The 72,089-nt window shown below is 38.1% G+C and overlaps 1 protein-coding gene and 1 pseudogene across 2 annotated transcripts; both read right to left on the bottom strand.

The window, feature by feature from the left end:
* Window positions 1–24,482: 24,482 nt before the first annotated feature.
* LOC114513021 (alpha-2-macroglobulin) lies at window positions 24,483–71,613 on the bottom strand. 2 transcript variants are annotated; one of them, XM_036019367.1, is made up of 36 exons: window positions 71,437–71,613; window positions 64,875–65,058; window positions 63,897–64,056; window positions 63,680–63,732; window positions 61,545–61,565; window positions 61,102–61,270; window positions 60,565–60,649; window positions 59,209–59,329; window positions 58,305–58,419; window positions 58,050–58,159; window positions 53,926–54,087; window positions 51,496–51,723; window positions 51,188–51,251; window positions 50,039–50,181; window positions 49,276–49,425; window positions 47,122–47,286; window positions 46,570–46,678; window positions 43,368–43,446; window positions 42,462–42,690; window positions 41,317–41,443; window positions 40,842–40,963; window positions 40,395–40,446; window positions 36,951–37,034; window positions 36,522–36,698; window positions 36,115–36,202; window positions 35,143–35,299; window positions 34,788–34,862; window positions 33,981–34,161; window positions 31,718–31,941; window positions 29,903–30,121; window positions 29,337–29,464; window positions 27,311–27,401; window positions 26,565–26,633; window positions 25,574–25,676; window positions 25,043–25,084; window positions 24,483–24,701 (listed from the first exon to the last, which is right to left on the bottom strand). In XM_036019367.1, the coding sequence occupies exons 1-36, from the start codon at window positions 71,517–71,519 to the stop codon at window positions 24,685–24,687; spliced, it is 4,386 nt and encodes a 1,461-aa protein (XP_035875260.1). In that variant the 5' UTR covers window positions 71,520–71,613; the 3' UTR covers window positions 24,483–24,684. The 2 variants fall into 2 exon arrangements, with proteins under 2 accessions (XP_035875260.1, XP_028387929.1); XM_028532128.2 differs by having other exon boundaries at window positions 43,368–43,485; window positions 71,437–71,612.
* On the bottom strand, window positions 27,408–29,330 carry LOC118499151 (annotated as a pseudogene).
* Window positions 71,614–72,089: the final 476 nt, after the last annotated feature.

Genomic DNA, 72,089 nt, shown 5'->3' with positions numbered 1-72,089 from the left:
ACTAGCATTATGTTTTTGAGATCTGTCTGTGTTGTACTATGTATATGTACTCATTCTTTTAGCTGCTGCATAGTCTCCGTTTTGTGTATCCATTCTCTTAATGATGGATACCTAGTTTGCCTTTGTTTCCCACTGTCACAAACAATGGTGGATGAATATTGTGTATTCCTACTTCCAAGCCTTCCCCATCTCAGGAAATGGCTCTACCATCTACTCAGTTGTTCAGATTTCAAACTGGAGTGCTCTTATGTCTCGGTTTTTTAGTCATGACATCAACAGTTTTTCTCATCTCTACTACCAAAGTATATTCTAAAGCTCACCATTTCTCCCCATCTTCTCCTTTAACTCTAGTCCAAGCCACTGTTGTTCACCTAGCTTATTGTGACAACTTCTTTTGTTACCCACCCCCTTTAAAAAGTTTTACTGAGGTGCAATTGATGTGCAGTGAACTGAACATATTTAAAGAATAAAGTTTGTTAAGTTTTGACATATGTATATATGTCACCTGTGAATCTGTCACCACTGTGAAGATAGTATGTCAATTCTTCTGAAAAGGTTTTTTATGTGTTTGGTAATTCTTCTCTCTCTCTCTCTCTCTGTGTGTGTGTGTCTCTCTCTCTCTTCCCTGTCGCCCAATACTCCCCCCACCCTCAGGCAACTTCTGATTTACTTTCTGTCACTATAAAGTAGATTGCACCTTCTAGAGCTTTAGAGTACATAGTTTTACAGAGTCATTATGAACATCATTGTTTTGAGATTCATCCATGTTGCTGTGTGCATCAACTGCTAACTCCTTTTTATTGCTAATATTCCATTATATGGGTATGTCACAATTTGTTTATCCATTCACTTTTTGATGGACATTTAGGTAGTTTCCAGTTTTTGCCTACTAAAAATAAAGTTGTTATGAACATTTGGGTACAAACCTTTGTATGGACATAGGTTTTCTTTTCTTTTGAGTAAATACTTAGGAGGTAGAAGGTGGGATCATATGGTAGTTGTATGTTTAACTTTATAAGAAACTACCATGCTCTTTTCCAAAGTGATTGTACCATTTTATATTCTAACCAAAAGTGTGTGAAAGTTCCATTTCCTTCACATCCTCAACAACACTTGGTATAGTGGGACTTTTTAATTTTAGCCATTCTATTAGGCATGTAGTGATATCTCATTGTGGTTTTAATTACCATTTCCTTAATGGTTAATGATGTTGAGCATCTTTTAATGTGCTTATATACCATCTATATATTTTTCTTTCATGAAAGATTGTTAAAATATTTTGCCCATTTATTTGTTGGCTTATTTGTTTGAATTTTCAGTGTTCTTTGTATATTCTGGATAGAAGTTCTTATCAGATATACACATTGAAAATATTTTTCCCAGTCTGTGGCTTGTCTTCTTGTTCTCTTAACAGTGTGTTTCAAAGAACAGAAATTGTTAATTTTTATGAAGTCTAGTTTATCAATCTTTGTGTCATAGTTTGTACTTTTCTGTATATTGCTTAAGAAATCATTGATTAGTTCGAGGTTACAAATATTGCCTTTGTTTTTTTCTAGACATTTACAGTCTTAGGCCTGTGATCTACTTTGATCTAACTTTTATATATGAGATGAGATATGGTTTGAGGTCATTGTTTTCTTCTTACAGATGTCCAATTGTTCCAGCACCATTTATGGACATAACTATCTTCTCTTCATTGAATTTTCTTATAAGCTTTGTTGAAAATTAATAATAATATAGGTGTAGGTCTATTTATGCATTTTCTCTTTTATTTATTTATGTGGTCTATCCTTTCACTTCTACCTCAGTGCTTTATAGTAAGTCTTGAAATCTAGTAGCATAGTCCTCCAAGTTTGTTTTTATTTTTTAAAATTGTTTTAGCTGTTCTAGGTCTACAGAGGACTGGTCCGCATGGCAATGGTGAATGTAGCTCAGCCCTGGTTTAGAAAACTGACAGGTGAGAGGTGGCACACAGGAGCCAGGCCCACAGATTGGTTTTCCCATGGGGGGTCAGGCCTGCATTATATCTAGGCTGCTTTGAGGCTTGCTTTTGCTAAAACTTCATCATCCCGCATTAAGGCAGCAAATGTTTAATGCACATCTTTGAAGTAACTTCCTAAAGTCTGTGCTAAACCTCCCAAGGATGGAGTGTAATCAGTTCAACCACTTTTCCTCCTTGCATTTGCAGCATTCTTTTCTTTGTTACCTGTAAGAAGTAATCAGAAATATCCTTTTCTTTGTTATCTGTAAAAGGTAATCACCTAAAGCAAACCTGTGCATAGTGAATGAGGACCTTCCTTGATGTAATGCTCCCAGAAAAGCAATAAAAGCCTGTCCAGGCAAGGGTCAGGGTGCTCTCTCACTCAGAGAGTGGCCACACTGTCCCTTTTCTCCACAGGACTTCTGAAGTCCATGTGAATTTGTTCATCACATCCACAGCACTGTGGACACTGCTGGCTGGAATCTGCATCATAGGTCCTATGATTTTTTCTGTAGATTTTAGATAAATATTTATATGTTGTTTTGTACATTTATGAATATATCTGTGGGAATTTCTATGTTAGTGGGTTCTTTCAAGTAGGCCCACTACTTTAAACTCTCTAGCAATATATGATTTAAAATGCTTATTTCTCTAACTCTCATCAAGTAAAGCTGAAGTGAACCACAGACTGCTGATGTTCATGAAGGCTTACCACACCTGGTTCTGTCCTTGAAGGGTAATGATGTGATTTTACTTAGGAGAAGGTCTTTCAGATTCTTCACATTGAATCAGCTAGATGACAGATTTTTCCCTTGCTAGTTAGTAACACTCTTCTCTCACAGCAAACCTTTGATAATGATAAAGTCTCCATTTCCATATTAATACTGAGATGGCAAAGAAAATAAAGGGGTAAAAAATGATGTGATGAAAGCTAAGGAGGAAGTGATTTTCAAGGTGAAGGGAGCATTCATCAATATAAAATGCTAAAGAGATGCTGGTGACAAATGTGAAATCAATAGGAGTTAAGGAAGTGGAAAAATGAGCTTAGAAGTCTTTTTTAAGCATTTTGTTATAGCAGGAAGGAAAGAGATAATATCTAAATAGAGGGTTATACTCAGTGTCAATATATTTTCACATATATATGAGAAAATAGCTCATGTTTATAACTTGAGGTAAAAAGTTCACTTGAAAGGGAGAGATTAAAAATGCATACAAGACCAAGATCCTTGAGGCAGTGGATGAATATGAGACCCAAAGCACACATGGAATAAATAACCTGGGGTAGAAAGAGTGTCTCTTTCCCAGGGAAGAGGGGAGAATGGTAAAGATTCTGATATATTTGAAAGTAATAGGGAAGAATATGTAGACTGTTCTTGCCTGGCAAACTCCATTTTCTCAGTGAAATAAAAGACAAAGCCACATGCAAAGAATGAAGGAGGAAGTGGTAAGTTTGGGATGTATGAAGGTCAGAATTTTGGAATTTTTACAAAGGGAAAAGAGGGACATCTGCTTAGAGACATAGTATTGCTGGTCAGCACGGAGAGCTCAGATGTGGCGGGAAGCCTTTGTTTTTAGTGATTTCAGTCTGTGTGGTTGCATGATTATTGGCAGCAGCCTGTGTCAGATTAGTTGCTGTTAAGTCAAATGGTAGGAATGGCGACGGGTGGGTATTTTTTTCTTTAATAAGAAAGGCACTTAAGACTTCTGGCCAAGATGGAGGCATAGGTAGACACGCTGTGCCTCCTCACACAATGAAAGTAAGGACAACAACAATTTAGAAACAAAATAACAACCAAAACTGACAGAAAATTGAACTGTATGGAAGTCGGACAACCAAGGAGTTAAAATACACACATGCATCCAGACCGATAAACCAGGCAAAAACAGACAGTGCAACCCAGGGTCCCAGTGCCAGGAAATAGAGCCTTGGGGCACCAATTGAAAACACCTGTAGGAATTGAGGTGCTGGGAGAGACTCCCAGGCTCACAGGAGAGTTCGTTGGAGAGACCCATGGGGTCCTAGAACGTGCATAAGGCCACCCACAGGGGAATTAGCACCAGAAAGGCCCAGTTTGCTTGGGGGAAGTGGCGGAAAGGACTAAAATCTGACAGAGAGCTGAGCATGCACCATTGTTCCCTCTCAGACCCCACCCCCGCATACAGTGTCACAACCCCGGCTCTGGGTTGCCCCGCCCTGGTGAGCACCTGAGGCTCTGCCCCTCATACATAACAGACAAGATAAGAAAGGCCCAAAGAATAGATTAAGGCTTCACAGCAAATACAACTAAGCAACCAAGAGATAGCCAACCTATCAGATACACAGTTCAAAGCACTGGTGATCAGGATGCTCACAAAATTGGTTGAATTTGATAGCAAATTAGATGAAAAAATGAAGGCTACAATAAGTGAAATGAAGAAAAATATACAGGGAACCAATGGTGAATGGAAGAAAACTGGGACTCAATCAATGGAGTGGACCAGAAGGAAGAAAGAAACAATCAAACAGAAAAGAATGAAGAAACAAGAATTCAAAAAAATGAGGAGAGGCTTAGGAACCTCCAGGACATCTTGAAACATTCCAACATCTGAATTATAGGGGTACCAGAAGGGGAACAGGAAAAGCAACAAGTGGAAAAGTTATTTGAACAAATAATAAAGGAGAACTTCCCCAATCTGGCTAAGGAAATAGACTTTCAGGAAGTCCAGGAAGCTCAGAGAGTCCCAAAGAGGTTGGACCCAGGGAGGAACACACTAAGGCACATCATAATTACATTACCCAAGATTAGAATCCTAGAAGCAGCAAGAGGTAAGGAGACCATTACCTACAAAGGAGTCCCCATCAGAATGTCAGCTGATTTCTCAAAAGAGACCTTGTAGGCAATAAGGGGTTGGAAAGAAGTATTCCAACTCATGAAAGGCAAGGATCTACATCCCAGATTGCTCTATCCAGCTAAGCTTTCATTTAGAATGGAAGGGCAGATAAAGTGCTTCTCAGATAAGGCCAAGTTAAAGGAGTTCATCATCACCAAGCCCTTATTATATGAAATGCTAAAGGGACTTATCTAAGAAAAAGATAAAAAATATGAACACTAAAAAAACCCATCAAACTCACAGTTAGTGACAACCACACCTAAAACAAAAGCAAACTAAGCAAACAAATAGAACAGGAACAGAACCACAGAAATGGAGATCACATGGAGGGTTAGCAACAGGGGAGTGGGAGGAGGAGAGAGGGGGAAAAGGTATAGAGAATAAGTAGCATAGAATGTAGGTAGAAAATAGTCAGAGGGAGGGCAAGAATAGTATGGGAAATGTAGAAGCTAAAGAACTCATAAGTATGACACATGGACATGAACTAAAGGGGGGAATGTGGGTGGGAGAGGGTGTGCAGGGTGGAGAGGAATGAAGGGGGGAAATGGGAAACTGTAATAGCATAATCAATAAAATATATTTTTTTAAAAAAGAAAGGCACTTAAAAAAGATTTTATTTATTTATTTTTAAAGAGAGAGGAAGAGAGAGAGGAAGGAAGAGATAGAAACATCAATGTGTAGTTATATTGGGGACCACTCTGTGTATCTTCGGAAATTGCAGCCCCTCAAGAGCAAGCTCTGAAAGGGGCTGGTAAGTCTCCCTGGAAAACCTGGTAAAAATGGAGGTGGCAGGCATGATCTGACTCTAACACCAAGGGTTCCCATGGGAATCAGGTCTGAGATGTACATTTTGTCCTTTGAAGCCTGTTCTGCCCAGCAATAAGCCCTGTTGGTATAACCCAGATGTTTGAGTTCAAGGCATAAGGAGTGAAACTCCCTACTTCACGATATACACCTTTACAACCATCTGGTATCTGCATGTCTTGCATGATCCTGACCTGAAAAGACTTCTGTGTTTCTTCAATTGTTATCTTTACATAGTGTCAGTTTTTTTTTTATGAAGGCCAAAAAAATGGCCTTTTGGACATTGATTGATAAGCTATGCACACGTGCTGTATCCCCCTGCACTTCTCAGCCATAATAAAAGCCATGTCAGACAAGGGTTGGGGCATTCTCCACTAGGGGGAATTGCCACCCTCTTTCCCGCCAGGACAACAGGACTGTGTCTGGGACAATTCTTTATTCTCATCCATGGCAGCTGGGAGGACTCCACAGGATAGACCTCCCCCACATGGTTGTCTCTCATGCACCGCCACTGGAGACCTGACTTGCACCCAGGCATATGCCCTGACTGGAAATTGGGCTGGTGACCCTTTGGTTTGCAGGCTGGTACTCAATCCACTGAGCCACACCAGGCAGGGCAAGGGAGGGCATTTTACAGGGTGGTTTCAGGGGAGAAAAAAGATGTCAAGAAATAAAATTAGCCAGAAGTAAAAAAGAAACCCAAAGAGAAGGGGACCCTGAAGTGAGGAACATGCTGGATAGAAAAAATTTTGGGAGTAATAATATAGGAGATGGGCATTTTTATTCATATAGCCTATTTCTCTATAATATATCCCTAAAAGTGAGAGTCATAAGCTGAAATGTATGACAAATTAAAAATACTACCACAAGGGACATAAAGAGAAGAATAAACAAACGGGATATCATCAAAATAAAAAGCTTCTGCAGGGCAAAAGAACACATCAGCAAAATGAAAAGGGAACCAAATGCATGGGAAAATATATTTGCTGATGATACCTTGGAAAAGGGTTTGATCTCCAAAATGTAAAAAGAACTCACAAAACTCCACTATAGGAAGACAAACAATCCAATTAAAAAATGGGCAAAGTACCTGAACAGGCACTTCTCAAAGGAAGACATACAGACAGCCCAGAGATATATGAAAGGATGCTCAGCATCACTAGCCATCAGAGAGATGCAAATTAAAACCACAATGGGGTACCACTTCACACCTGTCAGAATGGCCATCATACACAAATCAACAAACAACAAGTGCTGGAGAGGAGGTGGAGAAAAGGAAACCCTAGTGCATTGTTGGTGGGAAGGCAGATTGGTGCAGCCACTGTGGAGAACAATGTGGAATTTCCTCAGAAAACTAAAAATGGAACTGCATTTTGACCTGGAATTCCACTGCTGGGACTATACCCTAAGAATCCCAAAACACCAATTCAAAAGAACCTATGCCCCTCAATGTTCATAGCAGCACAATTTACAATAGCCAACTGCTGGAAGCAACCTAAGTGCCCATTAGTAAATGAGTGGATCAAACAACTGTGGTACATTTACACAATGGAATACTATGCAGCAGAAACAAAGAAGGAACTCCTACGTTTTATGACAGCATGGATGGATCTAGAGACCATTATGCTAAGTGAAATAAGCCAGTCAGTGAAAAGCAAATGCCATATGATCTCACCCATAAGTAGAACTTAACCACCAAAACAAACAAGTGAGCAAAACATAACCAGAGACATTGAAATAAAGAACAAACTGACAGTAACCAGAGAGGTGGGAAGTGGGGCGGCAGGATAACGGGGGAAAGAAGGGGTAGGGTTGTCAAGGAACATGTATAAAGGACCCATTGACAAAGCCAAAGGTGGGTAGGATAGAGGGTGGGAGGTGTGGGTGGTTGGGGTGGGGAGACTGGTGGGGATTAAATGGAGACAACTGCCCTTGAGTAACAACTGAAATGAAAAGGTTACCAGATGCTACCTGATTACTTTTACCAGGCAATTTTACCTCCACTAGCACTGGATAAGAATAGTGGACATCCTCTGCCCCTCTTCTCAGTTCCACATGTTCTCAGTGTTTTAAATTTGGCTTCTTTTTATTACACGAGGACGGGGAGAAATGGTATATCCCAGTTATAGTTTGTGTTTTCTTAACTTCTAGTGTGTTTGAGTATCTTCTCAAATATCTGTATTTTCATCTGAAATACCTGTTTGCACAAGCATTTTCCCTCTATCATTTGTTTTTAGACGTTATAGAAATTTTTTCTTTCTATTCATACATTTTACGTTTTAATAGAGTCAAATCTCTCATCCCCTCCCCAATTGTGGATTCTCGTGTTCCCCATAGAATCTCCTACCTAGGATCATATGCACATCTTCCATACCTTGTCTAATGTTTACATTGTTCCTATTTTGTTTCACATTTTAACCATGGATTCATTGTTGCTGTTTTGAGTGTGGGTCTAACTTGGAATTGAGAAGATAACTGAGCTCTGGACCGGAGTCCTGGATCATTGTGAGAGAAGGAGCAGGTGTGAGGATGACAGTGGCAAGCAGAAGCAGGGTCTGGGGTGGGCAGATGGCATAGGTCTCAGAGGAGCCTAAAACACATGACATAAAATTTATCATTTTAATCATTTTTAGGTGTACAATTCAGTGGCATTAATTATACTCATAATGTTTTGAAACCCTCATGACTATCTATTTAAGGAGATTTTATAGAAAGTTTTTTTTTTTAAGATTTTACTTTATTTTTAGACGGGAAGGGAGAAAGAGAGGGAGAGAATCAGCAATGTGTGGTTGTCTCTTGTGCGCCCCCTACTGGGGACCCAACCTACAAGTCAGGCATGTGCCTTGACTGGGAATCAAACCAGTGACCCTTTGGTTCACAGGCCAGGGTTCAATCCACTGAACCTCACTAGCTGGGGCATTAAGAAGCCATTTTTATATGCTGAAGAAATAATGGTCTGAAATCAGCAAAGGGAACAACAAGAATGCAAGAGCACAGATGTAGACTTTCCTCTTCTCGCCACTTCCACTTCCCTTTCCACTTTGTGGGAAATTTAGCAGCCACATTTTGAGGACATCATTTTTAAAAAAATAGTTGGGGTAGGCAAACGTGATAACCACTACAATTTGGGGGAAAAAGTTGGGTTTCAGTTAATGCAAAGAAGTGTGAGAATATTCTACATAAAGGTTAATAATATAGGGTAACCTGTTTTCAGTGTAAAAGGATTCCTTGAGCATACCACATAGGCTTTCCTGACGGGGCAGTGAGAGGCTGATCAGACTGCGGAGGCACAGATCAGGCTCCGGGCCAGAGTGTGGTCAGGTAGCAAGGCCAGGCACGGGCATGTCTTGCTGACTCAGATTAGGCACTGCTTTTGGCCTGGTTGGTGTATATACTTGTTACTGCCAGCAATCAGTTCAAAAGAAATGTTTGTACAAGAGCACAAAGATTTATGTACAAAGAACTTTGGTATATTTCCACAATAGGAAAAACTAGGAACAATTCAAATATCTATCAATATTGAAATAATTGAGTAAATTAGTTCACCGATTGCTTTCTTTCTTCTTCTTTTTTTTCTTCCTTGTGGAACAAACCTTTCAAAATGAAAATCTTTTGCCCTGGCTGGTGTGGCTCAGTGGATTGAGTGCCAGCCAGCCTGTGAACCAAAAGGTCACTGGTTTGATTCCCAGTCATGGCAGATGCCTGGGTTGCAGGCCAGGTCCCCAGTGGGGGGCATGTGAGAGGCAAGTGACTGACATCCAATTGACAACCGATTGATATATCTCTCGCATGTCGATGTTTCCGTCCCTCTCTCCCTCCTTTCTCTGTCTCTAAATAAATAAATAAATAAAATCTTTAAAATGAGAATGTTGTTATCCTTTACCTGTGTAACTAGAAAACAATAAAGACCAAAAAAAAAAAAAAGAATCTGATTTGCACCCTCCAACCAAACTCTCAAGCTGGAATATCAGTGAGGAGTTCTTCGGGGCTGGCAGTGCTGTGAGGGCCTGCACGTGGGCTTTGGGCTTCTCCAGAGCTCCTTCCCGGGTGGAGGTCTGGTCTGGTTTGGCTGCCATGGGATGGGAGCGGGACTGCAGTTGTAGTGTTCCATCTGTGCGTTGGTTATCTGATGCACCCTCTTTTCCTTTTTCCCTCCTGCCCAATTGTTAAAATCTGCTCTGAAAAGTGGCATTTTTGTTTTTGGCCCTTAAAAACAGGTTCTGTCTTCAAAAAGGTCACCTGTTTGGTCACATGGCTATCGGGTCAGTGACCTCGCTGACCCTATCTTCCAAATACATTCCAAATTCTGTATTGGATGTCAAGAATGCTCTAAGGTTTTGGCCTTTTTTAGCTAACACGATGGCTGTGGTGGTCTGCAGCTGCCCTCACCAATTTGGTCCCAAGCACTTACATATGTGACATTTCTCCATGGATTGACCAAAATGTGCTCTGTAGATCTCTTTCTAGTAAGGGCCAGCGGGAAGTACTTTTTTTCTTAGTTCTTTCTGATTTTTGTTTAAGTAAGTTTCCCTGACTATAAGACCCTGCATGCCATGTAACCAACTATTTGCATTTAAATGCTTCCTTCTGTGACAGGAATAGAATCCTCACTTTCCTGAAACCAATTAGTTACATTGGTTCCTAGGATGGTCATACGTTATATATATTTTTTCTTACAAAATGTTTTGTCCCCACTTGAGAGTAGTGGAGATATAGTGGCAGGACCAGTGCTGGAGTCAATAAGACAAATCTGTATTCAAATCATTTTTCTAATTATTGCCGTGTGACTTCCGGCAAAATGCTTAACTTCTCTGAGCCTAAGTTTAGCCCTACTATATGACCATTCTACGTAATTTAGCCAGTTTCCTTACTCTCTGTGACATCTACCAGTTTGGTTCCTTGGAAACTCTTTGTCATAGTCTGTGATTCTCTTCTTCATGGATTGCTCCCTTAAAATTATTATTTGCTATGTTGTGAAGACATACATGCTCACAGTATAAAATTCAAAAGCTACAAAGGGATATATCAATGAAAACAGAGTTTCTGCTCTCTCCTCTGATTGCCGGCTCACCCAATCACATTTCCAGGAAAAAATACTGTTGACTTTTTGTGTTCTTTCCCAGACATAATCTGTTCATAACACAAACAGGTCCATGAGCACACACACATTTACTTAACTCAAGTTTGCACTGTTCTGAACTTTACTTTTTTCCTTCAGATAATAGTGCACCTTGAGTCTTTCTGTTTATACTCAGAACTGCCACATTCTTTTTACTGAATGAGTAGAATCCTAGTTCGTGGATTTAGGATTCACTTAGCTCGTCTTCTGTTAAGGTGAGTTTAGATCACTCCTCTTTTGTGTTTACAAACAATGCTGCACTACTTATTTCCACAGGCATAATTCTGTGCTTTCTGAATGTTCGTAGACATGTCTGTTTGCTCTATGTTAATCTACACATTGGCACTCCAATCAACACTGTCCAGTAGTTTCATTTTCTCTGTATCTTCACCAATGCAGTTCTTCATCAAATGTTTTGATCTCTGCTATTTTTAGAGGTAAAAAAAGTTTTCTCATTGTGATTTCAATTTGTATTTTTCCCATTAAGAATTATAGCAAGCATTTTTTTCACATGTTTAAGAGAAGTTTGTATTTCCTTTCCTGCAAACTGACAATTCATAGCCTTTATCTTTTTTAAAAAATGGGTGATTTACCTTTTCCTCGATAATTTGTAAGAAAAAAGTTCTTTAGGCATTAAATAAATTAGCCATTTGAGTGTGATACAAGCTGAAAATACATGGCCTTAGTTTATCATTTTTTCTCTTAAGTGTACTTGTGTATGATGGTTTTTTTCCTAGTTAGAAATTTTGGATTTTTCATGTCAAATTCATTATCATTTCTTTTATGAATTCTGGGTTTTATGTCACTTGAAATTCTTCATTCTCCATTCTAAAATTAAATTAGTGGGATTGGGGGGCGTATAAGACCACTGACCTAATGACAGGCATAATCTTAGAAGCATCGGGAACTACCTGGAGTTGGCATTATTGTGGGAGGAAGGATGAAAATTGGTGCATCTGCTGGCGAAACGCTGAAATGAGCACAGTGCTTACATCTACGAAGACCCGTCCAGGAGCCTCCGGGAGCCATGCACGGCAGTGACAGGCTCGTGACTCATCAAGTATCCGTGGACTTAGAAGCAGAACCACACACGCAAAACATCGTCAGGAGACTAAAACAGCCGCGGGTGCTCTTTAAAGATACAAAATTCTGGATGGAAGCTTTCTCGTAAATAACCAGCTTTGTGAGAGGACAAAACCTAACCAGGGGTGACAGTAAGAGACGATGAGACAGACTTGACTTCTGTGGTCTCAGACTTTCCGCTGAAACCTAAAGGTGAAAATAGTAGGTGATGAGGTCTTATATTCTAAAGAGAGTCCTTATACATACTGCACAGGCCTTTCCCAGCTGATTTAGGGACAATTACCAACAGCCCAAAGAAGGACAAAATAAAGACTGATGACAGACAAACTCTGTGAAGGGATCTGTGGAAGATGAGCTGGCTGGGGTGTCCCACCTGCCCACCCCCTGCCAAGCCAAGTGAGAGGTGAAGCCAGAGGGCACCCGGGAGACTTGGAACACTGCTTGATGGAGGTGGACCCAGAGTCTTACTCCCTGAGTATGTGTGGCTTTGCTATGGGAACCCGTAGATTTGAGGCTGATTGGAGAACAAGAGGCTGCTTAGAAGAACTTGACCTAAGTCTCTGATTGTGGAAGGCATAAATCTTTTTTCCTGAATGTTGCTTAGGGAGGTCTAATCGTGGGAAGCTAGTAGAAATTGCCCCTAAAGATGGAGTGAAAAGGCGTAGTAGCAGTGAATGTTAGTTGCTTTTTCACTATTGCTGAATAGGTACATGAGCTCGTCTGATCCCGAAGCAGCAGAAGTTAATGGGGTTTGAATGATCGACAAAGGGCTTCATCCAACATCACTTCCTGCCAGGTGAGGAGATCCCAGAAGAAAGAAGTATGAAATATTCTTTCATACCACTATAAGTTGAGAGTTAAGGTACAGTTAAGAGGCCTTTCAGAGAGAACATCAACTGTATCAGGAAATGATGCTGTGCAGAAATTTCTCAGTGCTGTATCTGTCTGTGGGATCTCCTAAAACCCACAGAAGTGCTGCATAAGAGATAATTAGTATTGAATATTGTGTCAGTCAGAGTTCAACAAGAGAAGCAGAATCAGTAGGTGGTATATATCATGAACTTTATCACAAGGAGTTGGCTTATGCAATTGTGGAGTTCATTTGGCAAGACCCAAATCCAGAAGGCAGGCTGTCAGGAAGGCCAGGTTAGAACTCTCCAGCAGGGGCGGAAGCTGCTGACCACAGGTGGAAGTGTTTTTCATCACAGAAGCAACAAGTTTGCTCTTTTGACCTTTCAACTGATTGAATCAAGCCCACCCACATTTTCTATGAAAATCTCCTTTACTTAAAGTCAACTGCTTATGGATTTTGTTCACATCTACAAAATACCTTTAAAGCAACATCTAGATTAGTGTTTGAATAGCAGGACTGTTCCCTAGTCAAGCTGACACACAAAATAATAACCGAATAATAATTGATAGGCTTGGTCCTTTTCTTCTAGTCCCCTGTCTTCTGAGGTTGGAGGACTGCCTTACTTTCCACATGCTGGTCTGTGGAAACAAGAATCAGAATTAAGGGAACTATAGAAAGAAACTTTGAATTGGTTATAAGATGGACATTTTTTTTGAGTTTACAGGTTATTTTATTTTATTTTTTTTTTTTACAGTTTTCAACTACAATTGTCCCCATTTCCCCATTACTGTCCCCTTCCCTACCCACCCTGACCTTCCACATTCAACTCCACCCCCTGACCCGTTGTCTTTTTCCATGGGTCCCTTATACATGTTGCTTGACTTGGCCCTTCCCCTGCTTTCCCCCATTATCCCCTCCCCACTCCCCTCTGGTCACTGTCAACTTGTTCTTTATTTCCATGTCTCTGGTTCTATGTTGCTCACTTATTTGTTTTGTTGATCAGGTTTCACTTATAGGTGACATCATGTGGTATTTGTCTTTTATCACCTGGCTTATCTCACTTGGCATAATGCTCTCCAGTTCCATCCATGATGCCATGAAGGGTAGGAGTTCCTTCTTTCTCTCTGCTGTGTAGTATTCCATTGTGTAAATGTACCACAGTTGTTTGACCCACTCATTTACTAATGGGCACTTAGGTTGCTTCCAAAAGTTGGCTATTGTAAATTGTGTTGCTATGACCATTAGGGTACGTAGGTTCTTTTGGAATGGTGTTTCAGGATTCTCAGGGTATAATTCCAGCAGTGGAATTGCCAGGACAAAGTGCAGTTGCATCTCTAGTTTTCTGAGGAAATTCCATACTGTTTTCCACAGTGGCATTTGGTCTGCTTTCCCACCAACAATGCCCTAGGGTTCCCTTTTCTCCACATCCTCTCCAGCACTTGTTTGTTGATTTGTTTATGGTGGCCATTCTGACAGGTGGGAAGTGGTATCTCATTGAAAGAGGAGAGATTACAACTGGTACCACAGAAATACAAAGGATGGTAAGAAATTTCTACAAACAACTATATGCCAAGAAATTTGAAAACCTGGGTTGAAATGGACAAATTTCTAGAAACATGTAAACCCCTAAAACTGTATCAAGAAGAAGCAGAAAGCCTGAACAGGCCAATAACAGCCAGTGAAATTGAAATAGCAATCAAAAAATTCCCAGCACATAAAAACCCTGGACCAGACATTTTCACAGGAGAATTTTACAAAACATTTAAGAAAGAGCTAACTCCTATCCTGGAAAGACTCCTAAGATAAGACTCCAAGATAAGGACTCCCAAACTCATTTTTATGAGGCCAGCATCATCCTAATCTTAAAAGGAGATAAAGACACAGTAAAGAAAGATAGACATTTTGATTTGGATTGGATTACATTTTTCTGGTATCAGTTTGTATACACAGAAATTGAGAATTAACCAAATGGTCTTTTTTTGGTTTCTGCACATGTGTAACTTTATGGTTTCTTTTTAAAACATAAAGCATTTCCCCCCATCACACTAACTTTTCTTCTGGTTCTTCTCTTTCCTTGAATCATCACTTTAAGAACTGATGAGTAATAATCTCATTACTGGATTTAACTGTCATCTTGTGGTCAGTGCCAACAATTGCAGGGATAATGACACATGCTAGACACTCCTCCCAAGGCTGTTTCAGAGGGTACTGAGTTAAAGACATTCTTCAGTCTTTTCCTAAAGATCCACCAAAGGGGTAGAGTACCCTCTATTCAATCACTAGAGGAAAGAACATTTTCTTATTATTTTGAATTTAGAAAAATTCATGCATTATTTGTACCTTAGATATGAATAGTTCATTTGTGGCCTGTCATTCCTTTGGTCACTGCTTTTTCAAGATAGAGATGTATGATCATTTGATTAGCAAGATTGCTGAGGCACCGTATTCAAGGTCACTGCTACTTATGCACCCTAGTTTAAGAATGATAGTGGGTGGGTGAAAAAGAAAAGAACCTGTTAACACTGGGTAACAAGGAAAGTGGAAATATCAGTAGTAGGAGCCTCATTAGTGAAGAAAAGAGCAAAAGAAGATAAAACAGAAACATATCATATTCTTAATAAAAAGGTGACATTTGATTACAAGGAATTAAACTTTCTGAAAAGTAGGAGGGAAAGGAGAAAAATTAGGGTAGAATCTATGATAATCTTATCATTTTGGGATGGTTCACGATCACAGATACATACTTTCAGTACACAGCACAGAGTCCCAGACACAGTGCTGGGTCCCCAGGCTATTTGTGTCTTCAAAGAATAACATGTGGCTGAACTTCCCCCACACTATTTGACAGACAAATGCCATGCTATCCATTTTTTGGTTGGTTTAAATGCCTCCCATTTTAGGGTACCCATGTCAGGAACTCTTTCCTTGGTGTTCTGTAGGAAGCATTAGATTGGAAATCAGGAGATGTTTCACTGTTTGACCATTTTGGATCTACAAAAATGATACTGTTATATGGTTCAACCTAAATATCGTCCTGTCATTAAATAGCTGTGATATATTTAGAATGTCAGGTAGCTTTTCTGTTCTGTGCCTGCCTCCCATGCTCACCTCTGGTACTCAGTATTCCTAAAACTTATTTTCATGTAGAGTGAAATTCTTCTGAGTCACTTTCAGACTCTGTGTTCTTATACACAGTTTTGTGGTCTGTGACATCACGAGGCTGTTGGCAATGAGGCGGGTCCTAGGAGGGCCTCACTATTGTCTCTAGGATTGTTGGCCAAGCTGACAACCACTGTGTGGGGCTTCCTGCTAACACTTTTTTGCTCTTACCAGAAGTTGTCAATTGAGGGTTTCAAATGACAATCAGAATTCCAATTCCAGTTTCATGTGTTATTAAATGATTCAGTGACTGAAACACTGAGACATTAAAGTTGTTCAGTGGCATGTATCAGGATACTCAGAACATTTCCCAAACTGAAAGTCACAGAAGAAAGACTGAAAAAAAAAATAGAACAGGGTATCCAAGAACTATGCGGCAATTACAGAAGGTGTAACATGGTGTTATAAGAATACTGGAAGGAGCAGAAAGACAGAAAGGAACAGAAGAAGTACTTGAAGTAATAATGATGAAGAATTTTCCAGGTATTAACAGACACTGAACCACAGATTCAGAAAGTTCAGAGCACACCAAGCAGGATAAATATAAAAAATGCAGAAAAAGCATTTGAATAAAATCCAATATCATGATCAAAACTCTCACCCAACTAGAAATACAAGAGAACTTCCTCCACTTGATAAAGAACACCTACAAAAAAAAAGCCTACAGTTCACATTATATTACTGGTGAGAGACTAGGTACTTTTTCATAAAATATGGAACAAGACAAAGACATCCTCTCTCTAACCATTGCTATTCAATATCACCTTGAAAGTCCTAGCTAATGCAAATAAAAAGAAGACAGACTAGCAAAGAAGAAATAAGACTGCCTTTGTTTACAGATTACATGATTGTGTATGGAGAAAATCCAAAAGAATTGAACCTCAAGGGAAGTTTGGGGCAGGGTTCCTGGTTTTTGATGAAAAAACAACAACTGGGGAATAACAGAATTTGAGAAGAAAAAAAGCTAAGTAACAGACTAAAGTTTATGACTAAACCGGCTAAAAGATTCAAACGTGTGCTTGGACTAACACAGTTTGTCCAGGCAGCGCAGGAGATCAGTGGATTCCCTGGGGACTTCAGGGAAGGTCTGCATGGAGAGCCCAGAAGGCTCAATGCCAGGCCCAGCCACTTGTGTTTGTTCAAAGATTCTGTCACCAAGAATGACAAGGAGGTCTCGGAGTGGAGGATCTGAAAGCATCATGTGGACTACAGACAGGTGATGGCAGTGGGGTGGGGGAAAAATTCCCTCTTCTCTCCCCTCTGGTCACTGTCAGTCTGTCCCCTATTTCAGTGTCTTTGGTTATATTTTGCTTGTTTCTTTGTTTTGTTGTTTAGGTTCCTGTTAAAGGTGAGATCCTATGGTATTTGTCTTTCATTGCCTGGCTTGTTTCGCTTAGCATAATGCTTTCCAGCTCCATCCATGCTGTTGCAAAGGGTAGGAGCTCCTTCTTTCTTTCTGCTGCATAGAATTCCATTGTGTAAATGTACCATAGTTTTTTGATCCATTCATTTACTGATTATTTACTCCTCTCATTCTCTCTTTCCTTTGCCTAACTTTTAAATTTTTTTACAAGTTAAAAAAGAAAATGAAGTAGCAGTACTCTTCTTTTTATCTTTTGCTGCCATCCTCTGGCTATCTTTCATTATTGCACCCAAAAAGGGCATCTCAGAACTGCTAAGCCATCAAAATAGGGACAAGAGTAGGGAAAGCACATTAAAAAGAAATTGCACAACATCCAAAATGGTATTGCACCATAATGCTTAGGATCTTAAACATGAATCTAGTACATGCTATCTGTGTCTCTTATGGATAAGTTTTTATGCTTTAAAATCTTACTAGTCTGTGTCTAAGCTTATTTTAGTAGTTTCTCATTTCTCATCCTAGTTCCAGCCCAGATGCACAGTGACTCTGGGAACACATTAATGTTGGCCCGACTTGCCAGTTAGTGTCCATTAGGGCTTTCAATGGACCCCAGAATCAAAGGTGCTCAGGACACTGAGCCTATCTATCTGCAGCAGGCCCATATCTTAAAACTTCTTTGGAGAATTTCATCTTGGCCTAGAACTTGTCGTATTGGTGCAGAGCATTTTGGCTTTCCCTTAGTGGTGAGAATAAAAGAATACAGTTTTAAGAGGTGTAGTATCCTCACAGCCTATTTACAGGGACTTTTTTTTTTTTGTGAGAAATATGTGTAATAGTCTCCTTGACACCTGTCTTTACCATTCTAGCCCTTTTCTGTTACTTGTTTCCATCTTGAATCAAATCTGATCATTCTGTAACAGGGTGCAGCCAAGAGGGGAGCCTCAAATAGGGATCTGTAATAAGATCCAGTAGAGCCTGGAGATAATTGGCTCCACACCACAGGGCACACCTGCCCAGAATCTGGCAGCTGTAGCCAATTGTAGAGGAGCCGGAAATGGGGCTGCAGAGGAAGATTGGCGCTGGGATTTAAACCGAGACGCGGCAGCCATTCGAGGGGGGGAGGATCATGCACAGCCCTGCAAGAGAGAACCACACAGCTTTAGCAGAGTGAAGACTCTTGCAGCCCTGAGGGAGAGAACCATGTGGCTCTGGCAGAGTGGGGACCCCTGCAGCTTTAGGAGATATGGTACTCTGGACTGGGCAAAGGGGGAAGGAAGGAAGGACTGTGTCTGTTTGTGGGTGCTTTAAGGGACTTTAGGATTTTTGGTAAAGACCCTAGGTCCCTACTTTAAATTTGTATAGCATGAAATAAACGTTTCCTTTCCTTTTCACAAATCTCTGGCATTGAGAGACGTCTTTCCTCTGGCGGTGGACATAACAGACCTGGGGGCTTCTTTATATCGTCTCAGCGCCCCCCTTGTTTGTTCTTTAAAATTCTACTATTTTCTTTTTTCAATATAATTTATTGATTATGCTATTACAGTTGTCCCATTTCCCCTCTTCTTCCCCTCCACCCTGCACACCCTCTCCCACCCACATTCCCTGCTTTAGTTCATGTCCATGTGTCATACATTCTTTAGCTTCTACATTTCCCATACTATTCTTGCCCTCCCCCTGTCTATTTTCTACCTACCTTCTATGCTACTTATTCTCTGTACCTTTCCCCCTCTCTTCTCCTCCCACTCCCCTGTTGCTAACCCTCCATGTGATCTCCATTTCTGTGGTTCTGTTCCTGTTCTATTTGTTTGCTTAGTTTGCTTTTGTTTTAGGTGTGGTTGTCACTAACTGTGAGTTTGATGGTTTTTTTTAGTGTTCATATTTTTTATCTTTTTTTCTTAGATAAGTCCCTTTAACGTTTCATATAATAAGGGCTTGGTGATGATGAACTCCTTTAACTTGGCCTTATCTGAGAAGCACTTTATCTGCCCTTGCATTCTAAATGAAAGCTTAGCTGGATAGAGCAATCTTGGATGTAGGTCCTTGCCTTTCATGAGTTGGAATACTTCTTTCCAGCCCCTTCTTGCCTGTAAGGTCTCTTTTGAGAAATCAGCTGACAGTCTGATGGGAACTCCTTTGTAGGTAACTGTCCCCTTATTCTCTTGCTGCTTCTAGAATTCTCTCCTTCGTTTTTACCTTGGGTAATGTAATTATGATGTGCCTTAGTGTGTTCCTCCCTGGGTCCAACCTCTTTGGGACTCTCTGAGCTTCCTGGATTTCCTGGAAGTCTATTTCCCTTGCCAGCTTGGGGGAGTTTTCTATTATTTGTTCAAATAACTTTTCCACTTGTTGTTTTTCCTTTTCTCTTTCTGGTACCCCTATAATTCGGATGTTGGAATGTTTCAAGATGTCCTGGAGGTTCCTAAGCCTCTCCTCATTTTTTTTGAATTCTTGTTTCTTCATTCTTTTCTGTTTGGTTCTTTCTTCCTTCTGGTCCATTCCATTGATTTGAAACCCAGTTTTCTTTCCATCACTATTAGTTCTGCGTGCATTTTTCTTCTTTCCACTTTATTGTAGCCTTCATTTGTTCATCTAATTTGTGACCAAAATCAATCAATTCTGTGAGCATCCTGATCACCAGTGCTTTGAACTGTGCATCTGATAGGCTGGCTATCTCTCGTTTGCTTAAAAGTACTGGCTGACGAGCATTCAATTCTGTTTGAGCCATCTCCGCGCCCCCCCCCCCCCCCCCCCCCCAGTTTGGTCTGGTTGCTCCTGTTATGTATGAGGGGCGGAGCCTTAGGTGTTCACCAGGGTGGGGCAACCCAGTGCCTGGGTTGTGAAGTTGTATGTGGGGGCAGGGTCTGAGAGGGAACAATGGCGCCTGATCTGCTCTCTCTAGGACTTCAGTTTCCTCTGCTGCTTCCCACAAGCAGATTGGGCCCTTCTGGTGCTGGTTCCTGGGTGAGTGGGCTTGTGTACTTTCTAGGACTCTGTAGGTCTCCCCAAGGAGCCTCCTGTGAGGCTGGGAGATTCTCCTGGCACCTCAACCGCCACAGGTGTGTTCAGTCAGTGCTTTTAGGCTTTGTTTCCTGGCTCTGGGTCCCTGGGTTTCAAGGTCTGTGTCGCTGTCTGTTTTCACCGGGTTTATCTGTGCTTGAATGTGTGACTGCGGACAGCCAGCTGCCTTGCGTGCCTCACTGGGTCTGCTCATTGCCTCCCACGCCCAGGGTCTGCCACCAGGTCTGTCAGCAGCCCCTGCGCTTCTGGGGTCTGCCAACTGCCACCTGCCCACCTGTGCACTTCATGCCTGAGTCTGCCAGCCACTGCTTTTTCCTGCCGGGACCCCTTGACCCTTCTCCGTAGGCTTCCGACTCCGCCCCTCCTTACCAGTCTGGATGAATGGTTGTCAGACTTCCATTAAGTTCATTTCTCTCTGTTCTGGTTGTTTTTTTTTGTTTGTTTGTTTCTAAATTTTTGTTGTCCTTAGTTTTGGTTGTGCGAGGAGGCACAGTGCATGTACCTATGCCTCCATCTTGGCCAGAAGTCCCCCACTATTTTCTTTTTAAATAGTTTCAGCAATCATTTGTTGCTTTCAGTTTTATATATAACATATGAGTGAAATTATATAGTTCTAAACTTTTTCTGTCTGGCTTATTTCACTTAGCATGATAGTCCAAGGTGGCAGCCCAGATGGCAGGGTTTCACCTTCTCTTATGGCTGAGCAGAGTGCCATTGTATGTATGCACTACAGCTCCTCTATCCAGGCATCTGTCAGAGGACACTGTGGTTATTTCCATGTCTTGGCCACAGTGAATAAGTGCTGCAATGAACACAGCAGTGTATATATATTTGTAAATAAATGTTTTCAATTTTTTTTGGTAGATACACAAGAAAATCAAACAAACAAAAACAGACAATGGTATGGTAGTTACCAGAGGGAAGGGGGTGGGGAGAGTAAAGAGGAAAGGGGGTGGAATACATGGTGACGGAAGAAGACTTGACTTTGGATGGTGGGCACACAATGCAATGTACAGATGATGTGTCCTATGATACATTGTACACCTGAGACCTATACAGTTTTATTAATTGATGTCACTCTGATAAATTTAATTTAAAAAATCAGGTAAAAATATTTAAAAAATTGGAAATAAAACATTGGATTCCTATGACTTATCAAGTAATAGGCAGACTTCTTAGAAGACCCTTGATGAACCAGTCCCAGCCAATCTGTCTGTACATTAGAATCAATTTCAAAATAAAGGGTGCTACTTAGATCACATATCAGGCCAAGTAAGCCAATTAAATAAGAGTATCTGGGCATGGAACTGTGGGGTTAGTGAAATAAAACAAGCCAAAACCTCCTTAGGTGATTCTGATAGTCAGTGCTGTGACTGACTCGGGCCTAACTTATCGCTCATTGGTTCTCCTAAGGTGTATGTGGAGCAATTGAAGGGCTAATGAAATTAGATTGCTCAGTTCTACCAACAGAGTTTCTGATTCAGTAGGTGTGGGATGGGCTCCTAGGATGAACATTTCTGTCAGGTCCCAGGTGATGCTGATGCTGCTGGTCGGGAGACCACTCTTTGAGAACTAGCTTAAAGAATGGTTGAAACTTGGCGGCTGTGCTTTAAACTTATCTGAGGCCCATATTCCAGAGCACTAGCTTCTACTGATTAAACACACCTAATAATATCACACTCTCTAAGCTAAATTATTTAAAATAAATGACAGACATCATAAGAAGACTATGAGATCTTAAGAAGACTTCTTAACCTATGTCTCAGGATGTTGACTTAATACTGTTATTGTTATTTACTTAATAAGTAAAGAAGTGAATTATGAAAGTCTGCCATCTCTTGGATGTCATATTTCCTTTGTAGAAATATTTGATGGATCAAAGTAAATGTGTGCTATTTTAAAGAACTTATTGGACAAAGGCTGAGGAAGAAGAGATGTTTGGGAAAAGGAGGAGAATCAAAGAAGACTCAAAAGAGAATCAGAGAAGGAAAAAGAGAAGTAAGAGCAAAAATATACTTTTCACAAAACAAAATATGAAGAGTTTGGGATTGAAGACAAAGTGAAGATTAAGAGGTAAAGATTAAGAAGATAATCTTAATCTTTAGGCCCTTAATCCTATAGAGTAAGTATTCTTTCTCCTTGTACAAATTGGCAGGTACCGAATTCAATATTCAATATTCTTAGTCTAAAGCTTTTTATTAATTGGATTTTAGTTTAATTTTCAGAATAGTAAATATGTTCACATGTCTCAGTAGTTAAATAATTTAAAATGGTATTTAGGAAATAATATTCTTCTCATTGTCAAACTTCTCTTACTTTTCCCTGTTCCTAGAGGTAAGTAAACACTTTTTTAAAAAGACTTTATTTTATCTTTAGAGAGGGAAGAGAGGGAGAAAGAGAGAGAGAGAAACATCAATGTGGGGTTGCTGGGGGTCATGGCCTGCAACTCAGGCATGTACCCTGACTAGGAATCGAGCCTGTGACACTTTGGTTCGCAGCCCATGCTCAATCCACTGAGCTACACCAGCCAGGCAAGTAAACACTTTACAGTAGCTTTTTTTTCCTGGTAGGTATTCTTCCAGTCCCACTATATGTAAATATAAAACACATGGACACGTTATTTCTGCCTTCACCCCTTTATTGCATAAAAGAGTCCATAATTTGTACCCTGTTATGTGCTCTACAGTTTTCTCATAACATAATCTTGGATATATTTCTGTATTGGTATATGGTATGCTTTCTCATTCTGCTTCAATGACATATTTTGCTATTGTTTAGATGCTTCCTAATACCGTATCTTGAATTTTTGCCACCCCTTTCATAAATTGTTATACTGTAATCTGAGCAATAAATTTTGATTTATCAGTTGGATGTAAATAAATTTAAGTCATTTATTCTTCCAAGGTAGATTCAAGTATTCTACTTTTTTCTTTGAATTTCTATCATAACCACCAAACTTCCCTGAGGCAAATGGGTGCCTCTGACCAGCTGGCCTGAAGTGGGGAAAGTTGAATTTGATGACAAGCCACATAGAAGCAAATGCAAACGATGATTATATTTTAAAATAAAATATACAAATAAAATATAAAATTTTTGATAAACTGATCCCCACACATCTGTCTTATTCCGTCTTGCCTCCATGTCCTTTTATAGGAAGAATTCCAATAAATTCAAAAAATTAGATTTTGTCAAAACATATCCCTCTTTATAATCCTACCTAATTTTAGTTATAAAATTCCCATGCCGCCAGGTTGGTGGCACACCCATTTTTAATTATAATTAGGCCCCTTCCCCAGGGTCATATCAGAATTTGAGTGTGGTACCTCAAAACTTGAGGTCATTTATCCCTGGTTCATTGTGGTAATAAATAGTTGTAGTACTTATCATGTAATATTGTAATGATCCATTACCTTTTTTTTTACTCTGCAGTGAGTTTCTGTAAGGCAGGATTCCTACATTGTTCAATTTTGTATCATAGCATGAAACATAAATGCTTTGGGAATAAATCTTGGTTCAGGAGATACAACTAATGATTTGCAACAACTACACCCTTTGCAGTCATGATTTCCATATGAACACAGAAAAAAGGAACAGAATTTATTATAATCCTTTGGCTTGTTCCCTTTAGCCTTACCCCTAATTTCTTTCTTATTTTGTGTTCTGGATTGATGCTTAATTGACACCGATTATGTTTATTCAGCTCTGAGACATGTTTTATCAGAAAAAAGATGCTCCAGTGTAATGCTGCTCCTTGGGCTTTGAATACCACATATTTCTTCTAAGAAAACTCTCTTCTACATGTATCACCCCTTCAACATTTTCAGTTTATCATCCTTTATTGAATCTGAAACCCAAGGTGAACTGACTGATTCTATATATTAGTCAATGGTAGCTTTGGTTCTAACTGAGGACACATAATTCCCAATTCAGATCATGTCCCAGTTAATTATGCTGTGTCCCAATGTAACCAATTCAATTTTGCATTTCATTACTGCCCTTCAGTGTGGAAAATCTTTTCTAGTTAGGTCAGTCATTCATTTTCTTATAAAATCCACTCTTTGACTTTTTCCTAGGGTATTCCCATAACCAAACACATTTTATACTCTTTTAGTGCACAATTTAATCTTTTCTTCTTTTCCCTACAACTCCTACATGAAGCCCAGTCAGAGCAACCTCACTGTAACACTTTCAGTCCTGAAGCCTCTTGGCCTTTGAGTGCTGTGAAACTCTCTTTCAGGATTTTATTTCATGAACTTTATGTCACATGGAAATGTTTTAAGTGTTTAATTGAGTGGCTGTGGATACAGTGATAGAGATGGACTAGAAAAGGTTTATTCTTTAAGACTTTGGAGATACAAAAACTATTTTCTTCCATGGAAACCCAAGTTTGTGGATCAGGGGCTCCAGCACATCAGTTTCCATTGATGTAGTCTTCAAGCATTTCCTTGATCTGTGATAGCGGGAAGAATAGAAAGTTAAGAGGCGACTTGGTTTCCTGAGCAGTGATGACTCCTTCTCTTAGATCTGGGTAGTACATTGTGCCTACAGAAACCAATCAGTATAGCAGGAAACAAGATCCATTCCTTATGATTATCAAATGAGCAATCTTGTGAACTATTTGAGGGTTGACGGTCAGTGGCCCTCTGCAAACAAATGTATTTTTCTATAATAAGTTGCACTATGAGCAATATTGTGCCTATGAAGAATATTGAGCCAGAATTTTATGGAGGAGGTTTGAGGGACAAGACAAAGGTGTTCTGACTGCATTTGGGAGGACTATGAATTGCTTACCTTTGCTGCAAGGAGCGTTGTACTCAGCAATTGCAAATTCACCTGAATAAAAAGAAAATCATTAGGTGAAGTAAGAGGGCTAGCAAACATTTATCGGATACAGGGCAGTGATAGGATATTATGAGAAAAATTGTATTGTGTTAGAAACATCAGCATCATTCATTCGATATATTGCTGGCTGCCTTATATTGTTAACTTTTCAAATATAGTTATGTCATATTTCCCTTTACCCTATACTTCTGAAGAACAGTTCAGTATTGTACTTATTTAAATCTAATATTGTTGTATAGTTGATTTAGTTCAGAAAAGGGCACTAAATATTCTATAGGTATTTTGTATTAGTTGATATATTTATACTATAGGCAGTTTCTACAATGTATGGAGAGAGGACAAAGAGAGGAGAATCAGACTTGATAGAAACAAAATGAAGCTATGAGACCTGTTAATACAATAACTTGCCCCTACAGATTTATGAAATCTAAATTTTTGTGATCAGGATTTAATTTCCATGTGAAAGTTGCTCACACTCACCTGTCTCATAGTAATCATAGACTTTCACTATGGCTGGTTTCAGATCTCTTACTGGGATATCTTGCAGAACTGTGAAGGACAAACTCAGTGTCTGATTTGTCACCTAGAAAGCCAAAGGGAATTAAATGAGCTTTCTTTTCTCTTCTTTGAATGAGTTTAAGTATTCATTTCCTTTTTGAGGAAAAAAACTTCTTACAAATCAACTAGCAGGGTCCTTAAAATGTTCAGAAAGCTCCCAGAGTAAAAGAACCCCCCTAAAAATCGCTTCTTAAATAACTAAAACAATTTATATATTTCCATCAAAGCAAGCATATGACTTTGTTCATAGAGGGTGAATGACATATGATTTTTATTGGTTGAATAGCTATGTTCATTTTTGAATCTCCAGAGAGTTGGTATAGTTTCATTTATCTTGTAGAAATTCTTGTGTTGAATCAAAAAGGAATATAAAAGGTCAATCACTATAGCCTCATTTAAGTTTTGTAAAGTTGTAAACTATAATATATTCATCAATCCCTAAATGGATAAACTATACTATAGCACATAACTATAAAATTACATCATTTTAATGGTAGACTGGTCTTATTATTTTATGACCTAAGTCCTTGTTGAGAATGACAATATTTTCCCCTTTTATATTATTGATGTGTTATTGATATAATAATTGACTAATCCCATGTTACTTTCTTACATTACTCATTGTCTTCAAGATAACTTGAGGACATAGTGAGCACATTTTGTGGAGAATTTCTTGCTGGTGGGGTCCTAGAAATATTCATATCCCAATATTATAGTAAGCCATTTCTTTACATAATCCTAGTGAAACATATATAAAGAAGGAGAGGGGAACATTTATGGGAATCAATACTAGAATTCTCAAATATTTAGCATGGAACTAATGTCTCCAAAATGCCTTTCTTCACTTCTCAGATACCCTCCTTAGAGGGATTATTATCTATGGTGTTTGCAACTAGAGTGACAGGGCTCTCACCTTATCCAGGTAAATCAGAACATGGTTGCTGCTGACTTCTGTTCGGCTCACATCATTAGAGTTTTGAAGCTGAAGAAAAATAAGACATTACAAATGGTGATAAACAGAAGAAAGCCCTTTGGAAACCCAGAGGAAAGAAGAACTTTTATTACCAAATTAAACCTGAGCATAAAGTTTATTCCAGTATTTTTTGTAACTAAAGGCAATAATGTGGTAAAATTAAAAGTAAAAGGTAATTGGGATGCAGGGTTTAACATTACTAAAAATCAGTTTGCCATGGCCTATGTGTAGGTTGATTTATTTGAAGAAAAGAGAAATATTGTAAACTTGGGGGTTACCTATATTTCAAGGTTTAATTCACATTTTATTCCTTAATAAAGGAGATTTTTTTCTTTTGCTTGCTCAAACTTAAAGCAATCTCATTTTGTTTGCACTTTTGTAATACAGTTTATATCAATCTGTCATTTTCATATTTTTTCACTGGTTCATATGTAGATGCTTTACTTTCAAGATTATGAAAGTAGGAACGTGCTGACATTTTTTTCTAGTAGGTGTGGCTTCTAGGAGTGTGTTATGCACATGGTGGGCACCAATGAAACCAGCTAAGTTATATTTCTGCATTTGGAGAAAGTACCAGTCTTTCTCAGAGGCTGATTCAATAGGATTATAATATTTACATTGTCTTAGTCTGGAGATATATAAGACAGTAAATAAAATAGGCAATCCTGGGCTCGTGATAAACATACCATTTTCACTGTTGGTTTCAGGGGAATGAAGCCAGATACCATCTTCACATCAACAATGGCCATGTTGGAGACAGGACGTGCACCATTGTAACTGAAGATCCAGAGAAAAAAGGAAGAATTGGAGTTTTGTTATTAAATAGTCTTTAAAAAATTTTTCTACAGTAAGCACTCAGCAGCCCTGAAAGGTACATGGGAATTTTCCTAAGTATCCTACCCAAGTGGTTCAGAAAACTGGCTCTGCCTTAGAATCTCCAGGGACCCTGTTAAAGCCACAGAGAGCAGGCCTACTTTAGACCCAATGAATTAGAATTTCACATGCGTGGATCTGCAGATGTGTGTTCCAAGAAAGCTCTACAAATGATGCATAACTGTGCACGAGACCTCTATGTCAGTTTTTTGTTACACACACATTATTTTAACTTTTTTACTGGATACTGTCTCCAACCAGGTTATAATATTCTTGGGAACAGATACTTTTTTTTTTTTGTCCATTGAGGCATTTTATTTCCATGTGTATATTATATCCTTAGAAAAAGAATCCCAGGGTTTTCCTGCCTGTGTGTATTCGTCTTGCTTCTTCATGGTCCATGATGCCCACTGAGGCTGTCAGTATAATGAAATCAAACTGACAGGATGGAAGCAGGTTGTTCTGCCATTTTTCTAGATCTTTGAGTTGCACATCAAATCTGGGGCTGATTACTCCACACTTGTTTAACATGCCTGTGAGGTTCACAACAATTTTTCCAGCTCTGTGGTCATCAATAATTTTAAATTCATCAATGTATCCATGCTTCATCATCACAGTTAGAAACTAGACAATGACTTTGGAGTATAGCCTGGTAAGAACCTGGTGTTTGTCTCTCTTTTCAGCATTGTTGATACTCAGAGAATGTCAGCCAGGACATTCATGCACACCATTATGGTAGCATAAAAAGATAGCAGAAAGATAGACATATTTTTTTTGTAAGTTCTGTAGCTATTTGAATATTGTTGTATAACATGTATTTTTTCCTAAGCTGATTTTTTGGGTATATAATCTGATATTTAATTATTGCCAGTAGAAATTCTAACTAGAGAGTCATGACTAGCCTTCTATTCATGTGTGTCAAGAATGTCTCATCTTGCTTTTCTTCCCTGGCTGCTTGAAGACTGGCCACCATTGTGAAGAACACAGTATCCAGACCAACACATTACTTCAGCGGAAACAAACAACCACTGACATCCTGCTCCCTGGGAAGGCAATAGTACCTAAGACAAAAATTCAGGAAAACCAGCCAACGTGTGTAAGACCACACCAGATGTCACCTTTAGTGTTTGGACTCAGAACCCATTTGGGTGGCAGCAAGACAACTGGCTTTGGCGTGATTTATGATTCCTTGTATTGCACAAAGGAAAATGAACCCAAACATAGACCTGTAAGACATGACCTGCGTGAGAAGAACACCTCATGAAACAGAGAAAGGAATGCAAGAACAAGATGAAGAAAGTCAGGGGGACTGCCAAGGCCAATGTTGCTGCTGGCAAAAATGGGCTAGAGATTGGACGACAGAAGGAGTAAGAGTCTTCAGTGACTTGATCTATGTTGATTATTGTACAGAGTTTTTGTGAGAGGACTCATAAACTAAGAACTTTAAAAAAATGAAAAAAAAATCCTCATCCCTGTTCTGGATAGGGCAAGAATAATATAGTATTTCATTATAGTAGAGTAAAATTAGGATGAATCAGTTCATTATACTAAAATCAGAAATTCAGGTCAAAGGCAAGGGGTATGTTATTTTTTTCAGTTATTATTGAGGGAAATTGATAACCTTTAAATAGTGAGGTGTGACAATAATAGATTCTGGATGTAAGGGATGTAGAATATAAACCTCATCACAGAAATCCTGTATCAATGTGAGAACACACCACTTTTTTTGATAAATGTAGTGCAAACATTTGCCACCTCACTGCTCTGCTTAATGAGGAGGTCCAGTAAGAAGACTGGTTGTTATACTCAGAATTAAGTGATTCAGTAAGCCAGTCTTACCTGACATTCAGTGAGATCTGGAAGCTGGTGTGGGCTTGACTTCCATCACAAGTTTGGGGCAGAGTCTGCACCTCCAAAGCAAATGGGAATTCTTGCCTTTCTGGGAGAATATTGTATTTCAAGGATGTCTGTGGAAGATCAAAGACAAAAATCTTGTTTCTCCCTTCCCTAGTATTTCTCACAAATTCCTTAGCTCTTTTTGGTTTGTTCCATCATTTGTTGGAACAAATGTTCCATCATTTGTTGTTGTTGTTCCATCATTCCTGAATTAGGACTTTTCAGTGAGAATGGTTATTTTTTAAAAGATTTTATTTATTTTTAGAGAGAGGGGAAGGGCAAGGGAAAGAAAAGGGGAGAAACACTGATATATGAGAGGAACATCAAGTGGTTGCCTCTCACATGCTCCCCACTTGTGACCTGGCCCACAACCCAGGCATGTGCCCCGACCAGGAATAGAACTGGCAACCTTTCATTTGCAAGCCGGTGCTGAATCCACTGAGCCACACCAGCCAGGGTAAGAATGGTTACTGTTGACCATCTGCCCGCATCTGCTCCAAGAGTCTCACCTGCAGGTAGACACACCCTTCTCCTGTCGCTTTCATGCTGTATTCTTCAGGTACCTTTGGCAATGAGATCTGCTGTAGTAGCAAGCGGTTGTTGTTGTCTACTTGGAAATCTGTGGAAAATGTCCCTGAAGATCGGATGGTTACGTGTACAGCCTTCCCAGTACTCGTAAAAGTGGCTGCTCCGTATTTAGACAAAGCATGGAGAGCCACCACTGTGTCCTGAGAGAGAAAAGTGAGAGGACCACTCAAGTACGATAAAGCTTGGAGGCCTCAGAGTCCCATGTTAGCGGCCACAAAGGGGCCGCCCTTTCTGATTTCCTGTTTTGTATTTTCCTCACTTATTAAATATTGGAGTCCTAATTTCAATATTGGTTATAATCCTTAAATAGATGACAGCACCATAACATTCACATATCTACCTTGGACTACAGCTTGTTTTATTTTCCAGAAAGTTGATCCTTTTCTCTGTATAAATATACATGGGATATAAATATAGAAGGTATATGTGAATGGGAATCATTTATTGGCATTAGCTCTTTGCCTGATATGTATATATATTTTTTGGTGAATAATGATTTTTCTTCATCAAAGAGTTTTTTTGAGTCAGAAATATAAAGCTTAGTTATAACTATGCATTTTTTCTTTTGGATGATTCCTAAGTATTAGTTACCTTGCATATTAAAAAATCTAGATTATCTGTATAATATAATTTTCTTTTCACTTTCAATATACATATTGAGAAAAAGAATGAAAACAAGTTCAGTTGTCACTCTGAAAGCGCTTGAACACTGCACAGCTGTGGTCATATCTGCCACCACCCAACCAAAGGTCAGCCGGGCTCTCACCCTCAAATTAAATTCTGCTCTGCTGCAGAGGTCAGTGCCCTGAAAGGGCCCAGTGTTTTTTGCAGCCATGATCAAGGTCATGTTTTAGTTTCCCCAAAGAAAATAATAATTAACAGTAATTATAATGATCTCCTTGGTATGTTGACATTTTTATTTGGCTTTTCCTTTTTTACTGGAAGTTTGAATCCTCCTATTCATGCTCCTACTTTCAATTCTCATCAACACTGGAGGTGTATGACATCCTTTAAATAACATATTTATAAGAAGTGAATACTAACTGTTCTAACAACATTATTTAGTTTTTTTTCCATTCATATGGAGAAATAAAACATCAAGTACAATGAGGAAAGGATGGAGTGCCATTCTTTCATAGGTATATAGGCTAACATCTAAATTCCCTGAAGATAAATTCCACAAATTGATGAATTTTTTAGGTATAAAATTCATACCTAAAGTTAGGCTCAGGAGGTTGGATGAACAGATACTTCTTTATGCTTTCATGAATAAGTAGACAGAAGAAGCATGAAATGTATCTGTTATAGAAGAAACCAGTTAAAGGAGACCTAAGAATGAAGGAATTTTCAGGGAGAGATTACTTGGTTTTGAGTAGTACTCCTGAGAATATTTTGAAAGAACCTCTTATAAATTCCAAAATATTGACAGATTTTTAAATTCCTTCTGTGATGGCACAAAGAGGTGCCCTGTTATTGCTTTAGGGAGGCAGAGTTGTTACTGGAAAGAAGACACTGTGATAATAACATAGGAATGTGGACAGAATTTTTGGCATTTTCTTTGTAGCTCTCTCTGACTTTTATTTTTATTTATTCCTCATTATCCCTGAATTCTAATATTTTCCTCATTTCAAGTTATTTTCACCTTTATGTTTTATTTTTGGGTATGTTTTTATCTTGTTCAAATCTTCTTATACCTAAAGGTGAAGTAAGAAGTTCTGGGAAACTATTGTACAAACCTGGGTAGAGGAGAAGCCCCCTTGAGAATTCTGTTGCTTTGTGATCCAATTCACAATGTGTGATGCAGAAGTCAACTCCTCTGAGGTTGGGGCAGGGTCGGCTGTGAGGTGAGCGAGGAGCACGTAGGATGTCATCTCTACCTCAGCAGAGGGAGCCTGGAGTTCATTAAAATACTCCAGTGGTGCCTGGGGATTCTGAGGTCGTGTCCAGTAAACAGAATTATCTGGGGGTGAGAAAAATACATTTGTAAGTGACTACATATTCACATTTAATTTAAGGTGAAAGTACCTAAGCCAGAGCTGAAATGAGGGCTGCATTGCTATGATACCCTATTGAACCTTATCTCAATGATTTTCTTCTCTGTAAACCTGAACGTGGCTTGTTTTAGCCAGGTTAAGGGAGAAAATGTTGCTGGAATCAGAAGCCCATAGCCATCTAAGTTTTCAAATGTATGCTACTGCTGGTGACAGAGCAAAAGAGCAGAGAGCAAGTTCTCTCACTGGTGGTCATACTTTCTTATTTCTGGCATTTCCCAGACTTAATCTGAGGTTTGTTTAGTTTTTTATAAAACCTACCTTTGCAGGGGTGTCCAACCTGGGCTACATGCACCCCAGGATGGTAATGAATGTGACCAGACACAAAATCGTAAGTTTATTTTAAACCTTTTGTTTTTGCTCTCCAGTTTTTGTTAGCATTTGTGTATTTAATGTATGGCCCAAGACAACTCTTCTTCCAGTGTGGCCCATACATGCCAAAAGGTTGGACACCCCTGTTAGAGGCTTCTTGTGAAGATTATAGATCACTTGAGATAATGGAGTTCATGTTCATTAGGTTGGAAAAAAATGGTGTGATCCTTAAAATACCCAATATTGACAAGGGTGTGAAATAATGGGAACCTATTTAACTGCTGTGGGAAATAAACTGCTCTTTGGAAGGCAATATGGCAATATCCAGCAGAGGGGAAGATGTGCTTAGCCTGCTATTCAGCAATTACGCTTCTCGAAGTATGATTTTGAGAAACTCACACACATGCACAAGGAGACATGTATGTATTCATTGAAGCATGCCTTGTTATAGCAACAAATAAGAAATTATATCCACAAGGAGAGACTCTTCATATAAATTATGACCTTTTATATATGGTAATATATTATGTGGCAGAGAAAATTAATTAACTAGAAGCACAAGCACCCATGTAGGGGACTTCTGGTGGCATAATGCTGAACTTCAGAAAATAAAAGACAAACAAACAGATAAGAAGACAAGATGCAGAAATATTCAAAAGTATGATGCTGCTTTATCTAAAGATTAAAAATGTAAGAAATTGGAATATTATTTAGGGATACTTATGCAGTAAAAATATTAAAGAACTCAACAGAAATTGTGATGACAAATTCAGGATAATGATTCCCTTTGGGAGTGGGAGTGGTACACAGGGAATTTTTCCTACAATGGTAATATTTTATTTCTTAGGAAGAAAGGTATAAAGATGTTTTCTAATTATTATTTATACATTTTTATGTATCTGAAATATTTTCCAGTGAAGTTTTAAGAATAAATTATTAACGACACTGTCAAGGGAGAAAGGTAGAATGTTTCATTGGATCTCTTTTTATCGTTTGCATTTTATTTCTCTTTTTCTCGGACCCCTGCCTTCCACATAGACTATTCTTTACATAGAAGTATTGTGTGGATATGAAAAGATTTGTCAACATCGCCTGTCTTATAAAATGATCATAAAATACCAGAGTTTTTTCATGGGGTTACTTTCTTCAACCCTTTCTTATATTTAAGATGATGTGATATATCAGATAAGGGTTCTATATATAGTAAGAACTGATATCTTAATCATAGTAGCTCATACTTTTATAGCACTTACTATGTGCCATATACTCTAGCCACTGCCTTACACGTATTCTCTCATTTAACTCTGACAACAACCCTATGAGGTATTATCCCCATTTTACTGATGAAGGAACTGAAACACAGATAAGTGAAATGACTAGCTCAAGGTCACATAGGCAATATGTTTTGGAGCTGGTCTCCTGAGGCCAACCTTCTCACTACCACAGCATACTGCCTCTTATCTTTTGATATGTGACTTGACTGAGAAATGTTAGATTTTATAATGATATAGACACAAGAGGGGAAAAGAAAGGGATCACAAGAGGTAGGCGTAGGGGATTTTGCAGTGTAGTGGTACAGAGACTACTGTACTACTGTACAGAGAATGTGGGATGGGGGTTTCAGGTGTGCTCTCACCTTCCTTCACTGCTTCCTCATCAAGTGACTTGAGTACTTCGCTCTTTTTTTCCTGGTTACCTGCCAGGGCAAAAGCATAGGCCAACAGTGCCTTGGTATAGACATGGCTTCCATGGGGTCCCTGCTTTGCTGAATTCCAGGCTGACTCCAGGCAGAACAGGGCATTGCGGACAACAGGGTGCTGTGGAAAGTGAACAAGAAGACAACTGAGTTACGTGAACAGGAGGCTAGCATTCCCAGGTGAACACGCAGATTGCAGCATAGGAGACAAAAAAGGATTTCAAATGCATTTGTCCATCTATTCTCATTCTTATAAAGAGAATAGTATTTTTTTATCTGGTATTCTCAGATTTATGAGGCAGGAATAAAAGCCATATCTTTAGAATTCATTGTGTGTGGGTGTTTGAGGGGATGCCGTTAGGGAATAGATAAATAGCCTAGAAGTATCACTGGAAAAGTCTAAGGGGTGTCCAACAAGTGGCCCATGGACCGGCATGCACCCCAGGATAGCTACAAATGTGGCCCAACACAAAATCATAAATTTACTTAAAACATTGAGATTTTCTGTGATTACATGTTGGCTCTTCTATTTAATGTGTGGTTCTTCTTCCAATGCAGCCCAGAGACACCAAAAGGTTGGACACCCCTGGTAATGGATTGATGAAATTACTTGTTGATCTGGGAAGCATTACATTGCATACAAGGAAAGCTGACACCTGGCTTCAGTAGAGTGGCATTCCAAACAGCAGGTCAGTAGTATCATTGCAACTGGAATTATGCTTCAGCAGGGAAGGAGGTGGTACCTACAGTGATGGGAAGAGGAATCTCCAGAAGGGCGATGGTGATGTAGGCAGAGAGGGTCTCTTCATCTTCTACTCCTCCCTGTAGATGTGAGTGTGAGAGAGATTTGAGCAATTTAACTTTAGAGAAGGTTCTCAATCAGCTTTGTTTTCTGCAGTTTCATGGAATTTATCCTTATCCATATTCATTCCCAGGGGGCAAATTATCACAATCAACCTAAATACCATCGCCTCTTTCTTGGTGCTATCCAGGTTTTATTTTTGTTCTGATATTTTCCTTAAAGAATTTCTTCACTGTTACCTCCTCTCTTTACCCTCATACACACCATAATTGACAAGTCAAAGCTCTGAGAACACTTCACCTTAATGGCATTGTTAAGCAGTGACCCAGAACTTCTGAAACAGCCATTGTCCTTCTGCTTACGGGACAGCCAGGTGAGGGCTTCGGTAATATATGCTCTATCAATGAAGATGTAAGTTCGAGCCTGGGCAAAAGTCTTCAGTACAAAGGCGGTGAGCCTGAGGGTGGAAGAAGGGATGATAGTATTTTTCTTGTCCCATAAATGGCTTTACAAGCACTTTGCAGCAATAGGCTTCATAGGACACTTCATACATTTATATAAATCATCTAACAGGAATTCTAGTGTACATACAAAGCTCCCATCTCCTTTGGACTATTGGATTAACTTGCTAGATCTAAAATTTCCTTGTGGACTCACTTCCCCTTTGCTATAGAGTCTAAGTACTTCTAATGTTACTTAAAATAATTATTTAAGTTTTAAAATCTTTCTTCTCTTTACAGATTTCCTCCTGCTGATGGAAGAATCTTCTCATACAGCTGTTACATGCAATAATAACCTCTAATATTGGTTTGTCTTGGTGTTCATATTTTTAAAAATGTTTCATATTACTGGTCCCTCTCACTTCTTTTCTTCCATTGGTGAATTTATTCTCAGTTAACTTGAACATTATCTAAAAAACACAATATAATCTGAAGTGAACATGGTTTATCTAGAAGTTATATGATATATTCATTGGCCATATCATTAAAATGCTCATGGTAATGGGAGTTATTTTAGGAAAAAAAATAGCCATTTTAGAAAGAAGACCTTGATGTATTATTAACAGGATGAATTTTGGAAACAAGTGTAACATACATGTATTTGAATCTCAGCCTTTCTGATTATTACCTTGATAATCTTGATGTATGTATCTAGTATAACCAACTATAAGTTTAACAATACATATCTATAGGGTTATGGTAAATATAATTATGATAATATATGTAAATGTGCTGGTACAAAAAAATGGGAGCTCAAATAACTTTCTGTTACCAGGTGTTGCCTGCAGTCCTGCCATGTTTCTCCCCAAAGGTGCTGTAGGAGCCATCGTTGTGCTTATAGTTCAGCTGTCTCTGGTAACCTGGAATGGAAGGTTAATGATACAGCATGAAAGATCCTATATGCTGCAGTCAGCGAAATACTGAAATGCTTTGGTTTCTCTTGTGATATTTCCTAAATTATGCTGTCATATGTTGGAAGGTTCTGAGTCCTAAATATCTTATTGGAGGTTGGATGCTGGATAGTTACCATAAAATTAACTGTCATAGTATTCTTATCATAAGAACAATCATAGTATGACAAGCTAATGCATAATAGTATTGATAAGTAGCTCAAGCCTATTGGGAAATCCACTCTATTGTTAAAGTAACACTGAAGTTTTCGCTCAGTCAATCACTCACCAGTATTGAGGTAGCCAATGGCCTTGGACTTGAGCTCTGGAGTCAGTTGTTGTGTTTCATTTAGATAATTCAGAACATAGATGTTAGGAGCGAAAAGGACCATATTCTGTTCTCCACATCCATAGGGCATTTGGAGGAGATTTTGTGTGTTTCTCATGGCAGAACCTAATATGTCTCCTAGGGAATGGGAGAGATCATAACCTATCAGAATCATTAAGAAGAGATAAATTATTAGAGGAGGTAAAGAAATGAGGATTTTTAGGAAAGGTAAGTCTTCCAGGGACAGGAGTATGTTTGGAATCAATAAGCGAGCCTTAAAAGGGAGAGAAGAAAGAAGTTTCAATTACAGTTGTTATTTTGAGAAAGTATTTATGGAAAAACATAGTAGAAACTGTCAATATAGAATAATCTATGGGGCTAGAGACTCACCCAAGACTGAGAAGGAGGCTCGGGCAGATTCTTCTACCACATTTGGTGGCAGCTTCAGATGTAACTGATCAGGTACTTCAGCACCTAGAGAAAAAAAAACAAAGCAGCCATAGTTAAAATTATTTCTGCTATATATCTTCCTGAAGATCTCTAAGACCAAGAAGTCAGAACTATGCCTTATACCTAAACTTCTGAAAAGTTGTCTCTGAATATTTCAGATTTTTATATCTTAAATGTGTATGAACAGGATTCTGAGATTTCCAGAACTTCTCCTTCCCCAACCATTTTGTTCTCCCTATGTACAGAGTTGCATTCCAAAAGAAGTCTACACATTTACAAGTGCCCCTGATGTCATCCAAAGCTAATATGAGATGACTATCACAAGGTGATATATTTAATGCTCATTCCCAACCTCCTTACTCAACAGTTGTGTGAAAAAAACACCTTATGTATACAGAAGCAAAATAAAAATATCCCCAATGTTCCTGTATTCTACAATCCATACTGTTTTAACTTCTATCAAATTTCACCAAATATGAAGATAGCATTTTTATGGAGACTCTAGATATGGGGGTGAAGATGAACAGTATTTGTCTCATTGAAAATTAATAAAATAATTGTTGCTGATAAGTGTACATTTATTGCCATTTTAATGTTCATGAATTATATGAAGATAAAAAAGAGAAATGTTATACTTATCTTCATACTACATCTGTTGCTCATAAAATTAATATGACTTATGTCAAAGGGTACAAAGTTTTGGTTATGCCAGACGAGTAAGTTCTAGAGATGTACTGTACAGCACAGTGCCTACAGTTAACAATTTGCATTTTGTACTTAAACTTTTGTTAATAGGATAGATCTTATATTAAATAATAGAGTGGGAGGAAACTTTTGGAGATGATTAGGTTTATAGTATAGATTATGGTATATACTTAACTCTCCAAACTCATTAAGTTGTACACATTAATTCTGTATGTTTTTAAATTATATTAATTACATATGGTTATGTAATTAAATTTAAATTCAATCATGTAATTAAATATATAATATAATTATGCATTAAATACCCTATTTTGCTGTGCATAATGTGCACTTTTTTGCCCAAGTTTTTGAGGGAAAAATAAGGATGAGCAGTTATACATGGGAAGTACCTGAAATATCTTGTATCTGTTCTTGTGTTTTGTAATTATTTGTTACATGAAATTTCTTGTACCACACTATGTTCAAAAATAAATGCTAAAGTTCCTTTATAACACAAAACAAGTATCTAAATATAAATAAATAAATAATTGAATTAAAAAACTAACATACAAGATTTTTTTCCTGAAAGTTTGGGCCAAAAACAGGGATGTGCATTATACACAGGAGCCTGTTATACATAGCAGCCTGTTATACACAGCAAAGTATGGTAAATACATGGTTATACTAATTATGAATATATCATTCATATGTCCAATATGTCTATTACCTTCCAAAACACATTGTTGTAAGGAAACAGATACCATAAATAAAGTAAAAAGACAAATTACCAACTGAAAGGAAACATTTGGTAAGATATTCAATAGATAAAGACTCAGTGTCATACAGCTGAATCAGAGAAAAGACCAACTTCTCCAATATGAATGGTCAAAGATATAAAAGCAATTCATAAATATGAATAAATAAATTCACCCTCACTTGTGACTAGAGAAGTGTAAGTTAAAACAACAACATATTATTTCATCCAAATATTTGGTTAAAATGGAAACATTTATGGCAATAGATGACAGTAATCATTATGGGGTAACTAAACTGGTAGAAATATAAATTTAGGTAACAGAGAGAATGTTTTAATTCTTTTAAAAGTAAGAATATATACACACTGCCTTTTAACAGGAAAGTCACAGTCTGGTGTCAACTTCAGGCGTACTTGTGTGCACACACAAGGGACTGGCTGAGAAACCAGGCAGAACTGTGATACTGACAGTGTGGAATTAGAGGGAACTAGGAGGAATTACCTAACCTTATAATTTAACATGGGAAACATTTCAAGACCAGTTGATGAGTAAGAAAAAGGGAGCTATAGGCAGGAACCTATGAAACTCACACCACATACATAAACCATAATACACAAATTCATCTGCACATTATTTTTAATCATACAGGTATGGTCATGGAAGTGTTGAAAAAGACTGTAAGGGGGTGACAGTGGCCTGTGATACGAAGTTCTGTTTTGTTTTGTTTTTAAAGGAGAATGCATTCCTGTGTTACATAGGTAATTAAAATTAATTCTAATAAAACTGCCTGGTGATTAGCTCTGACATACAAGAAATAAATCAAAATGAAGAACTCAGAACTGGAGGAGAAACCAGGATAAAACGCTTTGGTGATAACACTAAGTTCACTTAAATGTAGAAGGAAAGCTAAACAATAAGACAGTTATGTCCTTGGAACACTCTATGTATTCCAAGTTTTGTTTTTTCTATGTATTGAAGTTTTGACAATATAAAAATCACATTGGACAGAAATCGGTATGTAGACAGAGAAAGGCCAGGAGCACATATATGATGTTCTGACATTGGTTTGAGGTAAGAACACATTGTGTTGATAAATTTCTTAGTGCACTAAATTTCTATAAAAGTTATTGTTTAGACTAGAAAATTCTTTGCCAAGACAAAGTTATATCTTTTACTGTAAACTTCTTCAGTCCCTGGCAAATGACTGAAAGAGCATTAGGTATAGGATTGGCATTGAACAAATACTGATATGACATTAATGGTACAGGCTGCAACAGCTTTTATTTTTGGTAAATAGCATGGTCCCATTATCAAATGCTGTTGGTTCTGCATGTATAAGGGACACATGGACAAAGCCAAAGGGGGGTAGGATCAATGGTGGGAGGTGGGGATGGCTGGGGTGGGGGTGGAAATGGAGACAACTGTATTTGTACAACAGTGAGAGAGAGAGAGCAAGAGCATACTCTCATGAGCGAGAGAGGTTCTTAGTTTTCTTCAAGGAAGAAAAATAGACTATCGTGAGAGTGGATCAATTTAAAGAAATGCTGTAGGTTCTGAAAAAGTCAATGGTGGGGTAACCCGAATTTAGCTATCCATATATTGTATTACTAAGTATTCAAAGAAATATCCCATTGGCAATATTCTGATTCCACCCACTTTCTACCTATAACCACATACATACTGGTCAGAAAGACATTTTGGTGGCTGCACAGATGCTCTAAGAGAAAAAAGATTCATAATGCATGAGCTAGGGATATTCTCCTGATCGAATTACTTGGCCTCTCTAAGACCCATTTTCTCATTTGTCAAATGAGAACCACCAGGTTCTTTGGGTCTTACTGGCCTTATAGGGCTTAGTGTAGATATAACATATAAAATTCTTTGATCTTCATATGTTACACAAGTTTTAGTCAATGTTATTTTAATTATTAAGGCTGATTCTTACCTGATGGGCAAAGCATGGAGTTGAATGTTATTTCCTTCTCTAGTCCTTCAGGCTTTGTGTGGAAAAAAAGAAAAGTCAGAGGTGAGAATGGACTCACTTTCAGAAAAATTGTATTGATAGGGTAACCACAAATTTCTTGATAGTAAACAGGAGAAGTGGAACTAATTTTTCAAATGTACTATATAAATAAATTTTATAAGTAAAACAAATATGAAGGAGACAGGTTGATAGATGAAAAAGTGAGAGAAAATGAAAAAATAAATTAAGAGAAAAGGGATGGAGAGACAGAGATATAGACACGCACAGATATCTGTATTTATAAAATAAGATTATGAAAGGTGATCATATATTATTTAGCCCCTGTTACCTAACAGTTACCATCTTAACTGGATTCACTGTTGTTTTTATTAACTCATTGCGACCTATCAAATGGGTAGGCTTACTCACTTCAACCAAAAGGGGCTTGATGATTTTGTCTTTCATTCCATATTCAGGGACCACGGCCACCTCAGACCCACACAGTTCTTGAGACTGCACTGCCTCTGCGCTCACGGTGAAATTCACACTCCCTGAAAAAACGGGCCAGTAGAGATGAGCACTGTCTCCCCTTTCCTCCATACCTTTAAACTCCAAGATCTATAAATGTTCTGTAAACTTTTTTTTTGGTTATATAAAAACACAAGACTAGAAATGGAAGTGGCATAAATTAGAAAATAATGATATCGAGTATCCAAGGTGATAAGGATGAAAGGGAAATAGGAATATCCTTCTAGATGCTCTAGAATAAGAAACAAAGAAAACAAATTCTACTGTCTGGGAGAAAAGGCATCTTTGTCTGAGAGAAGTAGAACTGGATATAAGAATCCCACTGCTATACAAACTTGGAGCAGGATTGAGTAGTTCCTAGGAATCTGTCTCTTACCTAATGACTTTGGGGTTACTGCCCAGGATACGGTTTGTCGTCCATTCTCACAGATGCAGTAAGAGTCTTCTCCCTTCTCCAGCGGGACAGCTTGGAATGCAGGAGAGGCTTCTAGGTACACACTGACCTGAAACCACACAGGAGACAGAGACGAGAGATCAGAGAAAGAAGGGGAGTGAAGTGAGAATGGCTTGTAATAAAGCATTTTGGAGACATGGTTAGATTTCAAGTTGCCTAATTCTGAAGATTTTATAGGTAGATTTGAACCCTAAATATTAGTATTTTGGTGTAATCTTCTCTTTCATGTGGTGGGACCAGAGCAGAGGAAACGTCATGATGACAAGATTCCTTTGGCTGGGAATCTTGACCATTCTCCAAGCTTTCCCAGCAGAGTGTATAAAATTTATAAACAGTTATTATTTCAGCAGAAATAAGATATTCACAAATAATTTTTAATGAGTGATACATGAAAAGTTAAATATATGAGAATATAGAGGTTGAAGCCTTGAAGAATTTAAGACATACAAATGGAACCTAATAATTTTGATGTCCATATCAGAACTCTTTATAAGACACAAACTTCCTAACCTTAGAAGATTGTGATAAGAGGAAGAAACTTGTGACAACATGAATGGATCTGGAGAATAGTATGCTAAGTGAAATAAGTCAGTCAGAAAAAGCCAAGAACCATGTGATTTTACTCATTGTGAAAATCATGGACACAGACAACGGCATGGTCGTTTCCAGAGGGAAGGGTGGATGGGGTGGTAGCAAAGGGTAAAGGGGGCTTAATATATGGTGAGGAAAGATGATTTGAGCTTGGTTGGTAGGCATGGATGCGATATATAGATTATGTATTGCAGGAATGAACACTTGAAACCTATATAATTGTATTAACCAGTGTCACCCTAATAAATTCAATTAAAAAATCTTAGAAAAAAAAGAGTCAGAAACTTACTTTAAGTTGCAATCTGGTATTTAGAGATAACAACAACTATAGTGATGAATATGCACATATTATAAATACCTGATAGTATTCTTCCTCTGGTGGACACATTTTACACATAGGAGTCTGTTACTATTCCTGGGATGAAATTTATAATTTAAGTAACCTTGTGTTTAATTTAGTAGAGAGAGATTCTTACCCGGATGCATTTGGAAAGGTAGTTGATGACAGTGGCCTTGAGTGTGAAGGCCTCTCCACGGATCACAGAGTAGGGCATTGTGAGCTCCACAAAGAAGGGCTGGAAGGCTCGGAGAGAGGCAGGAAGAGAGAGACCAAGTCCAGTGTCATTGGACAGGCAGAGGGCCCCTGCCTTCCACTCAGTGATGGTATCAGGGACTGTTACTCCTACTTCAGCCACACCTGATGAGCTGGGGAGGATGGCAAAGTGAGGAACAGAAAGTAAGCAGTTGAAGAAATCCTTTCAAGGAAGAGAAACTTATAAATGATTCTGTTATCATAATTTGTATGCACTCAGAAGAAATGCCAATAATGAGTATAAATAAGACTTAATATAGGAATATATAATTGCTTTTCTTCCAACTCTTGTTTTCCATTTCAGTCTATATCTGAGTTTCCTACAGACATATAGCTATAGTATAATCTATGATAGACAATATAATTATAAACTAAATTTATAATATGGGATTGTTCTTATATTTTCCTCTCTAAAATATTGTTCCACTGAGGGCAGGTTTATAATTTTCAGTTCTATTATTACTGTGCATCATTGGTCTGACTGATTCTGTGCTTAATTCAAGATTGCTGACCCATGAAGGATCTCTTCTAAGTGTTAATCTATGCAGTGCTTGGTTATATTTAGTCCTTATGCTTATTTTCTGGAAATCTTTGAATTAAATTTATGCAAAATTTCTTAGCACTGATGTAATTATATTAATGAGATGTCATAGCAGAAACAGTTATATCTAACTTCTCCTGAAAACAGCAGTGTGTCTAAAAGACAATATGTGGATGGTGAAAAATTAGCTAAAAATGGAAAAATTTGAGGAATCTCTATTGTATCTTATATAAAAAGACAGTTACTTACTCCACTGCCACCAAGTCCCAGATCCATGTCTCAGGGAAGTACTTTCTTACAGTCTCTGTGAGAGGCTCTGAAACGTGGGCTACAGAATCCTGAACGACACTTTCCAATGCACTTACATCTATGATGGGTGAGGGATGGAGGCAGAAACAATAAATATAAAGATCAAGCTAATAATAAGTAATAAGTGCTACAAAAGAAAGAAACAGGGTGATGAAATAGGAACCAGGAGAGGACACTTGGGTGTTAGGGAAAAGCTTCTTTGAAGAGGCAATGTTTTAGCTGAGTTCATAAGTATTAGAATAAGCTAAGAGTGAGATGGGGAAAGAGAATCACAGAGAACATAGAGGGCCGGAGGCAGAAAGAGGCTTGGATTGCTCACGAGGCAGAAAGGAGTCCTCTGTGGCTACTGTACATTATCTAAGGGGAGATTTCTATGACATGGGGGTGGGAGGAGGGCAGGAGTTAAAGTTTTCATTTGGTATGTTTTTCTGTGGGAGCAAAAAAAATCATATCATTATGACAGTGGCTTTGAGAAACACTTCATAGAAGTGAAAGCTTTTTATTTCCTTATATGTCAAAAGATCAGAGTTAGCATCTCTCATTTTATTTACCTTCTGTTAATGATGTGCTGGTAAATATTTAACAATCAGCTCTCTGGAAAAATATTTGTGCATATATATATATATTTGTACATATATAAGTTAACTATAAATCTGATAAAGGATTATAGTATATAATTTATAAATAATAATAAAAACATACAATAATTTTTGTTTAAATTCCACATAGCCCATTGATTCTCATCGAATGTTTTCCTTGATTTTTGACAAACTCTTTAGTTTGTACTATGTATTTAACTATGATTTGACAATCTCAGTCAATAAGCAAATGCCTGGTTGCTATCTGACTTACTTATCAAAGAGGTAGCCCATATCATTGACAAACAGGTATGATTTCAACATGAATATTGGCTAATGTTTTGGGAACATTAAGGGGCTTCTTCACTTGATTGGTGAGAATGTAGTCTTTCTAAAAAATATATTTTATTGATTATGCTATTACAGTTGTCCCAATTTTTCCTCCTTTGCCCCACTCTATGTGGTAGCCCCCTTCCCTCCAGCAATGCCCTTCCTTAGTTCATGTCCATGGGTCATGCATATAAGTTGTTTAGATTCTTCAATTCCTATACTATTCTTAACATCCTGCTATTTTGTACCTACAAATTCTGCTTTTTAATCCCTTCACCTTTTCCCCCATTCTTCCTGTTCCCTCTCCCAGCTGATAATCATTCAAATGATCTCCACACCTACAATTCTATACCTGTTCTGGTTGTTTGCTTAGTTTGTTTTTTCCGATTCAGTTGTTGATAGTTGTGAATTTGTTTCCATTTTAATGTTTATAGTCTTGATTTTCTTTTTCTTAAATAAGTCCCTTTAAAATTTCATGTAATAATGGCTTGGTGATGATGAACTTCTTTAGCTTTACCTTATCTGGGAAGTACTTCATCTGTCCTTTCATTCTAAATGATAGCTTTGTTGGGTAGAGTAATCTAGGCTCCATGTCCTTGTTTTCATCATTTTGAATACTTCTTGCCAGTCTGTTCTTGCCTGCAAAATTTCTTTTGAGAAATAAGCTGATAGTCTTATGGGAACTCTGTTGTAGCTAATTCTCTGCCTTTCTCTTGCTCCTTTTAAGATTCTATCTTTTACCTTTGGCATTTTAATTATGATGTATCTTGGTGTGGTACTCTTTGGGTCAAATTTGTTTGGGATTCTCTGTGCTTCCTGGACTTGTGTGTCTATATCCTTTGCTGAATTAGGGAAGTTCTCCCTTATTTTTTCAAATAAGTTTTCAATTTCTTGCTCTTCCTCTTCTCTTTCTGGCACCCCTATGATTCAGATGTTGGTCCTTAAGGAGATGTCCTAGGGCATCCTTATACTATCCTCATTTTTAAAAAATTCTTCTTTCTTTTTGCTCTTCTGGGTGAATGCTTATTTTTTTTTCCTTGTGTTTCAAATCATTGATTTGATTCTCAGCTTCCTCCCTCCTCTGTTGGTTCCTTGTAGATTTTTCTTTATTTCACTTAGCGTAAACTTTACTTCCTCATTTATGTTGTTGCTGTTGTTGCTGTACAGTGAGTTCTTTGAGCATCCTGACCACCAGTGTTTTGAATTCTGCATCTGATAAGTTGCTTATCTCCATTTTATTTAGTTCTTTCTCTGGAGTTTTGTTCTGTTCTTTCATTTGTGCCATGTTTCTTTGTATTCTCAATTTGGCAGTTCTCTGTGTTTGTTCCCCAGCTGTTGCTCTGGTGCTGAATTCCAGAGTGAGTGGGTTTGCATTTATTCTAAGTCCATGTGGGCTCTTTAGAGTTTCTTGAAAATTCTGCAGTTTCTTCCACCATCCCAATCCACTCTGGTTTTTACGGCCAGAAATTATGAGGGTTTATCTTCCTGGCACTGGCTTCCTAGGCTGTGTGGTCTGGCCTGGAGCTGGGACTGTGCACTCCCAAGGCCAGACTGCACAGCCCAGGTATCCAGTGCCTCCCAATTTTTATCCACCATATGTGAATGTGGGACCATCTGTTCTGCCACTTCTGCTACTTCTCCACAGCACACAATGCATCTCTACACCTCTCTGCCTATCTCTGTGACTCCATCCCTCCTACCCTTCTGAATGAATGTTGCTTCTTTAAATCTTTGGACGTCAGATTTTTACACAGCTTGATTTTCTGATGGTTCTAGGTGTTATTTGTTTTGAGATCTAGTAGTAATTCTTTCTGTGGTTGAGTGAGGAGGTGAAGAGTGTCTACCTACACCTCCCTCTTGCCTGGAAGTAGAATGTAGTCTTGACTTTTGAACATTCTGTTTCTGTTTACATAGATCATATGCCTAAAACTATCTCTTCCTTTTTCGAGTCCACATATCTTTATTTACTAGATACAGATTCTTCATGACTGGCTTTCCTGATTCCTCAATCAGAATTAACTTTCCCTGTGTTCTAACACTGTTCACAATCTGACTTAAGTTTGCTCCCCTGACACAGTCAGAACTTTGGGGTTTATGTTGCTATGTGACTTTGAGCAATACCTTAATATATCTAAACACAAGATTTGTTTTGGTCAATTTTATCACATTTTATCTTAAAAATTCTTTTATTTGTTTCAATATATTAGACAATATATTATTAACTATTATTTTACCTGCATAAGATAATAATCTTGGAGAACTCATCATTGAATAGACTGGATGGCGTAAGCATACTTTGGGTTTATGAATCTTTGAGTTGGTAAATACCTTTAAGCCCATATCCTGTGAAGAAAATGATCACTTACTCAGTACATAAATATTTAAAAAAATATATAGGCACATACTTTTAAAAATTGAAATCAATAAACAGTCCAATTAGTTTCATATTAAGCTCTTGATGTTCAGATCTATAGAAGGGACATTGATATATTTATAGAGGTAATTTCGTTCTTTTTAAAAAACACTTCAGTAATTATTTTCTAGATGTGATATATATATAAGTAAATATAAGGAAACTTGATTAATAGCCCCAAAAGTCGCAGTACTGGCTCTTTGCTGTTAGTAGATCTGCTATTCTTAGTGACCTTGGACAAGTCACTTGACCTCTCTATGTCCCATTACTCTCAACTCTAATATGAAGGCATTAAAATAAATAATTAAAAAATATATAATATTTTGTAAACCCTAAGAACCTCCCACCCCCATCTGCAATATAAGGAACTTACCTGCAGGAAGCTGTACATATCTTTTTCATTTGTGTTGGACACTGGGGAATAGACAATTCCATTGACATAGACATTATGGCTGACACAGTCTCCACTGTCTTCCTCCTGCTGATTCAAACTCCCAGGGAAACCAGTGAGGTCCTTTACTGGTAGCAGGTTATAAACCTGTACAAATGCAAAGGACAAAAGGACACACTTATTTGTGGTTTATTTCTTTCAAGTGTAAGGGTAAAAAAAAGAATAATTACCATCAGTCCTAGAGTGTCTCCATTGCTTACATATTTTATAGAGAAGATGATCTTGAAAATGTTTAACAATTTTAAGGAAAAAACACTAAAATATTTCCATCTAAGCCAGGATCATAATACTTTGCCACATAGTTCAGAGACAAACCTTAGACTACATACTAGAATAAAATAAAACTTCATTAGGAGACATTGTATAAAGCTTTTTTTAAAAATTTTTATTTATTTATTTTTAGAGAGGGAAGGGAGGAGAAAGAGAGAAAGAGAAACATCAATGTGCAGTTGCTGGGGGCCATGGCCTGCATCCCAGGCATGTACCCTGACTGGGAATCGAACCTGCGACACTTTGGTTCGCAGCCCCCACTCAATCCACTGAGCTACTCCAGCCAGGGCTGTACAAAGCTTTAATGATAGAATGATATGATAGTTTTGTCTCTACCTTGAGGTTAGCAACTGACTCAGTGTATATGTGACAAAGTTACTGGACACTTTCTAAACAGGTACATGAATAAACATATAGCCATGTTAAACATATAAACAGGACAGTATTTTCTTAGGTATTATTCATAGGAACAAAATACTCCAGATCTTCACAAATACATAAAACTTTAACTGCAAAATATTGGAAATGATATTTTTAAATTCATTGAGAAAGGAACAGTAAGACAGACATACAAATGCTGACAGGGGTACTGCAGTATATTCATAGAAGTATGAAACTGATTGATAAGAACAGATTAGCAAAGTGAGTAATGTAATGAAATTAGATGTCTTCTCAAAGGCAGCTGCCTCTTACTATTCTAGATCTTCCTTCACTGCTGATTTTTATCCGGAGCATACTATATAATTATTGTCTTTCTAATCTATGAAAATGTTAGTTCCACAGGAGCATGGATTTTTGTCTTTCCAGTAGTTCACTGCTAGATACCCAGAACTTCAACACAAAGTAGGCACACCTAGGACACAGTGGGCACTAAACAAATGTGTTGAATGAATGGCTTATGCTATTTGGAGCAAAGTGTTTCATTAGTAAAACACTATCAAGGGCCGAGAGGAACTAGTGTGGTAACCCAGGTCTACTACTAAATACTTGTAGTTTTTGCTTAATTATTAACACGTTAATAGGATTTTCTGCCTTTTTTTACCCCCTGGGGTTATTATAATTAAAAAAAAATTCTGAGGACTGTAAAATTTTATTATACAAACACAAAACATCAGTGTTATTTTTCCATATATCCTCTTACTCCCACTGTTAAAATGTACTTAATTCTTTCTTTAGAGGTATTCTAGATTGCCGGGGGTGGGGACGGGGGTATGAGGGGAATAAATGGTAATGGAAAAATATAATAAAAATGACAAAAACATATTCTAATACTTTCAATTAAATTCCACTGGAAGGACTGAAAAGCAATCATTCTTATAGGTTTTCCTTTTAGGAAAGTAAAAATATAAATTTCTGTTTGTAAAATTTTGATGGTAAAAGACATCAGTAAAAGGCTATTTCAACTGGTGTCAGAGTGAACATTTGAAGATATGAGCAAGTGACTATTAGAACACGTTGTTAACAGTTTCTTATTGTTCCACTCCAGCATACCCTTTTGCTATTTCTTGTTAACCCAATGTTAAAATAATTCATTTATTAATGTCATTTATCATATAGTAATTCATTTTTCTTAATTTTTACTCATCAGAGACAATACAACATCTTCCTTCAGAAATTGTGTCCATCTTGTATTCTCCAGTATTTCAATTTGAATTTGATATAATTCAAAGTGCACATGAGAGAGCTCAAAACTATTCACTCGTAAGTAAATATAATTGTAACAGATCCTGTCCTACTCAGAAAGGCAATTCTTCTTGCTTGGAGACCCTTACCTCCCCTTCCTGACCCGAGGCTGAGGGAACTCACCGAGGATGGGGACAACTCAGCCTCAGGCTTCATGAGCAGCACGCTCTGGTCCACTGCGCGGAGGGCACAGAGAGACTGAGGAGAAGCTGTGACGCGCAGGTGGGCGTGTGAGGCAGGAAGACTTTGTGCTGGGCTGAAGCTCAAATCCACCTGTGAGATTAAAGAGAAAGACCAGAAAAACAAATTTCCTGACCTAATCCTGTAGGCACCAGCATATTCTGCGTGCTGCTCACATCCGATGCATAATCACTGACTTCACGGGGGTGAGTACTGTGTGAGACCTGCCGCTTTTTGTCCCTTCTACTTCATTTTGATTTTTTTCCAAGAATAAGTGGAGCCATTATAATGATATCTAATTATTTTTATAACTTATTAATTGAGATGTCATGTTTACTTTTGATACATGGTGAAGTGTTCATTAACTACAAGGTAGAAAGCAAATGGTTCTAGTCTAGATGCTCTTGTATTTTTCTTTTGGCTCTTTAGGAGTCTTAAAAACTTACTTACATATTTCCCAACATTTCATCATAGAAAAAGGGAACAAGGTACTCTGAGTCATATCATATGGGAAGAGATAATGCATGAGAATTTTGCACTAGGAGTCAAGTGACATGGTTTCTTCGAGTGACTGCCATTACCTTGCTGAAATCCTTTGCAAAGTTCACTTAACTCCTTTGGTCCCCATGCTCAAATGAAGAAAATAATTAATTATGATAGTAACTTCTAGTTTAATGTTAAAAAATTTATGGTATGAAGCACCCACCTTGTTGGCCAGACAATTTTCAACCTCGTATTTCGCAGAATCCCCAACCACTTCCCCATCAGGTAAAATGGCATAGATGAGCAATCGGGCAACTGGAGCAATGTCTGATTCCACAGGGAATGACACAGAAAAGTGGCCTTTCACTGGAGCACAGAGACAATGAGGAAGTGACTACGGGTTAGATGTCTCCCCAGGGAAAACATGAAAGTTTCTAGTACACAAAGCCATCTTAGGAACCTGGTGTAGTTAATAGTTGTTTCTAGTAGTATGTGTAATAGATATAAAAAACGATATGTAACAAATAGATGACTGCCCCTAAGAACTCTAGTTTTAGGGGAAAATGCCTTATTGAAGTCCTTCTTGGCTACTATTTGATCTAGACCTCACATTAGAAAAGGGAAATAGACCCTGAGGTTGTGAGTTATAATATTAAAAGTTTAACACATTGTATTTATCCTTATATCCTCTCCAGTCCTCTATGAACATAATATTCTTCTCAAGAAGAACACTGCTTCTTTGGAAGTTATTTGCTGAGTCTACATAGATTCTTCAGAGGTTGTATTAAACTTTGTAAGTCTAATCATGACACTTTTGTGTTGCTATGAAAAAGCAAGAAAAGAGTAATTCACTGACAGTTTTCTAGTAAGTGGTATTTTAGACTTTCTTAGAATAGAAGAAACCATCAGAGATTTATATTGTTCCATATTTATTCATGAGGGGAGTCCAATTCAGTCAAACTCTTCATGAGTCATAACTATCTTTAAAAAGGAAAAATGATATACAAATATAAATCAATCTGCACAACACCTAGTTACAGAAGGCACTACAAAATTTTACCTTCTCTTCAATGATTAAAACGATTTTGAAATGTCATTTTGTGAAGATGGTCCATGAATATTTTTAGCTTGAAAATTTGGATTAGCATGGATTATAAAAACACTACATCTACATTTTAAATAATGTGAACAGAATACACTGAAGGAAAAAATATTGGGTGAAAAAAAGAAATATTGCTTTCTCCTCTCAACTTCTTTACCGGTGTTAGGTGGAAAATTTCTCTCTTTATTTTAAACTATTCCTGGTATTTCTGGAACATAAGGTTGAATGTGTCAGAGTAGGGAGGGAATGTGGAGTTATGGAAATACTCACTGTCTCCTTGCTCCACAGGCAGTATGTGAGTCCCAGTTCGGACAATGCCTCCCTTTGCCATTATCTGAAAAAAAAAAAAAAAAGAAAAAAGAAAAAAAAAAGGAAAAAAAGGCAATGAAAAGCTTCTTATCTCAAGTCTTGCCCTACATGTAATATGCTTGTTTTCTTGCACCCCTGCTGGCATTAAGTAGGCCTAAAAGAAGTCAAACTTTCTAAAGAAAAACAGACATTCTAAAGAACTTCAAAAATCCTTGCTCCACAGAGGGTGTTTGTTTACAGATGAGCCAATGCAATGGCCTTCTTCTCACCAGGTAATAGAATGAAAGCTCCTTTAGCTCCTGCAGAGCCTGTCCATTCAGAACATAATGTGCTTGGATGGTCTGAGTTTGGCCACAGGGCAGTTCACGAGACAGGGGATTAAGGTGGACAAAGCTCTTGCTTGGAGAGAATACAAGATGAGCAGTGTGATGAGCTTCTTCGTATTCTCCTGACAGCCATTGGTAACTATAACAGGGGCTCTCATCCTTGTGTTTGACCTAATAAATTAGAAAAACAATATTACTTTATAGGTTACATCTCATAGGGAATCGATGTTCTCACAAAACTGCATTAGTTGACTGTACTGCCTAAACTAGTACCTAGGAATCTCTCACTCACTGTAAAAAGGGACAGAGAAAGCCCCTTCCCCTGTTTGTTTATCTGTATTTCAGGCATGGTTTGTGCCTTTACACTGAAGAGGCTCCTTGGGTTGGTACCATAGTTTTGAAGAGCATAAAAGAAGACAACCTTTGCTCCAATTAGCTTGCTTGACATTTCTCTGGCCACTTTACTATAGACACTGGAGCTATGAAACCTCTTTGAGGAGACTAAATAATCTCCAAAAACTGAAGAATTGCATTTCAGAAAATCAGTGCCTCATTTGTGATGAGTTTCAAATAGGTATTATGAGTAAAGGTAATATTGCATCCTGAGAAGTCTGAGAATACTTGCTGTATTCTGGTTCAAGAGTTGAGCTGGTGAGTTGGCGGAAGTCCACTTCTCCTGAGCTGTCTTAGGCTGATTCTTTTAATGCTTCCTGTGATTCTGGGTTCTTAAGCTTTGTAGGCACTATTTGGGTTGTATTTCAATTTTTCTCCACATAAAATTGTTCACTAGTTTTTTTTCAGGCTTCCCCTACCTTCATCTTCACTTCCCAAGTGGCATGAGTGAATTCCTGTGTCAACAAACTACATCGTTTGTACATCAATGTATGTTCTAGCGATATAAATGCTCATCAAAAAGAGCGATCATTTAGAAATAACATTTTCATTTCCCAGGACTATCCCAGTACCTAGCACATAGAAGGTATTCAAGATACTCCTTGATGGAATTAATGAGTAATTATTTAATTTTCAGCTGTTAGAAGTATAGGCTTTTATGCCTACTATTTAAAGATGAATAAAGTATATTATTATTTTTTATATTTATATGAAAAATTCTAAGAGGCAGGGGTTTTTTTTATCACTATTTTGTGTAATATCTATTGTGCAGTCATATATCAATAAATGCATGTCTATATCTCCATTGGTTAATAGAGGATTATATAGTATACAAAACAGATTGTACGGGTAAGGAGAGAGTCTGGAGAAAATTAGAATAGCAGGGCAAAAATAATGTAAGAACAATAATTTATGGAGTATATATAATTAAAACTAAATGCTAATGATGTTAAAAATGGGCTTTTACAGTAATAATACTTAGCAGTTAAAGGGGGCTTACCAGGTGCTTTAACATGTACTGTCTTTAACTGGTACTAATATTGCACTCATTTTACAGATAAGAGACTGAAGTATGGAGGTTTTTAGTTATTTGCTCCTAAAAAGAGTTGAGTCAGGATTTTAACCTAATTTATTTGATTCTGGAACCTATATCTTTAAAAAAGTTGTGGTAAGAAACACACAACATAAAATTATCATTTTAACCATTTTAAGTCTACAGTTTGGCAGTGTTAAGTAGTGTGCAACAGATTTTCAGAATTTTTCATTTTGTAAAACTAAAACTCTATAGCCATTAAACAACAATTCCTCATTTTTCCTTCTTTTCAGCACCAGGTAGCCACCATTTTACGTTCTATTTCTATGACTTTGACAGCTTTAGATACTTCATGTAAGTGGAATCATACACTATTTGTTTTTTTGTGACTGAACATTTCATTTAACATATTATCAGAATTCATCCATGTTATAGCATGTGACAGGACTTCATTCCTAAGGCTGAATACTCTTCCATTACATGTATATACCACATTTTATTTATCCATTAATCTGTTCAGATATTTGAGTTGCTTTCACTCCATGGCTATTGTGAACAGTGCTGCTATGAACATGGGTGTGCAGATATGTCGTTGAGGCCCTACTCTCAATTCTTTTAGCTATCTTCCCAGAAGTGGGGTTGCTGGATCATATGGTTGTTCTATTTTTAATTTTGAAGAACTGGCATACTGTTTTCCATAGTATTTGCATCACTTTATATTCCCAGCAATAGTACACAAGAAGAACTCACACTTCTAAACACAAAACTATACTGCCTCCTTTTAAATAAACTTTTTCAAAGTTGATCTTGACTTGGTTTCTAGTTTTCAGAGTTTTTTTTCTTTTCTCTCCATAGGGCTAGACACAACTTGGGAATTTCATCACTTTTATGTTGCAAACATTCCCCAAGGTTACTTCATGTTTTTGGTAACTTCTTTACAAGCTTACCCTGATAGAGAGGGAGGAATCCTTAATGTTGTTGGTGTTGATGGAGAACTGCACCAGGCCATGCTCATCAGTGGTGGCATTGGAGTAATAGTTAGCAGCATTTGCTGTGATGAAGATGAGTTCATTTGGTATGGGGACGCCTTTCCCATTCACTAGGCGCACCTGAAGATTAAAAGCTATGCATCAGTTATGTGGCTAATCCCCAACAGGCACCAAATCCATTTTATTAGAAATATTTATTGAGTGCATCCTACATGTTGAACATGGTTCCAAGCATTGAGACTATCGCAGTAAACAAAGTTCCTTCCACCATAGAGCTTATGGTTAGTAAGAGACAGATATTAAATAAACACATAAACGGTATACTCTTATTTAGTAGTAATCAGTCTTAAGAAGAAAAATAAAGCAGTGTTGTATGGGGCCAGGTGGATACTTGAAATATCAGGGAGACTGCTCTGTAAAACTATACATCTGAAACTAATACATTACTGAATGTATTAGTAATATATTACTAAAATATTACTAAAGTAATATTGAATATAAACTATAATTAAAAAATTAAAAAATAAAGCAGTGTAAAAAGGTAGTGAGTGATGAGAATCACAATAGGGTGTACTGAAAAATGTATTCTGTGGATATTTTGGAAATGCTGTGTATCATATATTTTTCTTGAGGAGTCACAGAGCACAGGAGTCATAAAGTAATTAAAAATTTTAATCCATTAGACAGATTTAATTGAGCCCCTCTTATTGTGTGGCAGACAACTAACTTCCTGAGGACTAGTGTCCTAAAGTATAATAAGTGCACAAGTAAGCAACTAGTTTGGTGTGAATTTCTAATTGTTTTATGTATGATATCTGCTTCTCAACACAGATTTTCAATCTTTTGGAAGTAAGGCAGATTTCATGAGGCATTTCCCATGGGAAAAATGTAAAATTGAGAAGCACATGGTATTAATAAAAACTTAAAGTAAAAAAACCAAACCAAACCAGACTTTTGGCCAAGATGGAGGCATAGGTAGACACACTGTGCCTCCTTGCACAACTAAAATAAGAACAACAAAAATTTAGAAATAAAAAACAACCAGTACTGACAGAAAATTGAACTCTATGGAAGTCCAACAACCAAGGAGTTAAAGAAGAAACATTCATACAGACTGGTAGGAGAGGTGGAGTCTGGCAGCCAGGTGGAGAGTGCTCACAGCAAAGTGGCAGTGAGGGGACCCATCAAGGCAGTGGTTGTGGAGGGGTGCAGCACACAAGGTGGCTGGTGGACCTGGCACTCCCACATTTCTTCACAGATAAACTGGGTAAAACTGGGGAGCAAGGCAGACTGAGCAACCCAGGGTCCCAGCGCAGGGAAATAAAGCCTCAAAACACCGATTGAAAACACCTGTGGGATTGAGGCAGCAAGAGAAACTCCCAGCCTCACAGGAGAGTTCATTGGAGAGATCCACAGGGTCCTAGAATGTACACAAACCCACCCACACAGGAATCAGCACCAGAAGAGCCCAGTTTGCTTGTGGGAAGTGGTGGAAGTGACTGAAATCCAGCAGAGAGTGAGCAAGTGCTAGTGTTCCCTCTCAGACCCTGCCCCACATATAGCGTCACAACCCAGACACTGGGTTGCCCCGCCCTGGTGAACACCTAAGGCTCTGCCCCTCACTATGTAACAGGCCTGTCAAAACAAACAAACAAACAAACAAAAATGGCCCAAATGAAAGAACAGAACAAAGCTCCAGAAAAAATACAACTAAGCGACTAAGAGATAGCCAACCTAGCAGATGCACAGTTCAAAGCACTGGTGATCAGGATGCTCACAAAACTGGTTGAATTTGGTCACAAATTAGATGAAAATATGAAGGCTACACTAAGTGAAATGAAGGAAAATGTACAGGGAACCAATAGTGATGGGAAGAAAACTGGGACTCAAATCAATGGAGTAGACCAGAAGGAAGAAAGAAACAACCAAACAGAAAAGAATGAAGAAATAAGAATTCAAAAAAAAAAAAATGAGGAGAGGCTTAGGAACCTCCAGGACATCTTTAAATGTTCCAACATCCAAATTATAGGGGTACCAGAAGGAGAAGAGGAAGAGCAACAAGTGGAAAAGTTATTTGAACAAATAATGAAGGAGGACTTCCCCAATCTGGCTAAGGAAATAGACTTTCAGGAAGTCCAGAAAGCTCAGAGATTCCCAAAGAAGGTGGACCCAAGGAGGAACACACCAAAGCACATCATAATTACACTACCCAAGATTAAAATGAAGGAGAGAATCCTAGAAGCAATAAGACATAAGGGGACAGTTACCTACAAAGGAGTTCCCATCAGACTGTCAGCTGATTTCTCAGAAGAGACTTTATAGGCAAGAAGGGGCTGGCAAGTATTCCAAGTCATGAGAGGCAAGAACCTACATCTCAGATTGCTCTACTCAGCAAAGCTTTCATTTAGAATGGAAGGGCAGATAAAGTACTTCTCAGATAAGGCCAAGTTAAAGGAGTTCATCATCACCAAGCCCTTATTGTATGAAATGTTAAAGGGACTTATCTAAGAAAAAGAAGATAAAAAATATAAACATTAAAAAAAACACATCAAACTCAAAGTAACAACCACACCTAAAACAAAAGCAAACTAAGCAAACAGCTAGAACAGGAACAGAATCACAGAAATGGAGATCACATGGAGGATTAACAACAGGGGAGTGGGAGGAGAGAGGGAGAAAGGTACAGAGAATAAGTAGCATAGATGGTAGGTAAAAAATAGACAGGGGGAGGGTAAGAATAGTATGGGAAATGTAGAAGCTAAAGAACTTATAAATATGACACATGGATATGAACTAAAGGGGGGGAATGTGGGTGGGAGAAGTTGTGCAGGGTGGAGGGGAGTGAAGGGGGGGGAAATGAAACAACTGTAATAGCATAATCAATAAACTATATTTAAAAAAAAAACAAAACTTGGAAGAAAACCAAAAAAACTTAAAGTCGCATTACTGCTAGTATTAAACTCAGCAGATGAAGTTTAAATGGTAAAGATTGTGATTCTTTTTCAGGATAAGATACTTTTCACAGTAGAAAGAAGCAGAGCAGCAGACTGGGATCAGTGTTTGTAACTGATTAACAAAACCTTAGTTTGTCACTGAACTGTTGGCTGCATGCACAAAGATAAGGATAAGCACAAAGTTCTGACTTTTTCCTCTTTTGATGAGTTTTATGACTAATGGAATAGTTATTTAACAGGAATACATTATCAAAAGTATACCATGTACCTCTGAGAAATTTAAAAACATGGAATACACTCTCATTTTAGGATGTGACCAAAGTTTCTGACTTTGGTTTGCTGTCATAACATTATCAAAACATTCTAAAATGTACTCTACCACTCATTTGTTGAGTCTAGTCCCTCTGTCTTTTACACTTTCCACCACTGAAGTCTTATAGCATTTCCATTAAGAATATGATACACAGTAATTATACACTGAGATACATGCAACCATTACCTCAGACTTTAGAGTCAGAAAGGTCCATTGCACATGTTTATAATAGAAAAATAACAATAGAAGATTTTTTGTAGATCTGTGAGAAAATTTATATTTTTTAAAGCTCAGTACCTTAAATAACAACATTTTACCCTTGTGTGTACTGTGTTTTGTAAAAGTACTTGCTATCATAAAAAGTACTATAAATATAATATCTATGAAAGGAATACCAGATGTGGTAGAATATTGTATGCCTTAAAGTAAAAATTAAAACCACCAACCCCCTCCCTTCCATGTGAAGTTAGTGTTATAAGATAATGTATGTGGCCACCATGAATTTTGAGATTCTTGTGAGAAAATATCATAAAATTATAAGATTGCCTGGTAAATCATGGAAAGGACATTCAGTGATATCATACAATGCTTTTCCAAAAGTGAAAAAAAAACTTTCTAATTTTGATAGTACTCTAGAATGACTTCATGGATATCATATACAAATTTACAGAGGAGCAGACTCATTTTTATGTGGTTTTATACCTTTGCTTATATTAATCAACAGGTAACAATAAAGAGGTATGGTTTTAGCAAATATGTTGTGCTTATTAAGTGATGGCTACACAGGTTGATTTGTGAACTGAAAAATATTCCACCTGTCCAAAGAAGGGGATCCCTTGTCTAAAGTGTGGGTCCACTTTCACAAATGAGAGTTTGGATATGATTCTTGTTATTTCACTGGTCCCTTTTCCAGTAAACTCCACGTCTGAAAAAAAAAAGGAGAAAAAAAGTTTGGAAGGATGATCTCCCTGAACTTCTTATACTCCCTCTCTCCTTTCAGTTTGTACATTGGTGAAGAGAATGACTCAGTGCCCATTGTCTTTCCCCCCATACCCACTTGGGACACAAACCTGTTCCTTCTTCTCTGATCTTGGCTTCCACTTCAAGTGCCATGTTATACCCTTCCCTCTTCAACTGGAAGGCCTTGGTTTTTACTTGCTGGGAGAAGCAGCCCTCGTTGTTTAGCTAGGAGAGGGTAAAATCAAATACCATACCATAATAGTAGACAGATTGGTGGTCAGTTAATCTGATGGGATTTTGGTGGGGATCAACAGAACCTAGGTATTTCCAATGAGATCAGGTGTGTTCAGGGTGGTTTGGCCATAAACAGAACCTAGGTATTTCCTATAAGAACACAGTATTTATTCTCTAGGGACTGGTTATCATCACATTTCACAACAGTATCTAGTTTATAATCGACAGGTATATTTCTTAGTTTTTGAGTGAACGTGCTAGAAATGTCCTAAAAATTTTGGGGTAATCTTACTATAACAGGCAGCTAGCCCTTCATCAAAGTCTGGCTCTGCTTCCACTGTGGACAGTGATGGCTGGAAAGTGACAACCCATTTGGGGACTGTGTTTCCTACCTTTCTGGCACCTATGTGAGGCCACATGACAAGTTCTTGCTCATAGAGTAAAACTGACACTCTCCCCAGCGAAGGTGGTTAAGAGGTACATGTTTTTTTTCTCCTTCCTTCATACAAGTGGATGCCAAAGATGGCTTGGATGCCAGGTATTGGAGTTAGCTCAGCTTCCACCTTTCTGTGTGGTTGGTGCACCAAGAGCACCCACAATGGAAAATTGTAAGAAATAAATTATTCCTATCGTGGTAATTCACCTATTTTTAAAACAATTATAGCTAGCATAAAATTCTTTTATAAATCGCTGTCTTCCTGAATTAGCACCATGTTGTAACTCGCTGCTTACTGACAGCACCTTAGGTGTTAGTAGTTTCTAGAAGCATTTTCCACCTACCTTTTGACTGAATTTCTCACAGACAGCCTGTGACTCTCCACCATAGCAGCTGGAAGAATGACTATACTTTCTGCACACGCTCACAGTCACATGTCCTGGGACTGGTTTCCCATACGTGTATCTGTCATAAGACATTGTCAAATTAATCAAAACAAACATTGAACATACACATTTTCCATGTATTTATGTTTCCTCTTTTAGCTACAGTATATTTACTTCCTGTACTTTCCCTCTGCAGGGCTCAAACAGTGTTGAGCACAGGTAAGGAATGAACTTTTTCTTCTAGAATTCTTCAGTCTTTTTAAAACATTTTTTCTTAATTTTTACTTTTCAGTTTTATCTTTAAACACTACCTTTTGTACTACCACCCACTCTTACAAGAAAAACCAACACCAATAAGACAAAACAGAGGGAAGGAACAAACACCCTCAATTCTATCTAGGAATACAAACTATTAATATGATGGCGTCTCTCCTTTTATCATCCTTTCCCCATGTGTACCCATTTCAGTTTACACAGGATTTTACTTGCTTACATTTTACAAAAAAATGGGATTGTGCCCTAAATATATCATTGATAATTGCTGTGTTTTCCAAAGTATTTGTTGCTCCTATTTAAAATTTCAGCTATAGTTCTCTTTGTAAAAGCACTGGCTCACAAGGTATGTAGCACCAGGACCTTGGTGGCCATTACTCTGAGACAGTGCTAGGGCAGGGACCCAGTTGAATAGTGAATTACAGTTGGATTACATAAGCAGGACTGGCTATATCACTGTCTGCTCTTTTTGCTCATGCTACTGCTGGGCTACTGGAGATAGGAGCATAAGCTCCTGGGAACACAAATTTTCAAAGTTGGAAAGGACCATATTGAGAGAGGTATGTAACATGCCTTAGGTAGACTGATGAGTTAGATGAGATTTTGGTATGTTTACCTCAACAAATTCTGAATCTAAGTTATTTTTGTACCATGTGTGTAGGGTCAGGTAAATATTGTTAGTGACTGAATTTCCTCTATAATCCAATAGAGCCAAAGGAAAGCCACTACCCTTTGATACCATCCTATTTGGGTATGCGTGTGCATGTGCATGCACGCATACAGCTCTGTTACTTCCAGAACCCTAGCAGCATAGTTTCTCCAGGAACAGTTGCCTGTGCCATGAGTTGTAATAATGCTGGTAGGACTAGGAAAGAAAATCAGAAGGAAAAATAGGAAAACAATAATAGAGGAAAGTTCTAGAGATGGGATTCTCTCATTTATTTAAAGGATTTGTGCTGCCACTTTTCCTAGAGAAACTAGCCAAATGGTGAGTCTTTTAAAGATAATTCCCCTCCAAAGATTAAAAAAGCATAAACTCACATGCCACACACTGACACATCCACCACTTCTTCTAAAATAGTGATTATCCTTGGCATTCTTACTTGCACTTCAAACTTAGGAAGCACTGTTGATTAGAGATAAAGGAAGTTTGAAATTAGTTTTCAAATTTTGGGGAATTAGTATTTTCAGTATTTTCATGTTACCTGTAGTAATTCCCTAATAGTATTTTAGGCCACTGAACAGGCAACTCTCTTCTCTAATATTTCTATCTTCCCTTCAAATGGAGACTGCTTGAAGGACTATGACAGATCACTGCAACCTTAATGAACTAGGGAAAATTCCACTAAAACAGGGAGAATATACATTTTTGAGATGAAAAATTGCTGTACAAATAATTAAGTTATAGGACGTCCTATTCACTAATCATTGTCCTCACTGGAGTTTGGTATGTAATTGGTTCTACTCCAAGCCCAATCTTACTCAGGGGAAATGAAAAGACTCCAAATAAGCTCAAATTCTACACCCTGGAAATTTAAATATGAAGAAAAATGTTCCATGACTTTCCACAATCCATACCAAATTCCTCCACGGTGAAGGGGTGCTCTGTTATTCCTCCTGATTCCTTCTGTACCACCACCTTGTAGGAGCCCTGAAATGGCTCTGATGAGAGGGGAATGGTCAGTTGCTTGAGGCCACTCTCTAACTTGAGATTCTGCCATTGTGCGATGCGATTTCCTTTAGGGTTCTATAGATAATGTAATTGAAACTTACAAAGGGGCTCAGAGCATTAGCGACAATATAAGAAATCTATGAAAACTCCTATGTTACTCAGAGAGGAAAATGGGGTGGTGATAATGAGAGAAAAGGGGAGATGAGCTAGAACCATCTGAGCTCTATGAGTTTGAAGGCTTCTCCCTTAATGACAAGTTTCTGGGGCATGGTAAGAATCTCTCAGATAAGAACATTTTCCCTAAATTGATTACTTTACATGTAATTATGGAATGTTTCATTTTGCTTACCTTAATGTATACTAGTGGAATCTGAAAGATGAAAGAGAAAGAAAGCAGTTTAGAATTGTTCATGAATATTCTCATCTTTGATTTATAAGCATGACAGTTTTATATAAAACACACAAAAATGATCGGTTTTTACAGACCTTTTAATTAATCATCATAAGCATTTAATAAATAATGGTAAGAATTTAATTGGCTACATTCATCAGGAGTGGGGTTTACTGACATTACTTAAATGTGTATACCATCCCAGTGAAGAACACTCTTTTGCCCCGAACTTTTATAGGCTGAGAAATAAAATGCTAATGGAACTATAAGTAATCATGGTCAGACCTGAGTATTAAGATGGGTAGTTCTAAGAATAATGGGGGATGGAAGTAGCTCCTCCACTATCAGTGGTTATTCATTACTAAAAAGTAATATTTATTAAGTGCCTACCATGAGCTGTGTATCATTCTCAGTTCTGGGAACAATAGCAATGCACAAAAGAACACTGTATGTACTTCCCTAGAGCTTACCTTCCAATAAGGAATCCATACATAAGAAACACACACATACATGCATATATGTATACATATAGTTGAGATTTATATTTTATATATATATTTGAGATATATGGTTGACATGTATTTGATATGTCTATATATTTTAAATCTATATCTACATCTTTATCTATGTCTATATCTATAAATATCAGGTAGTTGTAAGGATTGGGATATAAAAATAAAGTAGGGTTAAGCTGATAGAATAATGGATGAGGCGTTTAATGCTAAATAGAGAAGCAAAAGTAAAAACCTAGACCAGTTTCAAGGCTTATTTAGAGGTGATGTTGGCCAGGAAGAGGTTGTAGCATGAAGACGGAAAGAAGTAGTCTGGACACATTTTAAGCTAACATGATTTTCTGATGAAGTGGGATTATGCCACAACTTTTTGCCTTAGGGACTGAAGAAAAAAAATGGCCACTTTTTGAGATAGAAGAATGTGGAAGAATAGATTTGGGGGAACAAATTAAGACTTTGGTTTGATATTTTCATTAAAATTAAAATAGCTCTTTTTCATCATAAATAGCAAGTGTTAATCTTAAGGAAGAACATTGATTTCATTCATCTTCCTTTCTAAAAGAGGTTTTGGTAGGTATGTTTGGCAAAATTCTACATCTTTGAGGAGTTATTTGAATTTAATTTATTTGAGGATTTAGGTGTATGTTGTCTAATACATCTCTCTAATTTACTTAATTGATAACTTTCTAAAGAATAAGCTTAAGTGGGTGACAATTACCTGAGTATCAGTACAAAGGCAGAAGACTTCACTGTTCTCTTGACTGCAGTTACTGTTTAACATAAGGCTCTTACATTCCCAAAACACCAATAAAATTATATATATGTATATATATATGAATATATGCATAATGAGTGTGCGTGTGTGTGTGTGTGTGTGTGTGTGTGTATACCAGTGCTATTTACTATAGTCAAGATTTGGAAACAGCCTAAGCACCCATCAGTGCATAAGTGGATAAGAAAGCTGTAATACATCTACACAATGGAACACCATGCAGCAGTAAAACAGATATAACTCTCACATTTTGCAACAGCATGGATGGACTTGGAGAAAATTATGCTAAGTGAATTAAGCCAATCAGTGAAAGAAAAATACCACATGATCTCACTTTTATGTGGAATCTGCTGAATACAATAAACTAATAAACAAGATAGTAAAAGAAGCTTAGATACATAGAATGGACTGACAGCTGAGGGAAAGGGTTGGGGGAAGGGGTGAAAGATGGTGAAAGGGTTAACCAAAGAACCTTTATGCACAACCCACGGACATGGACAACAATGTGGGGATTGGCTGGGGGTGGAATGAGGGTAGGTTTGGGTGAGAGAGGGAAAGGGGAGGAAAGTGGGAACAACTGCAATAGCTGAAACAACAACAACAACAACAACAACAACAACAATATTAATAATAAAGGATAACAAAATTCAAAAAAAATAAAATAAGGATCTTACATTATTGTAATGCCAGAAATTACTGTTATTGACACCAGACTCTTTCTTTCCCTGGTCCTCCCCCAACACCAAAAACAGGCTTCCCGCCAGGTGACACAGATAATAATGATTCCGGGTAGATATTAGGAGACTCACCAACTCATTCAGGGGGTGAAAATCTTCATCCAATGAGATGACACGAAACTTTACTGAAACAGAAATATTTTCCATCAGTCCCAAAAATCTTAAACCAGGCTTATTGGTTGGTAAGAAAAGTTATTAAGGAGCCAGAATTATAGGGATTTAGACTGGGGAATATGTAGGGGAGGATCTTTCCTCTTTGGAGTTGCCCTGACTGTAGGCTTCTTTGTACCTGTCTGCCCGGGTTTGTAGATGGGTTTGTCTGTCTGGACAAAGACCAGGCTGTCTTGGTTTTTAACCATCACTGTGGTCCGTCTCCTGAATTCTTGGGTTGCTCCTTTCACTTGGACAGTGAGAAACATAACCTCTTCAGAGGATGAAGACCTTGGGACCTGAAATACAGAAGAGATCCCAAGAGTTCATTCAGTCTTCCATGTTTCCTCCCCCATCCCTGTTCCACTCCTCCCTGGAGATCTTGCCTCTTTTACTTAACTTCACTCCCTAATTCTTATCATGAAAAATTGGTATGGGTAGGAATTACTTCTGTCATTGTACCAGTAGGGAGACAGAACACAAGATGGAGGAAAACACATCAGTAAGAAAGGTCAACGAGAATCACATCATCTTATGGATCAGTCAGTACAGTCTGGATTCAATTATACACTGAACTTTGCCAAGTTTTTTTTTTTATGTACCAAAAGGGCATCACAGGAGCATTTTAAGGTTATGAGAAAGAAAAACACACTATTTTATTGTTATAGGTTATAAGCATTTTACATATGGACAATACTGAAGAGCTATTGGATATTTGCTTATGGTAATTTCTACAACTTTCACTCTTAGAAAGAATATGGGGTAATATCTTCCTGTCAGCCCACTACTGGGGGCTTATGTTGTGTATTGGCCTTGTTTGCTTTATTTTTGCATTTGATTTTAAGAAGAGGTCACATTTTCCCTTTGTCTGGGGCATACTGCTTTTTTTCCCCCAAGCTAATAGGAATATTTTTGATCATTAAGTTAATTCTTAATATGCTTATAAATATTTGCCTCCCACGGTTCAAAATTGCTGCATTCCCTTTTAATTTCTACTACATTTAGATTTCTTTCCAAAGTCCTTGCCAGCCTTTAAAGCCTTATCTTGACTGAATTCTGGATCCCTTTGGCCCCGACCAATAGAACCAAGTATATTAAGTCAAACAGTCATACTCACCGTGAAGGAGACACAGTGGAATAAGTCCTTCTCTGCCACCAGGTCCGTGAAGAGGCTCCTGTTCCCTCTGAGAGACTCCAAGGAAGCACTTACAGTCACTGTCTCATTCAGGTGGCTCAGAAGGAGACAGCCCTTCTCAGGGGTCTCAGTGTGGAGCAGAGAGGGCACCAGCACCATATACTGCCTGGAAATGGGAAGTCCAGTTAGAGGAGAGTGTACAAAGAGAGGCACTGTTATCAGAAGCACTATTTTCTATAAAAATTATTCATACTATCATTAGTTCCATACCAAGAGAAGATATATTGATAAGCATGAAATTAATCTTTGCTGTTGAATATTGTGTATGAAAATTATTCCTCTGTCATCACCAGTGCCATAGCAGCACTTTGCTTGAAGTGAGACTTAAACAGATTAAAATCTGCAGGTTTACCTTACTTTAAGAAACCCCAAAATGAACTTACAGCCAAGATGGAAGCATAGGTAGATATACTGTGCCTCCTTGCACAACCAAAAGCAGGACAACAACAAATTTGACAACAAAAAACAACCAGAACTTCCAGAAAATTGAACTGTATGGAAGTCTGACAAACAAGGAGGTAAAGAAGAAACATTCATCTAAACTAGTAGGAGGGGTGAGATGGGCAGCCTGGCAGAGAGGACTCCTGGTAAGGTGGCAGCTGGAAGACTGGGGTGGGTGGTGGCTGGCTGGAGTGAGCAGTCCCACATTTGTATGTGGATAAATGAGGAGGAACAACTGAGGGGCAAGACAGACCAAGCAACCCAGGATTCCAGTGTGGGGAAATAAAGCCTCAAAACCTCTGAAATAACCTGTGGGTGTTGCAGCAGCAGGAGAAACTCCCAGCCTCATAGGAGAGTTTGTTGGAGAGACCCACAGGGTTACAGAACATACACAAAGCCACTCACCTGGGAATCAACACCAGAAGGGCCCAATATGCTTGTGGGTAGCAGAGCAAGTGACTAAAATCCAGCAAAGAGCTGAGCAAGTGGCATTGTTCCCTCTTGGACCCCTCCCCAACACAGAGCCACAACACAGAGATGTGGGTTGCCTTGCCCTGGTGAATACCTAAGGCTCCACCCCTTACTATGTAACAAGCATGTGGAGACAAAAAACATATGGCCCAAATGAGAGAACAGATCAAAGCCCCAGAAAAAATACAACTAAGTGATGAAGAGATAGCCAACCTATCAGAAGCAGAGTTCAAAACGCTGGTAATCAGAATGCTGACAGAATTGGTTGAGTATGGCCATAAAATAGAGGAAGTGAAGGCTATGAAAAGTGAAATAAAGGAAAACGCACAGGGAACCAACAATGAAGAGAAGGAAACCAGGACTCAAGCTAACGGTTTGGACCAGAAGGAAGAAAGAAACATTCAACCAGAACAGAATGAAGAAACGAGAACTCAAAAAAAGAAGGAGAGGCTTAGGAAACTCCAGGACAACTTTAAGTGTTCCAATAACTGAATCATAGAGGTGCCAGAAGGAGAAGAAGAAGAGCAACAAATTGGAAACTTATTTGGAAAAATAATGAAGAAGAACTTCCCCAATCTGGCAAAGGAAATAGACTTCCACAAAGTCCAGGAAGCTCAGAGTCCCAAAGAAGCTGGACCCAAGAAAGCACACACCAAGGCACATCATAATCACATTATCCAAGATGAAAGATAAGAAGAGAATCTTAAAAGCAGCAAGAGAAAAGGAGACAGTTACCTACAAAAGAGTTCTCATAAGACCATCAGGTGATTTCTCAAAAGAAACCTTACAGTCAAGAAAAGGCTGGAAAGAAGTAGTGTTCCAAGTCATGAAAGGCAAGGACCTACTTACTTCCAAGATTACTCTGTCCAGCAAAGCTAGCATTTAGAATGAAAGGGTAGATAAAATGCTTCCCAGATAAGGTCAAGTTACAGGAGGTCATTATCACCAAGCCATTATTATATGAAATGTTAAAGGGACTTATCTAAGAAAAAGAAGAAGATAAAAATATGAACAGTACAATGAAAACAAACTACAACTATCAACGACTGAACCTAAAAACCAAAACAAAACAAACAAAGAAGGCAAACAACTAGAACAGGAACAGAATCAGAAATGGAGATCATGTGGAGGGTTATTGTCAGGGAGCTGGAGCAGGGAGAATAGGGGAAAAGGTACAGGGAATAAGAAGCATAAATGGTAGGTATAAAATAGACAGGGGGAGGTTACTTTAAGAAACTCCAAAATAAACTTTCCTAGTATAGGAAATGGAGAAGCTAAAGAACTTATGTGTATGACTCATGGACATAAACCAAGGGGGCAGGGAATTCGAGTGGGAAGGTGTGTGCAGGGTAGAGGGGAATAAAGGGGGGGGGGAATGGGACAACTGTAACAGTATAGTCAATAAAAATATTTAAAAGAAAAAATAAAAAGAAAAAAAGAAACTCTAAAATGTAAGTACCTGAATTCAAATTAAAAGTATGCTAATTATATGTAGTATGTTATAAATCTATTTTACATTAAGATTGCTGTAGAGAGCATGTAAACTCTCAGGTGAGACACCGAGAAAATCAATTTATAGAACTTTCATTGAATATCTATATATTTAATCTATATCATACCTGTGTGTGTATATATATACATATACATATATTCAACAAATCTGAGCAAATGGCATGGAAAGCATTTACTTTCCACTTTACAGATGTGGAATCTGAGACTTAAGGCAAGTGAGTCATTGGTTTAAAGTCTCAGTTGTGGTAAACAACTAATGAAATCTTAGTGTGTTACCTAACCCTGAATGTTTGCATTTTAAATATTTGCTTTTTAATTCCTGGCTAGACAATGACTCCACTCAGAAATAGTCTTCTAGTGATTGAATTTTGGGTCTTGGTAACTAGTCAGTAAAGTGGAAACATTTCCAATACCCTTATATATACCTTTATTGACCCTGTAGTTTTCAAACATTTTTTATTGAGTTTATTGGGGTGATATTGGTTAACAAAACCATGCAGGTTTCAAGTGTAGAATTCAACAAAACATCTGCCACTGAATCATGCACCCATTGCCCAAAGTGAAGTTGCTTCTCATCCCCATTTATTCCCCCTTTGCTATCTTCTGCATCCCTCTAACTCCCTTCCCTCTGGCTATCACCACACTGTTGTCCATAAGTCCTTCTTCCTTTTTGCTCAATCCCTCTACACCCTAACCTCCCCACTGCCCCCCCAGCTGTCATCTATTCTCCATCTATGAAGGTATATAAATTTAACTTTAACTCTTCTTTTAAATTTAATGTGATGATAACCATGGTTCATGTGGCTCAGTGGATTGAGTGTTAGGCTGTGAACCAAAGGGTTGAAAGTTCAATTCCTGGTCAGGGCACATGCCTAGGTTAGAGGCCAGGTCCCCAGTTGGGGGCATGTGAGAGGCATCCAACTGATGTTTCCGTCCCTCTCTTTCTCCCTCCCTTCCCCTCTCTCTAAAAATAAATAAATAAAATCTTTAAAAAATTTTAATGTGACCATAAAGTTACAAATGTTGAACATTTTCTTCTGGTTTCAGTTATTTTCAAAAGTCTTATTCATATACAACTTACCAAAACAAAATAAATATATTTCAAATTATAATACATATGCATTAGATACAAAATCAAAATGCTTTTGAAGCACATCTTTAAATGAATGATGCACTTTTTTTTTTTTAAATACTTTATTTATTTATTTTTAGAGAGGGAAGGGGGGTAGATAGAGAGATTGAGAGAAACATCAATGTGAGGTTGCTGGGGGTTATGGCCTGCAACCCAAGAATGTACCCTGGTTGGGAATCGAACCTGGGACACTTTGGTTCCCAGCCCGCGCTCAATCCACTGAGCTACGCCAGCCAGGGCGCACTTTTTTATATATCAATGGGTGGCTATTTCCTATTGCAAGAATTAAACAAGGTCCATTATTATATTTTTGATTGTATAGATGTAACTGCCATGAAAAATTATTCACATAAAAGTAAGTGACAAATGAAACAATAATATATCATTATTATTAATTTTTGTAATTTGTAATTAATGTGCCAGAAATCACCCAGTGCTCTATTATCAAGAATTGTTTCTAATCAGCTATTAGCTGGTATTTTCTTTAGATCTTCCTGCAATTTTGTTGAAACAAAATAATTTGTCACTACATGATTTGCAAAAGGATTTTCTGCCTTGTTCTTAGAATTCATTGTTTTCTCAACATCAATATCAACATCAGTATTTTAAATTATTCCTTTCTTTGGCATCCTAAAGATATTATACTCCAGGAATTCTGGCCAAGATGTAAGCGTAGGTAGAAACCCTTTGCTCCCTTGCACAACCAAAAGGATAACAACCAATCTAAAATCAATAAGCAACCAGAAGTGCCAGAAAATCAAACTGCATGGAATTCCAACAATGAAATTAAAGAAACAGTCAAAAAGAACATCCAGACTGGTAAATCAGCCAATGGAGAGACCCTCGGTGAGGCGGTGGACCGTGGGGGCGGGGGGCTGCAGCATGTGGCAGGCTGTGCGGGTGGGGATGACTTAAGGGGAAACTAAGACTCAGAGGTGGCTGTGGACTATGGCAGTTGCCTCGGTGGGAGAAACTCCCAGTCTCACATGACAGTCTGGTGGAAAGTGGGGCTAGAGCCCAGCAGGGGAGTCACATTGTTCCCTCTCCCGCCCCTCCCCAACAGGCAATGCCAGAGCACAGCAAGGAGGTTTGCCCTGTCTGCATGAATACCTAAGGCCCCACCCTCTTACAACTTACCAGGAGCCCCAAACAAAGAAATAGGGCCAAAATGAAAGAACAGAGCAAAACCTCAGAAAGAGAGCTAAGTGAGGAGGGTATAGCCAAAATATCTGTTGGAGAATTTAAAGCCCTGGTAATCAAAATGCTCACAGAACTGATTGAGCTTGGTCAAAAAATGAAAGAACAAATAAAAAATACCCAAAATGAAATAAAGCAAGGTATTCAGGGAACCAACAGTGACAGGAAGGAAACAAGGACTCAAATCAACAATTTGGAACAAAAGAAAGAAACAAACATCCAATTGGAATGGAAAGAAGAAACAAGAATGCAAAAAAGTGAAGAGAGTCTTACAGACCTCTGGGACAACCTGAAACATTCCAATATCTGAATTATAGAGGTGCCAGAAGGAGAAGAACAATAGCAAAAAATTGAAAACTTATTTGAACAAATAATGAAGGAAATCTTTCCCAATCTGGCAAAGGAAATAGACTTTCAGGAAGTCCAGGAAGCCCAGAGAGTTCCAAAGAAGTTGGACCCAAAGAGGAACATGCCAAGGCACATCATCATTAAGTTACCAAGATTAAAGACAAAGAGAGAATCTTAAAAGCAGCAAGAGGAAAGGAAAGAGTTACCTACAAAGGTGTTCCCATAAGGTTATCAGCTGATTTCTCAAAAGAAACCTTACAGATCAGGAGGGGCTGGAAAGAAGTATTTGAAGTCATGAAAGGCAAGGACCTACATCCAAGAATACTCTATGCAGCAAAACTATCATTTAGAATGGAAGGGCGGGTAAACTGCAGGATAAGGTCAAGTTAAAGGAGGTCATCATCATCATCAAGCCATTACTGTATGAAATGTTAAAGGGACTTATCTAAGAAAAGGAAGATAAAAAATATGAACAGTAGAATGACAACAAATTCACAACTATGAACAAATGAACCTAAAAAAATAAAAGAAAGTAAAACAACAAAAACAAAAACTAAGCAAACAACTAGAACAGGAACAGAATCAGAGAAATGGACATCACAGGGAGGGATTTCAGTGGGGAGGGGGAAGGGAGGAATAGTGGGGAAAAGGTATAGGGAAGAAGAAGCATAATTGGTAGGCATTAAATAGATGGGGAGAGGTCAAGAATGGTATAGGAAACAGAATTCAAAGAACTTATATGTACAACCCATGGACATGAACTAAGGAGGGGGTGCTGGAGGGTTGGGGCGTGCAGGGTGGAGGGGGGATAAAGGGGGGAGAGTTGGGAAAACTGTAATAGCATAATCAATAAAATATACTTAAAAAAGATATTTATACTCCAGACAATGCTCCATGGTAACATCTGATCAAGAGAGGGGTTTTTCTTTCTCTTATAAAGTGGAAGATGGGCAATTAAGACAGGGGAAGTAAGAAAGGGTAAATACCATGGTCTCAAGCAGATCAGTATGAATGTGAGAATCTGAAAATTGATTCTTTTAAAAGTATCCATTTTTAATGCCCATTAGAAAGTCTTAGTATATCCCCCAGATAATTTAGAGATCCAGAGAATTTAAGAAAAATGGTTAAGAATAAGTAAAGAATGAGTAAATCAGATTTATGAAATCTCAGTTGGAAGAGACCTTAGATGTAAGAAGATGGCAGTTTCATAGAGAAGATGAATGATATAATGGGGAATCTGAAATAAAGGAAAAGATTCTTTTTCTTAACTCTTAAAAATGTAAAACAGTTATATAAGTGGTTACTCTGCAGAATATTTCAATTCAAGGCAGAAAAAAAACTAAGGAAAGGAGTCTTTAAGTTTATGCTCTATGGGAAACTTACGGTTGTCCAGAGACTGAGGCATTTGTAGGCAGGAAGACCAGAAGGAGAAGAGTAAGACTTGGATGGAGTTTGTTCTTCCCCATGCTGCAGGGAGAAGGGGCTGGAGGAAGCCAGACCGTATCACACCCGAATCCCTGCTGCTGGTCTCGGACCAAGCATTCCTCAGAGCAACTAAGCTTTATGCTGCTTCTCTGAGCAAACAGGAAGTTCCTCCCATGCCAGGTGTCTAAACAAAGTTGAGGTCTTTGAACATTTTCTGGAAAGATCATTGCTCTCAGGGGCCTAATTACGGTCAAGGTTAATTCCTCGTGGGCCAAACTGTCAGGCTAAATAGAATTCCTGGAGGGATAAAATCCACATTCCTGTAAGTACTCACTTTCTCTGGGTTTTACTGTAGAGCAGCTAATCGGCTTTTAAACCCCTTTTCTCTCTTACTTCTGCCTTCCACTTCCCCATGGCACATTTTATGGCTTTCCTTACATCTTTTGCATGAATAGTTGGTAACGGAAGATAGAATTTAAATGATACTAGACAGGTTCAAATAGATATTTTACTGTGAGCCTGCAAGTTTTCCCTTAGATATGCCTGCCTTAAATGCTGAAGCGGTTTCAGAATTCAGTGGTCTTCTATGGAAGTGAATCTGGACTAAGCTA

This window comes from Phyllostomus discolor, chromosome 2 (genome assembly GCF_004126475.2).
Source record: "Phyllostomus discolor isolate MPI-MPIP mPhyDis1 chromosome 2, mPhyDis1.pri.v3, whole genome shotgun sequence".
Taxonomy (NCBI): Eukaryota; Metazoa; Chordata; class Mammalia; order Chiroptera; family Phyllostomidae; genus Phyllostomus; species Phyllostomus discolor.
Note: the sequence above shows the minus strand (reverse complement) of the source record. Positions and strands in the feature narration are given on the sequence as shown.

What these genes read in the sequence shown, in the direction of transcription:
- LOC114513021 (XM_028532128.2), bottom strand. Translation starts at nt 71,519, where the DNA reads ATGGGGAAGAACAAACTCCATCCAAGTCTTACTCTTCTCCTTCTGGTC. An exon ending in GATCAGAGAAGAAGGAACAG is followed by an intron (nt 58,160 to 58,304) that starts GTTTGTGTCCCA and finishes TTTTTTTTTCAG; the next exon opens with ACGTGGAGTTTACTGGAAAA. An exon ending in ATATGTACAGCTTCCTGCAG is followed by an intron (nt 46,679 to 47,121) that starts GTAAGTTCCTTA and finishes TTTTCTTCACAG; the next exon opens with GATATGGGCTTAAAGGTATT.